Raw genomic sequence first — 72089 nt, 5'->3', positions numbered from 1 at the left:
GGAGTGTAAAATGGACCCTTAGGAGACAGAGTGGAAGGTTACAGGCTGTGACAGCAGGAGAGGAGATGAGAGGTCAGGGTCTTCCTGGGTCATCCCTTCATTGTGATGACCCCACTACTTCACTGGTCTCAGACCTGTCAGACTGATCAATGAACACCTAGGCTGGGACCCACCCACCCACGAGTGTGTGTGTGTGTGTGTGTGTGTGTGTGTTGAGGGGAGCTGACTTGATTGACTCTGAGATACAGGAGAGGGAAAGCAACAGCTGCTACCTACTGGATAGCACTGGCCCCATCCCGTACTCATGCACACACACACACACACACACACACACACACACACGCACGCACGCACGCACGCACGCACGCATTTTAAGACATTAAAGGACCACTTCACCACTTTTCAATCTTCATATAATAGGTCCTCACTAATAATCATGAAAAAATGGCGCAATGTTTTTCTACTCAGTCTGTGTCTCATAGGAGGGCTGTGGGCAGTTCAGAAACCGTCTTCCAGTGACATCATCAATGGGGAATACAAGCTAATAGAAACTGCAGGCTTTCTAGTCCTGAAAAGTTTTTTTGTAAAAAAATCTTGTTTTGTTTAAAAAGAAATCTGCCTAATGATGATGTCACTGGAAGACGGTTTCTAAACTGCCCACAGCCCTCCTATGAGACACAGACTGGTAGAAAAAAATCGTGCCATTTTATCATGATTACTAATGAGGACCTATTATATGAAGATAGGTTGAAAAGTGGTGAAGTGGGCCTTTAACAATTGCTGTGCAGCACATGGATGTGTGGTGTGCCCAAGCACACACACAGATGCACACACTCGCACACTGCCCTCCCAGAGGATTTTCTCAATAGTCAAAATGTACAGTATGCATATCAACTTGCCAGTAATGGGTGGGGGAATGTTTTCGTTTTAATTACAAAATCAATGTGAGAAATCAACACATTTCAATTCCAGGAAACCTCTCTCCCTCTCACTTGGGTCTGGTGTAAACATCATCCACAACTGTGTTGCCTAACTGTCTGCCCACATTTCTTTCTCACTGTCTGTCTGCCTATACCTTTCTATCCCGTTTCTATTTTTGTGTCAATCTACAGTATACGGTAGGCACTTATAATAATAATAATTTGTATTTATAACGCACTTTACATTTGAAACAAAGCTGAAATATTTAAAAGGAAAGGTGAAAAAAAAACCACAATCAACGTGACACAACTCTCTCGGCAGACAACATGCTATAGGGTAAACTAACCGAGAGTCATTGATTAGCAGTTATATGGCAATGTATCATTGAGAAAAAACACACAGAATCCAGTAGATATACTGAATAATGAATGAACCAGTCCAGAAGATATGTTGTACTGTTGATGTGCTCAGCAGAGAGAGAGTGTGTGTGTGTGTGTGTGTGTGTGTGTGTGTGTGTGTGTGTGTGTGTGTGTGTGTGTGTGTGCGTGCGTGCGTGAGTGAGTGAGTGCGTACGTGTGTGGTGGTGGGGGGGGGGGGGGGGGGGGGAGTTGTGGAGCACTGGTGTGTCACTTGTTTAGTTGATCGTTGATTTTCAGATGCCCAACTGCACTGGTGTGTCACACTCAGTCTAGAATCAAATTAGCTTGACTCGGGCCAGGTGACATCGTAAACCAGACCTCACAGTGTGTTATTGGTGGTATTAAGATAACACCAATAACACACTGTGAGGCTGGTGAAAATCCAAGCCATACTGCTTGGAAAGGCCAGGGCGGCTCTGCGGCTCAGCAGATGAGCTCCAGACAGTGGAGGCTTTGGAGGAGTCGCTAGCCGCAGGTACTGTAGTTGCTGCACTGCTTCCATGCAGCCTTCAGTCTTAACCGGCCACGTGGGTCGAACAAACGGGATGTCGGACTTATGGGCAGTCCCCCTGCTGGGACTGGTAGCCTGGTTGCTGATAACCAGACTGCCCATTCTGAAGATGAACTCAGAGAATGTACGTCCTCCTCTGGATCAGTAAAAGCTGGCTCATTAATTCCCAGTAACCTAATTCCCACCAAGGTAGGATCAGGCATGATCCATTGACGCACATCATGGAAAGCAAGCTGTAACATATAGCTCTATATGGGCTCTGTCCATCACCGGATTATCATCCAGTTGTAGTACTGCCTTCAACTCTATATGGGCTCTGTCCATCACCGGATTATCATCCAGTTGTAGTACTGCCTTCAGCAACTTTGCGACAAAGTTTTCTGCCCAAGTCCATTCCCCTCTTTCACCCCAGAGATGATCAGCTTCTGATTTGAACGTCTCTGCCGGTCTAAGCACTTTTCTGAAAGCCATTACACTTGGCCAGTAAGATTTGACACCTATGTTTCTATTATCCGAGGTGTTTGTCGCGGGTTCCTCCAGGCCCTTTATCCTTTCACTAATTTGGGCATTCAGTTTAGCTGCAGTCATTTTCCGCTTTCAGCGTCGCTATATCTCATCTAAAGCGTATCATCTAAGCATCTCATCATCATGACACCAACTTTCCCATCAATCATATTACAAATCTATGTCCTAGTGAGAAATAACTTGGAATGCATTGAATGTAGCTCGAACTGATAATAGTGATCAGAACTGCCCGGCTGCCCACCCACTGTGGAGGTTTTCTTTGTCAGTAGACAGAGAGCTTTGCCTTCTGGCTCAGCACTCTTTTCATCACAACAGTGCGATACAGCGTCTGCAATACCTCCCCTGCTGCTCCGATTCTCCGGCTGATCTTCTCCGTCCTCCCCTCACTCGTGAACAAGACCCCGAGATACTCCTTCACCTGGGGTAATGTCTCATTCCCTCCTTGGACTGCACAATCCATCGGTTTCCTGCTGAGAACCATATGGCCTCAGATTTGGAGATGCTGATCCTCATCCCAGCCGCCGTGCACTCGACAGGCCAGGTGTGATTATTTAAATCAACCACCACCGACAAGTAGCATGTAGTATTATGTAAATGTGTGTGTGCGTGTTAGTGTTGGTGTGTGTCTGTTTATATGTGTGTATGTAATATGTGTGTGTGGGCGTACATCCTCCACAGCCCCTTGTCAGCAGCAGTGATTGACAGGCTGCCGTTACTCACCCCTGACCCCCCCCCCTCTTGTGACTTTTATTGCATTCTGGGTAGAATCAATTCTTGCTGAACAGACTGTCAGCACCACGCACGACAACAGTACAGACTGTACCCTGGATGGAGACATGCAGACAGACAAGACACACACACACACACACCTCTCCTCGCTCTGTCTGCCTTCTGTTGTGTGCGTGCACGGCTGCACGCGCTTGTGTGTGTGTGCGTGTCAGGAAGCAGTGATTAACAAGCATGCACAGGGAATGGATAGAGTGTGTTCTAGAGGAGAAGAACTCTGATCGGAATGGGATCGAGGGAGAAGGAGAGTTTATGGGAGGGAGAGAGAGAGAGAGAGAGAGAGAGAGAGAGAGAGATTTGGGGAGGTGAGGAGATAGCAGCTTGCAGGAACAGACTTGGAGAAAATGATGCAATTATGTAACTGATATTTGGCAGCGCTGAGATATTTAGCATTCTTGACATATTACACACATCACATCACACACACATGCATTAACACTCAATTATACACGTAATAAATAATAATAATAATAATAATAATAATAAGGGTAATAATAATAATGCCTAATATAAGCACATTCACAGTTACATATAGGCTGGAATCTGGATACATGTACTGTACACGTCACTGTGTGCTCAGTAGGAGCCTGGGAACACACAAACCATATAGAGAGAGTACAGCTAATCCATGATACAGACATACACGCACTGTGTGGTAATAAATATAAGAGCTAACACAACAAAGCAACTATCATTTCCTAACATACCTCCGGCAGTCATTATGTAAACATTTTATAGGATATTGGAATGCGTGCGTGCGTGTGTGTGTGTGTGTGTGTGTGTGTGTGTGTGTGTGTGTGAGAGAGAGTTAACTGACCTCGTTGCCTTTTCTTCTTTTTTTTAATTATATTTCTTTGGTTTTTTCTGCCTTTATTGATAGGTTGGAAGTAGACTGACAGGAAATGGGGAGAGAGATAGGGGGGAAGACACGACAAAGGCCGTCGGGATCAGGAGTCGAACCCGTGGCACGCTGTTAGGCTAGGTGCCCAGACGGTTGAGCTAACCGTCCGGGCCACCTCATTGCCTTTTTTGAACACTAGATTTTCAGGGTGCTATGCAGCCTTCAAATCTAGTATATTGTGCTGATCATCAGAGCAATAGCCACAGCTAGAGTTATTTGAAGTGTTAAACATGGCAGTAACACTGCTGTAGAACCCCATATGTGTGTATTCTTATTTTATTTTTTTGCTGTGACTATTGTCATGCCAGACACCTGAACAGTGTTTGTACCAAATTTGGTATGGATCGGATCAATGGTGCGTCTTGGACAACGCAGTAAGCTGGGTTTAGTCTACAACGTGGCCCGTGGCGGCAGTTAGCTGGGTTGTACAACCCGTGGCCCTCAGGGGACCCTGGCAGAAGTAAAATGGACATGGCCCCTAGTATGACTATTGTCTCTTGGTACACCCCTAAACACTGATTGTGCAAGTTTTCTTGCGGATTGCTGCAACAGTGCACCTGTCACTGCGTGAAAAGAGGAGTTAACGGGCAATTATGGGCACTGTATTTTGCCCGTAAATCTCAAGTTTAGTGGGCATATAGTTAATATACGATAATATACAGGTGTGATGGTACAATTCGGGAGTTTACCGGAGTTTGTTGGAAAGTTTAACGGGAGTTTCCTGTAATATACACATGGATCCGTATTCCATGCTTTGTGCGCAGTGTGTGGGGGCCCCTGTTGTGACTATAGTCATGGCACACCCCTGAACAGTGACCAATTAAAATGGTAAATGGTAAATGGTGCATTTATATAGCGCCTTTATCCAAGGCGCTTTACAGAGATTGTGCATTACATTCACCCATTCACACACACATTCATACACCGATGGCAGCGGAAATCATGCAAGGCACCAACTAGCACATCGGGAGCAATTAGGGGTTCAGTGTCTTGCTCAAGGACACTTCAACAGTAACTCTGGGGGAGCCCGGGTTCGAACTGGCAACCTTACGGTTACCATCCAGGCACTCTACCCTTGAGCCACCGCCGTCCTCAATTAGGCAATGTTTGGTGAGGGTTGTGTTGTTCTGTTCTCATAGCATAATATTATAGCTGCTATCTTCACCACCAGCCAGGGGTCACAATGTTTTGGGAATGTTATTATAGGGGAAGTTGTTCATAACTAAAAACATAGTATAAAAGGCTTAACAGAACTTGCATTGGATAAACAGACTGGAAGAGGGCCAGGTGGTTTATTTAACAACCGGTTCACAATGTCTGTAATCGAGGGGTTTTCAGATTTTTATTTTATTTTTTTCTTCATTCTATTTAAAGTCCCAGAAAACAGCAGGTCTGCTACCTGCTTGCAGCTGCCTTTTACTGAGTTTTTTTTAATCATCTCTTCTGCACTGTAATTTAGTTTAGACTTTATTTTGTATTCAAATGTCATTTTATAATGTGTTTCTTTGTGTGAAGCACATTGGGATGCCTTGTTTTTCAAATGGAAATAAACTTGCTTTGCCACTTACTATTTGCTCTTCATTTGAACTTTTATTGCAAAATATTTTATTATGATTTCTTGATCTTTTTATAGACTTTTTATTGTTACACTCATACACTGTTGATGAGCAGTTAGGCTATTTTACTTTTATAGTGATTGTTTGAGCTTGCATTTTGATTGTCACCACCACACTTGATTACAATGAAGTGGCTCTAATAAACATACATTTCTCTGCCTGCAATCAATGCTGCCACAGCTGTGTTATAATAACAGCATGTTTTTTTTAAAAGATATATTCTTTGGGCTTTTTCTGCCTTCATTTATAGGTTGAATAATAACAGCATGTTAACCTTGTTTTAAGCAAAGCTATTATAAGCAAAGCTATATCATTGGCTGATGTATCAAAATGTTATCTAAAATACATAGGCAATGGTATATAGTACGCCCTTATGTCTATGCTTATTTTATTTGTTATTTTCGCTGCCATTTGAGAATAGGTGTCAAGTTTTTTTGCACAGTGTCAAATCTGACTTACAGACTGCATATGAGACCCCTCTGTTCCAGTTTTCCCCACGGCCAGAGAGAGATGCCTTGATGTCAGCCTTGGTAGCAGAGTAGCAGCAAAGAATCTCTTTGGTATCAGGCAGGACAGCAGGTACTACACACAGTACACTTCTTCCTGTATGACCATGTTCCATACAGATTAGTACAGTGACACCTGGTGGCCAGCGTTAAAGTTTAGCAATTAACATCATCGATTGACCATGAAAGTGAGTTTTCACTTTCATGGTCAATCGAGGATACACATCACGTGCTCAACTGAAGCTTGCTGTAAGCAGTCTATGGATTTTGTGCAGTGTACTTTGCACGCACAAAATAAGTCCTTGGTAGATAGATAGTTGCCGAGACAACAGAAAGGAATAAAAATTAAAAATGTTCTACAGAGACATTCCTCGTCGTTGGAGTTAAAGTCAGGGTCTCGGTTTAGCCAAGTTAAAGAGTGTTGTTGATGAGAGAGAAGAATCACAGATGCAGCCTTGAGCCTTAACCTTGAGCAGTAAGCAGTGTTTGCCCACTGACAAGAATGAAGGCTAAAACACAAAAAGCTTTATGAGACTTACAGTAAGGGCTAAATGAAAATATTTGTATATAGATGTACTTTCAGCATATGTGCCACCTTCAGCTGGCACATGAACACAGAGAAGCTACTAGTGATAATAAGTGTAAACAGTAGAGAATTCACCAACACGTTCTGCCCCAAATAAATTTTTTCAATTCGAGAGAATTGAAACACTATCCTTTATAAAGCTCAGTAATAAAAAATAAAAAACAATCACACTTGTGCCAAGTGAAGGGCGCCCACTGTGGCTGCCACATGCAGGGGGGCATGAATAAGACAAACTAAAAAAGTCCATAGACTTTCCTACCACATAACGTCACACACAAAAGCCAGACGTTGGAGGGACTAGCGCTCCTCAAAAGAGAGTTTTGAAGATAATGGAAAATCTAGTGGAAATGGTCGTGGTCTATGGGGAGACTTGTATCATTATCCAAGGAGAAGCAAGGGGAAGAACGTTTGTACAACCTACAGTTCAATAATGGGGCTTTTATAGAGCCAACGTGAGGCCCATTTAACATATTTTGGAGGTTGTTCCTTGGCCTACTGAGAGTGTGTGTGCAAATTGCAAAATGTCACACCGATCAGTCCAATGGTGCCTGAGGTGATCTGTTCAGAGATGGACAGACGGAATGCGACCGCGTGGCTTCTATGTGGATCTCTGCAGTCAAGGTGATGACGTCATATTGATGATGTCATAGGGGTGATCCAATATGGGCGGCCTGCTAACCTTTGCATTTCTAGGCTTGCACTGCAACGGTTAATGTTGTGTTTGTGATGTCAGACCTCAGCTCCTGTCAGCCTACATAAGGCTGACGCTCAAGACACGTCGCATTTTAGATCTGTAAATCTGCAATTTTTGCTATATTTGAATTGAAATCCTGATTAAACGATTATTATTATTGTTATTATTTCTCACAATGCAGGATCTGAACAGCATTCAAAAACACAGTGTAAAAACACAGGCCAGCCCCAATCAAAAGTCCAATCTCTTGTGGGTGAAACAAACTATTTTACGTTGTAATGGCAAGTAATCGCTGAAAGAAGAGTAATTATCTCTTGGAGTCAAAATAAGCATAGTCTGAGAGTGTGACAATGCTCTCTCCATCAGCATGAGAACACATCTACAGGGAAACACAACACCACAGCATATGAAACTTTTAAATGGAATTCCATCACTTCGGGGTATTTGTTTTTTTCTCCTACAAACATTACATCCACAAATTTAAAGGCAGCAGACAATTGAGCCTTTTATTATTTTTACATTTGAGTTAGTCATTTCATAGTTGTAATAGTCTTGGATTGAGTTGATTGTCGAGAAATATAGTTGCTGGTGTTCTCTTCCGTAACAGAAAATGCTTCACATTCACACAGTCAGAAAGAAACTGGTTCTCCAACTCATACTACCCATCATTGACTATATGCTGATGTTGTTTACTAGACTGCACCTAAAATAACCTTATTCCACTCAATACTATTTACAACCGCTTATGCAGATGTATTCATGGCTGTCCATACATGACTCATCAATGCATCATGTATGAAACCCTTAACTTGCCTTCTCCCTCGGTGAGACGACAGCAGCACAGGGTACAGTTCATTTTTAAATGCATTTATTTGTATTATCCACAATACCTCAAACAGTTTATGGAGCATTACACTTCTAGTCATCAACTGAGACATTGTTCACAGGTTTAACCCCCCCCCCCCCACCACCACCTCTTTGTTATTGTCTGATTTGTCCTGTTTATGTTTGTCTAGCTGTGTTCTTGTGTTTAGTTTAGTTTTTTATCTATGTTTTGGTATGTATTTTGTATCTCTGGATCCCCTTGAAAACGAGATGGTTCATCTCAAGGGGTTATTCCCAATAAAGAAATTTCAACACAAATGCAGATGCCGGTATGCTTCAAGGACATTACTTTGTGTTGTGTTTTGCACTGTGGGAATGTGGGAGGGTGAATGGTTTTGTGTGTGTGTGTGTGTGTGTGTGGGGGGGTCTTTTGGTGTCTTTCATGAGTGAACCGTTGAATGTTCAGCTCCCACACACAATATGCCGCTCTGAAGACCATATATTCATTGGGCTTGAACAGAGAACAGACCTCTTCTTTAGGTTAGCTCGCACACACCAAAGGGACTTGTTGCTCACCCCTCACCCTTTGCAAACTTCTCTAAATACACCCTTCCTCTGTCACGACTCACAAGTCACAGAAGTAGGCCTATCTCCTCATTGTCTTCTGCCAGCCCTGCAGGAGTGAAGACACAATGGCTATCTTTAACAATACCCCCTCCTGCTTTTTCTTTTGCAAGACTGGAACACCCATGTGTGTGATCGTGCGCGTGTGGCATATGGCCCTGCTGATGCCAGGGGCCAGGGGTCACTGACTGCAGGTATTCAAGGCAATTTTGAGAATTTACCATTTCTTTCAATGGTGAGTCATTTCACCCTTTCTGCAACCTCTGCCACATTACATGGCAGAAAGACACATGCATGCACGGCTGCATGCACGGCTGCGTGTGTGCGTGTGTGCACACACACACACTCGTGCACACACACACACACACACACACACACACACACACACACACACACACACACACACACACACACACACAGAGCTTATTTTTCTGTATAGTTGTATATATTGGTTTTGGGTTGCATTTTTATTTATTTTTTAATAGCTTATTTTTAAAGTGTAGTTTTGGACTTTCCTAATGTTGTTTAAACCAGTGGTTCTCAAATACTTTCATGTCAAGGACCCCTAAAATATATTTTGTGCCAGATTTGTATTAAAAATGTTTCACTTTTTTCAATGATTTTCTTTTGAAAATAGCAGTTCTTCAAGCTCGCAACACATTGCATCACAACACGTTGTGAGCTTGTAGATCTGCTAGTTTCAAATAGCCCTTGTATATGTTTAAACTTTAAAGTGTGCGTGTGGCCTATAGTCGCTTCTTTTCGACTTGTTTTCTTAGACCTTGTTGCTCATATCTATCGCAAAAAAAACAGGCAACACTGGTTGTAACGTCACTAGAACGGAGGAGGGACAGGAGGAGACTGCTGGGTGGGGAGTTGAAGACTGTCAGCGTGTGATACATGAGGAAACGTAACAATAGACAGAGAGGAGCGAGGCACAATGGAATTGGCACACAGGCACAGTTCAGAGAGAAAAAGTTGCTGAAAAGCGAGACAGAAAAAGAGAGAACTGGGGGTGAGAAGAGATGAGGTTAAACACTGCAGTGGGTACTAGGCTACACAGTAAAATACACAATGTTAATTTAATGATGATAATGATAATAATAATCATTATAACCTTTATTTAACCAGTAAAATCCATTTGAGACAAATTCTCCTCTATAAGAGCAAGACTCAACGAATACCTAGAGCTCTAAAGGTAGTAGATTGAATACCATACTGTACGTAAGAAACAAGTCAAGTAAAAATAAATTTAAAATAAATAAGAAATTCAGTTTTCAGCTTCAGTGAAAGTGAGTGCTTTGGCAATGTAAACGTATGTTTTCTCATGCCAATAAAGCCCTTTGAATTGAAATTGAAATTGAGTGCTTCTCAAGGTAGGCAAGTGTCTTGCTCAGGGACACCTCGACACATTGCTGGGGCCGGGGATCAAACCTGGAACCTTCTGCTCCCCGGATGGGCTCTGGGGGGCGTTGGGGTCAGAGACCCAAGGGGCCGCAATGCCTCACCCCCCACCCAGTTCCAGCCAACACGCACAACCCCACCCACTGCTATAGGGCGGGCTAACATGTGTCACCCTTGCTCTGTGACGGATGTCTCTCTCCCTTTTCTCTATCTCTCACCATCTTCTCTGAAGCAGATATGGGAACCATTCCCTGAAGCAGAGACGGGAACCATTGAGTTATCTAGTTTCCCAAACAGTGGGTCAGGACTTTACAGTATCATGAGATTATACTGTAATGCCCAGACATTGGCACAGGACCCATTTTTGGATCACAGACCATTCTTTATGGGTAGTGACTGAGTAATGCCTTCGTCAAATTCACATTTCATCTACATCATTTCCAGAATTCTCAGTGAAATAGTGAATATTGATGTACAGCTCTGCGTGTGAGCTTGTAGATCGGCTATTTTCACTTTGTAGCTGGTAAAGTGGTTAATTTGTTGTGTATTTGTCTCTTTTGGATCTCAAGCTCAAACGTTTGGGTGATGGTAGGAGGCGGACAACACACACACACACAGGGCTTTTCATGAGCTGCTTTTTTGGGTGTGAGCGCACGTGTCTCCACGTGGCCAGCATGGTATTGCATTTAACGGTTTACAATAAATCTTTGACACTGTGTGTGTGACTGTGTGTGTGTTGCTTCTCTCTCTCCCCCACACTCATCTCCCTCAGTCACTCCCTCATCCACTTCTCCATTGTCTCTTTGTAATAAGGTTGTGACCATACAGACCTTGGTGAAAACATGTCACTGACGGATAGCGGCAACAGTCACCTGTGTATGTGTCTGTGCATGCATGTGCATGCAAACGTGCATGCGTGCAGGGGCGGGAGGGGTTTAGGAGTGTCGCGGTGGATAGGAAGATAGATCAATCAATCTGATTGACAAACTCAATCTTAGGATCAGTGTCCCTTGAGGATATAATGAGACCACATCATCATCATCACCACATGCAATGCAATACACACATGCGTACATGTACAGTATATTATGTGCACGAGTACACGCAAATATACACACCTATGCAATAGTATGCATTTGTGCAGTATACACACATGCGTGCATACACAGACCGACAGACAGACACACACACACACACACACACACACAGCATTCCAGGATTGCTGTCTCGGCTCAATCTGCCCATGGATGTCTGTGTTGGTCCCATCTGTGTCAGTAACGGACTAGAGAAATACTGCCCAGGTACAGAGCTGATAATATGCACCTATAAGTACGTATGGATTTACTGTCACCATCTATACGCACGCACGCACACGCACGCACGCGCACACACACACACACACACACACACACACACACACACACACGCACACACACACACGCACGCACACACACACACACACACACACACACACACACACACACACACACTCCCTGCTGACTCATCAGTCAGTCAGTCAGGTTAGCCAAGACATCCCATCCCCCACTAAAGTCAGATTGATGGAGATTCTCCATGCTTCCCGGGTCAGCTCAACCACCCGAACTCCAATCCACTTCAGAAGCCCAGTGCTCAAACAGAATAGCTGAGTTTTCTGAGATGTGTATAAGATGCAAGGAGTATAGGGCATAACAGTGTTGGCCACTTAGTTTGTGGTGCCAGATAGAAAACCCATTCATTTTTCAGATTTCTGACAATATTTATAGAAATGTTTTTAAACCTGGAATCAAGCCATCCAGGCAAACCATGAGCATAAAACATTTGATTCCGAGGCAAAAATATTTCAATATTTATATACACTATATTTAAAGGCACTTAAAAAATGTTGGGTCATTTCATCGTCTACTCAGGCTTTTGTGAACCCTGGACAGTTAAGTTGCTTGATTCACTATTTAAATGTGATATCCATTGCAACTCCAAACTACATTTCAATCATGGATCTTATTATTTTCAAAAATAATTAATAAAATAAATGAAAACATTGCCCCCTCAACGTATTCAACATCAGTTAGCAGATTTCCGTTAGCAGAACATTGTTAACATAGTTTGAAGTTACAATGGGTATAACAAGGGTGTGGGGCAAGCAACTTAAAAACTGTCCAGGGTGTTCACAAAAGATAATGAAATGCCCACATAATTTTTTAAAGTGAAATATCTATCCATTATACCATGTTTAGCCTTGTAACGTCTGGCTGTACCACGTGCGGTTTACATTTAAAGTATGACAAATAAAGTATCAATCAGTCAATGAATCAATCAAAAAAACTGTTAAGCAACTCAAATCAATCTTCATGAAATCTCTCTTCTCTTGCACCACCAGGATTTTCACACTATTAATAAGTTTGAGGTCTTATTTGAGGCTGTGGCAGTCAAAGGATGAAAACCCACAGCAGACACCTCCCCATGACAGAAGGACTGAATCTACAAATCCCCCTCACCCACTGGTGATCAGTTCATTGTGACACAAATGAAATTGAGGTTACCGTTTAAAACCATCAGTTACATTCAGTTACTTACACTAGAGAGGCAGAAGACATTTTTATTTAAGTTCTAGCTAAATGTCTGCGATGTTTTAAATGAAAATGTACACCCTAGCCTGTACTCACTTGTTCACTCGTCTCGGTGGCTTACAAGCACCTACGTAATTCATGACAGAATGATGGCGTACAATGATCTGAACCATTGTTTATTTCTTATTACAGATGATGAAATGTTGAACCCTGATGAACCATTTCTATGGTGGCCTCCAAGTGCCAAACATTTCACAATGCAAAAGAAAATGAACAAAAACAAACCTATACCCCCATACAATATAATACAAGACATATTGATATTCTTTATGTACACTTAATGTCTAAAACTCACCAATGAAACCATTGTCAGTGAGTACCACAGACAGTATTGTTAGATGAATTCAAAGTCCAATTATTTTAGCAATCTGGTTCACAAAGCAAGAAGGGATTATGGTTGAGTGAGTTGTTTTGTTTACCATAGTGACATGGCAATGAGCAGCTTTACGAGTGTTAAGCAGAGGGCAATCTAACTGATGTTGCCTCCTTTCAATGTTTTACATGTGATCTGTCCAAGTTTGGTCATCAAATTATATTCTTTCCACTGGGCAACACAGTCCTCTGATACCTTTAGGTCCACCTAGGGAGAGAAGGAAAACAAACATCTAATTATCTATTTTATATGCAGTAAAATAATACTATGTATTGTATATAAGGTAGTACAATAACATATTATTAAGTATAATCCTACTAGCCATCATATTTCTCGTTGTGTGGCAACAGTACACTACATTTAACCACACTAACAGTATAGTTAACTAACCCAACAGAACCAACTGCATGCTAGAACAAAAATGCATCAGGCAGCTTAGCCTGGCCCAGCCAGCGTGCTTTTTTGGTCTAGAGGGGCGGGTAGCGCATGGAGCAAGCGCTGGAGAAATATTGGTTTACCGATCAGAGCCACCCTCCCCGCGCACCCTGGTAGAAAACAGCAGAGAAAACTGACGTCACTATATTGAGAGCGACGCCCCTCTGCACTGTAGTTCACTCCCACTAGACCAGGGAATGTGTTTCGTTCCCCAGGATTTCATTTTTTGAGCCGTAGCAAATGAAAATAAAAGCCTGGGGACCGACAGCTCAACAGCAACTATAGCAAAGGTGTATTTCCTGATGTTGTAGTAGGTTTTTCTAGAAGAAAATGTCTGGGATGGTGTCACTGATTCTTACCTGTAGTTTCTCCCAAACCTTCTTCTTTGGGTTGAGCTTGTCATCCGGTTTCCCCGCCTCGTATCCTTCTATAAAGACCCGTTCTCCTGGAGATGTACCCTCCGGTGGGTCAAGCGGTTCCACCCTCCTGGGCTCCCCTTCACTACAGGCCAGCCGACCGGAGAGGACAGTAGAAACAATAATGGTTCACGATCAAGGATGAGCGTGTGACCGTGTGTGTGTGTTGTTTAAAGGAAATCCACTTACACTGTGGAACATAGCAGCATGGCTTGAGACTCAATGCCCCGCATTTTCTGAGGCTTCAGATTGCAAAGCAGAAGCACCATTCTGTCCTGCAATTCCTCCTTGGAAATGTAGGCCACCAGCCCGCTGACTACAGTCCTCGGCTCTGCCTCTCCCACGTCGATTTTCTCCAGGTACAGTGAATCAGCATCGGGATGCTGCGACATGGGGAGCAGAGAACATCCATGAGAAAATGGGATGAGGGACATTATGTAGATCAGCATCAAGCGATGACATTGCCTTTTAAAGGTTGGGATCACTTAACGATTTATGAAATCGTAAAAATCAATTAGTGAATAAATAACTATTAACAAACAAATTCTCCAAACACTAATCCTGGTTTTCACTCGTAACTGTTGACATAATTGGCACAGTTTTTGCCAGTATTAATCTTGTCCAGATTTATCGATTCTTCAACATTGATAATTACCCCAGTCCTAGTGGCACTGCCATTCAAGTGAGAGAATAAACTGTTGAGCTAACACGTATTAAAGTTAACCACTAGTATTTATAGTTTAGTCAGAAACACTGCAAAGTTAGAACATAGTCTTTTAAAATTCCCCAACGGGCCCAGGCGGTGCGTAACCGTCTGGGCACCCGACTGGTAATCCAGTCGCAGTGTGCCACGGGTTTGACTCCCGAGCCCGACACGGCCTTTACTGCATGTCTTCCCCCATCTCTCTCCCGTTTCCTGTCAGCCTTCAAAAAACCAATAAAAGGCGTAAGCCGCAAAAAAATATCTTAAAAAAATATATATATCCCCAACGGTGGTGGTAAAAGACCCAGAATTATGTTCTGTACTGTGTCGACCTCCTTACCTTCTCCACACTGATGATCTTTCCCACTCTGATGTCCAGCCGAGAGGGCTCCAGCTCATCATCTCCTCCTCCTCCTCCTGCTGCTGCTGCTTTAGCACCTTTCCCTGCTGCTGCCTCTAAACATCAAACAAAAGCAGCATTTGGAGGTGAATCTGAAGCATCCTTTTCAGGATAGTCATGAAGGGAATATCAGACATCATGTTCAGCCAGGAATGACATTACTGTAGACTCTACCGTGTAGAGGATTTGGGTTTAAATTGATGAAGAGAGAAGTGAGAGGTGGTGATACTGACTTTTCTTTGAGGGGTCGGGGTAGGCCGTGTTGGTCAGTTGGCGGAGCTCAGGTGACTCAAACTTCTTCCTGATTGGGTCCAGAAGTTTGTTGAGCGCAACCTCCACTGAGGCCTTCAAGTCGCCCGGGTGGACTGACTAAAATGTGAGTGGCCACAGCGTAATGGGAGATGTGAAGATAGATGTGAAAAATAGTACATTCTGATAAGATGTGTGAAAAATCATTTCAATTGTTTACACCACTAAGGTGTAGGCTGAAAGCATAGATTAAAATAATAATAATGAACGAAAAGTGTTAATGGACATTTTATAGGCTAGCTAGTTAAGATAGTTAACAGCTGTTTCAGACATTTTATGCTGCTTCCCAGGGGAACGGTTACAAACAGGAAGTTCACAAAGGTTGGAAGACAGAGGTGGCATTCAACAACTCAAAAGTTTACTACAGTGTACCTCTGCTGCAAAGTCCTGCTCCACCTCCTCAAAGACGGTGTAGACTTTGTCTCCGCCCCACTTGGGGTCTCTTTTGACACAAAATTCTGAAATGGAGCAGAAGGTCAATGATGTATTCTTTTCACATTCTATCAACAAGTAGAAATCAGACAACTATGAGAGGGAGATTACTGAAGAAAACAGAGGGGCTGGTCCTCTACCTCCGCAAAGTGGGAAGAGTACGTATTTCACAAAGGATAGCACTCCATTGTTCTCGATGTTGCCTGGCTCACAGAAAGCCTTCTTTAGCTTCTTCTTCACATCCGCCTTGTTGTCCAGGATGTCAATCTTTGACTCCTGCAGCCATCAGTAGCAGACGGATAGTGAAGGGATTAACCAAGAGATAAGAAACATGTATTTTCATCTTTATTCATTTTTGAGCGGTGCATAACCACTCCAATGACTGGCCACTTGTGTATGTATGTCTGTCTGTTTGTTTGGAGTACGAACAGCTGCAATACTGCTGGCAGCCAGCCAGCGGTCTCGTTGAGCAACCTGTACCGCTCAGTTCACACATGTGATTTTTGAGAACTTCTAGCCAATATTATAACGTGTCTGTCCATACCTCTTCGGAGGAGCTCATTTTGGCCCCCGTCAGTCCTGGCACCATGGGATTCATCAGATGAGCACGCTTGTCATAGCCCAGGGAGGGCAAGTACTGCAAATAAATGACAAATAACACCATAAGTTAGCAAGGACCACTCACACCTGCTTATCGTCGCCGTCGGGTGGAAACCTTGTCCAAAACCATCATATCCAATGTAGTTATAATTTAGTCACACAAAAAAACCCACAGACTTAAAACCCACAGACTTTCACTTTCACAATATTTCAAAAAAAAGGTCACAGTGTCACAATGCAACACATTGTGAGCTTGTAGAATGTAGAATGTCTATTTTTGCTACTTTAGCACAAAGCTGTTGTGCGACAAAGTAGGGAATTAATTTAGAAAAGAAAAACAAAAAGTTTTGTCCGATGTTTTCAGTTTTTGTAAAACTAATACTTATAATAATACTGATAATGTGTCACTACGTTTTGTTTATAAAAAATGAGATACGTTTAAAAAGGGTTGGCAATAAAAGCTTCGGCTTCATCCTATACCTTTTCACTAACATTGTGTATGTATACAAATATATGTTTGTATGTAAATGTATTATTTTAAATGGACTGAAATAAAGTTTACTACTCATATAAAAAGTTTTAAATATGGATGAGACAGCCTGGGCCATGGCTCAGTGGTCCAGGCACCTTGGCTGGTAATCCAGTCTGGCAGTGTGCCGCGGGTTCGACTCCCGATCCCGACGGCCTTTACTGCATGTCTTCCCCCCATCTCTCTCCCCATTTCCTGTCAGCCTAATGTCTGTCCCTCCATAAAATAAAAGGCGAAAGCCACAAAAAAAAATTTTTTAAAACAAATATATATGGAGGAGACACAAGGTTTCTTCCCAACAGCAACAATATAAACATCTGACTTAACATGAGATAAATGACTAATTCTGCTGCAAAAGGCACACCAAACATGTCAAAGAGAGTAAGAAAGTAGAGTGTGTATTGGGTTGAAGATAATTTAAAAGGATATGAGAAACCTTCTCTGCCAGACAGAAAATCTTCCTCTGGTCAACTCCTCCAAACTGAGCATCCACCTTCAGGTACTCCTCATCAAGAGCCTGAGAACAAAGACAACACACACATCTACTTTTAGTCACTAAAATGACACACTGACTGAATAACTTCGACTGGTGGAATGCAATTAGCTATTAATCAGTTATGCCCCAAACCCAGCACATTTGCATTTTGGCAGAGGACTGTTTTCAGCAGCGTTTTTGAGTCTGGCTTTTTGCAATTACATCATAATGGCAGTCTATGGACTTTTAATGTTTGCTTAGAGCACTTTTAACAGAGTGGCAGCCAAGTCTATGGACGTGTTTGTTTACAGCAGTCACAATGTCAAGTCGCTCACAGAAAGAATCCAATGTGAAAAGGTTGTCATTATCAGCGTTCATATAACACAGACGCTGCAGAGCAGCGTCTGTGCACTTATGCTTGATTACAGAGGTCCACAGAGGACCAGAGTTTGCATGTATCAGTGACAGCGTAATTTGACTCGATGAGCTTAACGGCAGTGTATGAAGACAGAACTGTTGCTTTAAAATCTATCATTTATATAGTTAGTAGTGAGTTGTGACTGTTAGTTACATCGTTTGGGCTTTACCTGTAGTCCAGGGTACAGCAGACCACTCAGCAAAGGATGCTCCACCTGTTTGACAACCTCAGCTCCAGCCTTCTTCGCATCATGCTCAGTGACCATGGATGACAAACGATACACGTCCAGCGTGTACTCTCTGATAGAGAGGACAGACAAGACAATACTGTTTTTATTTTCCTTTTTTACTGCAGAAGGGCAGTTGTATACAACATAGTTTCAGGAGTAGACCTCCTTCTTCTTAACACGGCCACTCCCCGCTCCCCTCACTATCTCCTCATCAACATCACCTGCCTTCTCTCATCAGCCGGCCAACCACAGTATAAATACACCTGTGAGCTGTCACTTACGTGTTCTTACTACTTCCGTGGTCTTGAACAGTCCCCCCATCCACCCCTACCACCTCCTTCTCCCCCTTCCTACTCTTTTCACCATCTCTTCCACCGAGTGTGAGTGAGTGAGTGGTAGAGGTTTTGGGTATTGGAATTTGGCTTTAGACATGGAGAAGCTTACCGGCTGAGCTGGAAGTCTGTTCCCTTGACAAACTTCAGTTTATCAAGCGGCACCCCAATGCTCTCCAGCATGGCCTTTATGACTTGTTCATAGTACTGCACCCGGAGCTGCAGCAGCTCCCAGGGAGCCTTCATATTGTCCAGGTAGGCATGCAGGTCTGCAAACAAGATTGTCACCTGCAAAAAAAGAGTGGGAAAAAATAATAAAGTATAAATAGAAATTGATAGAATACACAGCATGAAAACACAGTGAGAATGAGATGCTTCAAAATGTCAAAACCACAATAAAGTACACAATAAATAAACAAGCAATTCATTCATACTCTATTGTGCAACTACTGTACATCACAGACACATATCAAATTATAAATCAGGCACTTAAAAAAAAAGAATTGGTCATTTCATCGTCTACTCAGGCTTATGGCATGTGAACCAGAGTAATCTAGTAAAACAGTAGCGACACGCTTTGATCTCGCCGCAAAGCGGGGTGCTATGGGCTATTTAGATAGAATGAGCACTTCCGCATTCCATGGTTACAATGGGAGTCAACGATAGTGTCGCCACTCTCTTACTAGATTACTCTGAACACCGCAGACAGTTTTTAAGTTGCTCGAGTCAGTATTTAGATTGTTGATATTCATTTTATCTGCCCGGCCCCTTCCTATCCAAACCCATTGTACTGTAACTTCAAACTCCATTTTAACCATGATAGATTCATCCAAAACACCTGGTGACTGATATTGTCCTTCTAATTATCTAATACAAGAGATTCCCGTGTTTTTTCATTTACGGTTTTCATTTATTTTGTAATACTAGTAGTCCTTACCCGTTCAAATATATGAACACTAAATGATGTACAGTGTGGGTACAGCGATGTAATAGATCTTATTATTGATGCATGTATTTTGAGGTGTAATCAGTTTGGTGTCAAGAGGCACTTGCCCGTCAGGTGCATACGTTGATTAGACATACCAACAGTCCTACAGTCATTAGTCGCTCCTGACATGTGCTGCAGGTTTAAAAGTAACCTATGCTGTGGGTTTAAAATCACCCGTGGCTCCCGACTAGGGATGTTGAAAAAAGTTGAAAATCGACTCGATTATCGACTCATGCCTCCCGCGACTCAAAACGTATGAGTCGAAAAATCGTTTTTATTTGTATCATTATTTTTTCAGTCAGTCAGTGCCGCTCGTTGCATGCAAGTTTACTTTGAGCAGAGCGCTGTGGACCCCATCGTCCAAGGGTGTGTGCGTGTGTGTGTGGTGGGGGGTGGTATCATAGCAACACTGAATGATCTGTCCCATTGGTCGTGTGCTCGTATCATGAGCCAATGGCTGCAGCTCTGAGCTTCCCAGACCCAGCGCATCTACACATGCCGTAAAGTGAGCTGACAGCCACAGGTCTGCTCTGTTCTGAGCGGTGAGCGCTCTTCTCTTCTCGTGAAAAAAGCAGGACAGAGTTGTCAAATAAATCCCGCCGTCATTTATACTGTATTTATTATCCGACCCGACATTAAAATACGGAACAACGTGCGTCTCGTATCAGTTCATTACTCGTGACAGGCTGCAGACACTTGAGAGTTGGGACTATAGCGGCTAGCCGATAGCGCCGCTGCTCCTTCAGTTTCGTTGTTTACAAAATAAAGTTTATTTTGTATTATTGGGATTTGATCATTGTGCAAATTCTAAACATATGGATGCAGCTGCAGAAGTTGTGTTGCTTAAAGGAATGCATAGTTGCGTTCTCCTCAACTGCTGCGCAGCAACAAAAAAATATAAAAATAATGAAGAAAAAAAAGGAAAAAAGTCGTTCGACACGTCGATTTTTGGCCTCGATTCGTCGATTGGCCAAATATGAGTCGTTTGGCATCCCTACTCCCGACATGTGCTGCGTGTTCAAAATAACCCGTGGCAGGTTAAATATCACTGTGCCATCCGCGTGCGGTTAGGGTTTTGGGTAGGGTCTTGGACTCATATGACAATATATAAATACTGAATCAAGCAACTTAAAAACTGTCTGGGGTGAACACATAAGCCTGAGTAGACGATAAAATGACCAAAAGTTTTTTTGAAATAACCTTTTAAAGGTCTACCCACCTCACAGCCTGCCTTGAGGAAGTCTGCAATCTTGGACATTGGCACAAAATAAGCGACATGGGGTTTGCCTGTAGTGGCTGTTCCCCAGTAGACCTTGAGTTCTCTCTCCTTGAGAACCTCCTTAATTTTGTCCTCGCCAAGGAACTCCTGTAAAACACACACACAACCAAATCGAACACTTAAAGACGTAGGGAAATGAAGAATATGGACATTTCATTTTGTAGTTCCACTCTGAACGGAAAGATGTTCAACCAATCAGAACGTTGCATCCCTCCAGGCAGTCCAGGGTATGGGACGCAGCTCCGCTACATGTGTGTGCACGACGCGTATATCTCGTTTGTGTCCGAGCATAGGCATGGTAACGCCCCACCTGCTTCTGATTGGCCTACCAACACTGCCTGTCTTGACTGTCCTCCGAGGTGAATATAGCTATGCTCGATAGTCTGATGCGAGGTTACTCCGTGGTGGGAAATAGATTAATAATACAAGTACGGTATGATACAAGAGAACTAACCTGTAACTTTTATTTTTGTAGAAGAGGCAAACTAATATTGTTTATGCCGTTTGCTTTGATGGAATTATTGATTGAACATGTGTGTTCTCAATAAAGTATTTGTGTTGATTAATATGTAATTTATACAGTGTAAACTTGAAACATTATTGTACTGTAAAAAGGTCTCTTTTCCCTTCATCTTTATCTTTTTAGTATAATAGTATTAGTTTACAATAATTAGATTAATACACGATAATCAACACTAACACTTTATTTAGAACACACCAAAAACAAATCATATAGTACACTGTACGTGTTCAATCAATTATTCAATCAAAGCAAACAATATTAGTTTGCCTCTTCTACAAAAAAACGTACAAGTTAGTTACAAGGCTGCATTCTGTCGTGCGTGCCAAGCTGTCATTCTCTTATTTCTCAGTCACCACGGAGTAAATAAACCTCGCATCTCGTGGACAGTCAAGACGGGCAGTTTCTGTAGGCCAATCAGGCGGGGCGTTACCATGCCTATGCTCAGACACAAACGAAATATAAACATGCACGACGTGTGCGTTAAGCTTGTTTGTTTACGTCACAGAGAGACGGGCAGCAAAGCTCGTGGCTTATTTATAACCTATAATATTTTCAGATACATATTTTAGCGTGCTGATTAAGTTTATGAGTAATACCCTGTCTGGATGTCATCTTGAATGAGATTAAAAACGTAGTAGTAGTTCTGTAAACAACAACAGCTGTGTTGAAGGACCGTGCAGCGATGGGAATAAAACAGGTGAATGAAATCAAGCTTAATTTGCATTCATGCAGGACTTGACACGTGACACGTTTTCGTTCAAAGGAAGTAATTACAATTTGATTTTATGGACTTTTGATATAAAAATACACAAAAATGGAAATGTTCCCATTGTTGCTCATATGACGACCACAGATATAGTCTAAGATATGGGGAAAAGGGGAAACCAGGCAAGTACCTAGCCAAAGGTCAAGTTTACAAAGTATTGAGGGTTTAAGTCATTCAATGTCTGAAAGCACACGTTTAACATGAATTCACTTTGTAGTGCTGGTCCCTGCTTCATCTTATCTTAGGTAAGGGTAAAGGGGTCTTTGGCCTGAAAAACATTGAACCCTGTTATAGATTCTACTACAGATTTGAGGAGCAGAGACAACCAGCCCCCCCTCAGAAACCCCTAGCAACACCAGCTATCTATATGCTGCTGCATTGTCTGTAAGGAACATCTTATGTACTGTACCTGTACACAAGATGTAACAATAAAGTACAACCATGAACCTATAGAAGACACCAGTGTCTTGTCATCCAAGTATCCACTAACTCCAAAAGAGTTTGCAATCCAAAAATTTATGTTTGTAATAGGTATGTGTATGTGTGTCCGTGTCCATGGATGAGCTGTCGGTAGGGCTATCAAGGGTGTCGCCTCGGTAGTTTTGAAGATGCACGCAAGCCCACACAGCCATTCGCAGTGTCACAGCTTGAAATAACAATGGCCTGGGATGCATATGAATATGTCAACCTGCTAAGTAGCCTACTGTAGGTGTCAGATGTTGTCTGAAGTAGAGTTGGATACTAATACTTGAACTAATTAAATTACAGAGGTGACAGTTGCAAGGTAAATGCATAATTATGACAACACTAAAGTGTCCTCAAGTAAACAGAATACATTTTGAAATATAGTCAGTATATTGTGTGTAAGAGCCATGAATTGGTTTATTATGTTTGGTCTATGAAATGATGTTTGATCTATGAAATGAGTGGGCTGTCACTGGTGATTAACGTGGATGATTGACGGGCATAGGGGCGGACCTGATTCACCTGATTCATTCAATACCTCACATGTTCACCTGCTTCTCACACAGTGAGAGAGAGAGGGGGTGTGTGGGAAGCCGCACTTCTGTTGACCGCTTTATACCGCTTATTTTGCTTTATTTTATTTACTTTATTTACGTTGGATCGCTGTGACTACTTTGCTTTATGTTTGAGCACCGTTTGAGTTAAGCACCTGCCTTTAATAAAACACCTTTAACGCATCGTTTTGGACCCAGCGAAATCCTTTTGTTTGCGGAGCGCGTCTGACAACCTGGCCCATCCCATCGCCTCTCAGCAACTTATTTATACATCAATCTCCCGTAGTCGCTCAACATTGTGGAATTTGTGGGTTAATAAATACTTTCTTTTTTGACGAGAAGACAGGTTGAGCAACAAACCAAAACTCGAGAACACTTTAATAATAGGCCTACATTATTACTATTATAATAATTAATAAATAGGCCTACATTAAAGAGATTATTTCAATCTGTGATCGCTCGCGAGCGTGTGGGCGCAACATAGCCTCACTGTTCAAAACTCCACAGTGCATGTCTCACCTGTAGGTTCCTTGTTATGAGGTTGAACTTCTCATCTGGACTTAGCTCTGCCATGACTCTCGATGATCCTAAATAACGAAACACACATGATGAAATCATCAAACATTATCATCAGAGCCAGTAGCCCCTTTTTTCAAGGCCCTCGGTTTTCTGTATTTTAATACAGAACCAAGGCCAAGGGTCCTGATAGGGGCTACAGAGCCAGCAGACAATGTATCCATGTATCTGTGTGTTTAATTGATTTCAATCTGAACTTTGATTGATTGAATACTTTATTAGTCAGAATAAACAGCAGACATTTAAGCTAAAAGGATAGCACAAACAAAAAAGGTCCTGGGGAGTCAGGACTTGTTTCCATTGTGGTCCTAGGTATAAATCAACATAGCATAATAAGTTAATAACGCAATAATTATAATACATATCAACAACAAACACAAAAAAACAGTTAAAAGACTATATGTAAAACTACAAAGGATAAATAGGGGGGAGAATCGGCAGTGAATGACACTCTATGGGGAAAAATGTGTGTACCTCCCCTATTGTGGCACCTAAATGAAAGTATTCTGCTTTGTGGTAAATGGCACAATGATAAACAAAGTGGCTGTGTCTAAGGGTTGCTTTAAACATCCTCTGCTGTGGTTGTTGCATTATCTTAGGGTCCCTGGCAGGGACCTTAAGACTTGTTTACATCAGGGTTCTCCAGGGACTCCCTGCACACTAAACACGTCCAGTGTGCAACCACCTTTAGTGCTTGTTCTGGTATTATCCTCGTAGCAGTTTTTTGCATCGACATGTACTGTACTTTCATTTGAACTGTACCCAGGGCCATTCTACAAACGGTGAATACATTTTCAATCAATCAGCCATAGCCAATCAATCTGGACCCTGTTGTAAACAAGTGTAATGCTTTATCATGGTGTCGAATACAAATTTCAATCAATCAGCCATATCCCATATGACACAAATGTAACCATTTGTACACTCTCTGTCTCTCAGAGTTAAATTAGCTTTGATTTTCCAATATACATTGGGGGTCACAGAGATATAAATTCCATTAAATGGGGGTCCGTAGACTAATATGCATGTCAAACTCGGGGCCCTTGAAATTATACGGTTGAGAATCACTGCCAGTACTGTAATAATCTTATTTTATCCCACTGGAATATATTTTCAAATGGGAGGGGGCTAATTAATTATTAGTGTCTTATTATTATTTGGGGGTCCTTGACATGAAAATATTTGGGAACCACTGCCATATGGAACATGATACATATGAAATAATATCCACTCAAGCTTATTTTATATTGTTTTTTATACTATTTTATAGACGGTGTCGCTTGCCGACGAAAACAGAACTACAACAGACAAAAGACAAAGACAGACAAGACCGACTTGTCAGCAAGCGACTTCACTAACAGACAGTCCACATGCATCATGCTAACTGGATTAGCCGACACGTTGAAACTACTGAATGGACAGGCTAGCAGTGCACACTACTAGCCATGTGTATATGTGTACTGTGTGTGCCATTAGTAAAGGTGTATACGCGTCAGTAAGATAGATCATATATTACTCTAATGAAGACTAAAAGAGCCATACATGATTCAGCATCACCTGCTAACTTACCGTAAAGATTAATTTCTCACCGTCAGTTAAGTGTTGCATCAGCGCTTTGGCTCTGTGATCGACTCCTCAGGCACTGAGGCAGGCACTGCGCCCAGGCCAAAGCAGTCGAGTTCAGAGCACAGTCTTAGGCTGCTACTCCCCGCCTGCGCCACTAGATGGCAGACGTACACTATTGTATTGCAATTGCAATACAGTTATTGTTGTGCATTATTTATTCAGCATTTGAGCCACGTGCCACCACTACATGATATTTAGCCTCTCAGACCCAAAACTTATAATTAGAATATTTTGTTAGATTTTTGGCCACATTTCCATGCTGGATTGATGTGGTACCATTATGAGAGATAACAGGCAAACATCAATCAAAATATTAATTCTTCTAACTCTTGAGAGCATATAAAGTGAAATTAAATGCCCATTTGGTTTCATTTTACACTCTCAAGAGTAAAAGATCTATAAGGCTACATTTGGTTACTAACTCCATCATTTAGCTGGGAGTGGGGACCACCTAGAACCCCCTCAAGGACCACTGGTGGTCCCTGGACCACTGGTTGAAAACCACTGCTGTAGTACACAGGATAGCCTTGCTCCCAGCCAACCATCACAATGTCAAATTTAATTGGCTATTTTGTCAAAAATGTTTTTTTGTTGTTGTCATAATCATACTTAATTATATCCTTCAGCTTCTTGTTTGTGCCCCAAAATGACTGGATAATGGATCTACAGGTTTATAGCAATTCAATTGTAGAAATATTATACCTTAATTGTTGAGTGTTTAAGCGTGTTATAATCATGTATAGGTATATTTTAGATTCATACTTAAAAAAAAATCCAGTCTTAAATACACCTGGAATAACATCAAAGTCCATTTTAAACTTTTTTTAAACTAAAAACATTTTTCACCGTTGGCTCCTATATGGAAGAACCCAGATTTTCTTCCCTCATGTCAGGACCCTTTTCAGGGTTTGGCATGATACGGGACTGGACCAGCTTGCTAAATTATATAACAGAGGCATAATGGAGTCATTTGAGAGTCTAAGGAATAAATATTCACATTCAGTCACATTTCTTACATTTTTTATAAATCCGTCATTATGTAACAAAGAACATGCAAGCCCCTAGGACATCCTTCCTAGAAAATATTCTTACACAACCTGTGCCAGAAAGATTTATTTCCCATCTGTATGAATGTTTTGATGTAAGTTCAAACAACTCCACTGGTCATATTCGAAGGCAGTGGCAGATTGATTTGGAATGTCAGATAGAAGACAATAATTGGACACTACACTTACTATTTTGAGTTGCAATAATGATAGAGAAAGACAATTCAAAATTTTACACAGACTACATATCACACCTCTACTGAGAAGTGATGCGCCATCCTGTTGAGAGGGTTATCTAATAGTCCAATAAACAGGCTGTACACTTAAAATTATGGATTCACAAGATCTGGCATTTATTGATTGCCCACAATTATCCCAAATTGAATGGTCATGTGATATATACATGTGAACAGCAAAGACACATATGAAAGCAAATACGACCTGTTACGTCACGAATTCGGATTCGATCATTATCAGTCCACAGATTTGGGGCCCCGCGAAGCACAGGACATGCAGAGAGCTTGTCTATCCTGGAGAATTCTGGCACGTCACTCTCTGTCCTGACACTATATAGAAATTTGTCTTGTCACTGAGTGACCTTGCTTGGGCACAGCTTGGCCGCACACTCTTAAAAGTAAGGGTGCTTACTTAACGAGTGTGTAATATCCCACCAGCCTCTCTTGGTCAAGACCTGTCATTGACCACACCAATCAGGTCAGAGATAAATGCCTACCCCACTACGGTTATATCATTCAAAGGGCGCGCCGCATACGTGACATAACATATTTTTCGAACTTGAACAGAGCGTGCATGGGGTAGGGGAATGATACTGGAGTCTTATGCCACCACTGGTCTGTGTCCATTCCCTGTCAAGGCCCACAGTCCAGTGGTCGTGCACTCCAGGTGGGAACAGCTTAGATAGCCAAACATTGAATTCATGAGATTAGCACGTCTAACAACTAAAATTACCTGATTAGCAATCATGTGAATCACTCATGTAAAATGACATAGGTATAATCTCTATGGGGTTAATCGGGTAAATCAAAATCAATCATACGACTCACTGTAATTGGGTGGCACAATGTAATTACTTATTCCAAGTGACCTACGACACGGGGTTGAAATCATGTTTACTCTGTGTGATTAGTAAGACCGCACTTGCTGTACTATGATTGTATGACATGATAAAAGACAGCTGATTTTGGTAATGTTATACCCATATATGACATTGTAAATAAACTACTGATTGGTTGAACAACTTCAATGTACTACACATAAAAAAAAAATACTGGGTCAAGTTACTCCGGCCAGTCCCTCGAGCAATGATGAATCCAAGTAGACAGGGAAAACCACTCCCTATTTTAGGGGTCGTGGAAAGCCTGGCACTATGGGTGGGGTAGTCCCACACCATACCGTTCGGCCATGTTTTCACCTTTGAACTCGGGCTGACTCTCGTAGAACAATATGGAAATTTTGGGTCCCATAACCCACACACTGTACTGTGGGTACAATTCCCCCCCATGGGGTATCAAGCTTGGTCTCAGGCTCTCAGCTCTTCTAACTGTAATAAATGTGACACAGAAGTTGGTACATATGCACATATGCTTTGGAAATGTACAAAGATACAGGTGTTTTGGAATGAGGTGAAGAATGAGCTGGACACCTTGCTTGGATATAATTTGAACTTGTCACCTCTCCAGTGTGTACTAGCAGCTAAGGTATCCAGTGCAAGGACCAGATACAATGGCGAATTGGTTGGAATACTCTTATACATAGCGAGAAAGACTATACTCAAGCTTTGGATTCATAGAGACGTTCCTACACTGGATGATTGGTACAGGGAGGTAATGACTGTGGTTACTCTGGAGAAACTGACTTATCTCCTCCGTGATAACAGGGAAGGGTTCACGAAGGTATGGGAACCAGTCTTAGATACAGTGGGCCCTTCTAGACTGCACTTCAATGTACCTTATTGAACGGTCGTGAATAACAAAGACTCTGGTGACCTGTAATGTACAATCATGTCAAGACTGTGGTGTACTCGTTTTTTCTTTTTTTTCTTTTTTTACTGTGCACAGTAATGTCCGTATTGTGGTTGTTTTCCTATGTTGTGTTGAAACAAGAAAAATGTGTGGTTCTATATACATTGAATGGCGATTGTTCAGCTGTGAAATGTCAGAGCCTCAATAAAAATACATTAAAAATATATATATATTTTCCAAATATTGTAATATTTTAACAGTTTGGAAAAATAGACAATTTAACACTGAGGTGCCCACTCCTCTATGTAGCCTAGCCTACATGTAACCATTCAGGAATAAATACTGAGCCATGGATGAAACTTAAACCAAAGTGGCACCAGTTTGGCTACCAGCATGTAGAGTTGGGTGGTGTTAGCGCTGCTAAATCAACAAACACAATGTCCACTTGGAGAGAACAAGGTGTTCAAATACTGTGTTAGTGAGCCTGTGTCCCCAACTCCCTTTATATGCAAACTGATAAGATGCCAAGAATGGTGAGACCTTTAAAGGAGATGTTTTAGCATTAAGGTTTTCAGTGGTGTAAAGCAGTGGTTTTCAACAAGTGGTACCGGGACCACCAGTGGGCCTTGAGGGGGTTCCAGGTGGTCCCCAACTAAATGGAGAGTTGATAAAGTAAACGGACCCTTATAGATCTTTAACTCTTGAGTGTAAAATGAAACCAATGGACCCGGTCCATTTGGTTTGGTGGTCCCTTTTTGAGTGGTGTAGCCACTCCAAAGAACAGCAATGTCCCTATGTCCCTATATATATCCATTCCTAACCTATGTCCCGATGTTTAGAGTATCAATAGGGGGTGCTGTTACACCACTCGCTTCAGACTGGTCTGGCAAACGTTACTCTTTAACCTGCTTTTTACTAACACTAACATTACAAAGATGCCCAGAACATCAGGATGAACCTGTATGGTTTATGGCTGCTCCAACAGTAGTGGCAACATGCCCAAAAATTTGGTCTCGGCCACCGCAATGGATATTGACATTCCGTTTTTTTATTTTATGTTGCCACTACTGTTGGAGCAGCCATAAAATACACAGGTTCATCCCGATGTTCTGGGCATCTTTGTAATGCAACGTTAGTGTTAAAAACCGGTAAGAGTAACGTTTGAGGCAGACTAACATCAGTCACTCTACAGTTCACTGTAGTAGAAGAGGTGCAGGTTTACCCCGCAGCTAGGTCGTCTCCGCCTACAGGAAATAGGTAAGCTGCGACCATGAGACCCGTTTCTGAATTCGTCTATATAGTCTATACACAATATACAGATACACAAAGTATGTCAAAGTTAAATAATTAATTCCGACAGCTCACTTCATTATGAATCAGTATTTATTAACAATCAACATTTCTTTCATATTTTAATCTCAAACATTGTTTCTTAAATAACTACAGTACATCAACGGACATCAGTTCATTTCACTTGTCGTCACAAATATCAAAGATATTTACACACTGTACAATATATACATTATGCACAGGAGGCATGTATACACAAGACTTGTGTGCTTTTCACAGATTGATTAAAGCTCACATATGTTTGCCACAGCCTCAAGAAAGAGACAGGAGGGAAGTTGTCCAACAGTTTCTTAAAACAATACAGACGACAAAGAATATTAAAAATGGCACCATTCTTACAGAGGGAGAAGCCTAATTTATAATTTGCATGCTTTTTTTTGCAGTAAATATAAATTATTTTTCGGCAAACGTCTCCTTCATGCCTAATTTATGCTTCGTAGTTCGTAGGGCACCGCATGACCTAAACACTCAATGTGTAGCAGATGCAACGAGTTGAGCTTGGATATTTTAGGGTGCACGTTAACATGGCATGGGACAAAAGTATAAATTGTGCTTAAGTAAGACAAATAATTAATTAGGCTTAGATGGCACATGTCTACTAAGGGCCAAAGCACCCTTTAGAGGGAAATAAACATTGAGGAAAAGTGGCAAATAGATGACATCAAAAAACATTTCCCGATAACCCTGTCGTCAGAATCAACAAGTAACATTATGTATAACATATGACTGCACATGTTCCATATCCGAGATATGAAACCCTCTTTTTTCCCTATGAGATGAATTGAGAAGTAATCTAGCCATTCCTTTAACTGTACATTGATTTTGAAACGTTGACACACAACGCACATACAAACGTCAAAAAATACAAAATTCAACAAAATCCCCAACCTCCTTTTTTTCTTTTTTTTTTTACATTTCTTTCCTTCTACAAAATTATGTGCTTCCCTTTCTTTAATGCAGATGGAGGGGAGGGGATTAGCTTCGATAGAGGACATGCATTTAAAAGGCCCATGAATTTTACCAATTAAAACGTTTTCTCCAACCTTTGAGACTCCTCAGATTAATACATACTGTACATAACATTAAGTCTCCCCTCTACTTCATTCAAAACTTGCTCATTTGGAATAATCTTGGATGCCTTGAACAGGTTAAATACTGTGGAAAACGCGACCTTCCAGCAAACGTGAACTCAAAAACACTAAAATCAATACTAATAAATACTTAAATAATAATATCAGTTGCACTTACGGATCCGCTCAATAAAGTAAATATAAAAGACAATAATCCATGTCTGGTCTTCAGTAGCTGTGCTATAAATGTAAATATTATTGTTGCTTCATTCTGTCAAGTGCTTGACTGTGCAAAAAACTACTGTCCTACAGTATCTTAGTGGTTTCGATACAATGTTAGGGCAATTAAAACTACTAGTGAGCACAGCTTCTACACAGTGCAACCACTTCTTTAAAGACCAGATAGTTTACCATCTCTCTCTTGAGCAAAGTCAGTAGAAAGGGGACAGGGAACTGGACGTGCGCACAAAAGTAATTGTTTGAGCTTGTTCTAGAGAAGGTCAACGGAATTATTAAAAATGTCGATGCTGGATGGGTACCAACCAAAATATGTTTGCAGCTTGGTTCCATTTAACCAACATTAGAAGGCCATATTGAGTATCAGATGGTCTAAAATGATACAAATGCCAAAAATAACACTTTAGAAATGGGATAGAAACACTTCCAATAGACTTAAAACGTGTTTTATAAATAATCTATCAAAATGTATCAGAATTTGTGAAATTTGTAAAAAAGTAATGAAATTAAGGCATCATTACCATTGTTACCAAGTTCTCATGTAGGCCCGAATACACCTCATGGAGTATTTTTTGTGCAGTACTCAAGGTTGTGAATTTCCAGCATGATCTGTGATAAGGTGTATACAGTATATGTCTATTGGGATAGAATAGAACCAATGTTGGCAGTGACCACAAAATGCATCGACATCACAATTCAAGATCTTGTGCAACTTTAACCCAAAAAAAAAAAGAAAGAAAATAGGCCAATCTCAAAAGCATTTGTAAAACTCCCAACTAGTACTTTGTTCAATGTACAAAGTTTTTTAAGTTGGCATAATTGGCAATAAACGTAGATATGGTGGCCTTTAGACCGTGTCACAGTTGAAGAGAGTCAGATATGTATTCCAGAAAGGCGATGGCCAGGCTGTAGCCATGACATTACGTCTTTAAAGAAAGATCTGAAGACATTTAGGAGCAGCAATGTTATTGGACAAGGCAGTGTCACTACGATTCGACAGGTCCACGTCCATTGGTCCCGCCCAGTGCAAATGGCAGTGAGTCACCCGATTGGTCCATGGGTTTCAAAAAGAAAAAAAAGGTTCTAGGCAATGTTGGCCAGCTCTGTCGAGTCTGTTTCAGAATCTGCTTCGCTGTCCCTGCAAGAACAAACGTTTCTTTACTATGGGATTCGCTAAATAGGGGAGTAAACACACAAGCACCAAACTATATAGTAAAAAAGAAAGAAAAAGAGACAATCTACAAGCTCACAACGTGCCCTGATGCGATGTGTCGTGAGCTTGCACGATTGGCTATTTTTGACATGCGACACCGGTGGGGAAATAAATATAACAAATCAAGCAGACTTTAACAACAGCCTTACCGTAGTTCCTGGAGCAGTTTGCGGTTGCCTTGCCTCCTTTCCTCATCAATTGGATAAGAGTAGAATATAACCAAGCCAATCAGAATGAGGATGATGGGCGCAGCGGAGACCAGCACTTTTAGGGTTATACCGACCGCCTCTGGTTGTGAACAGCCTCGAGTAATGTAGCCTGCAAAACTAAAAATATGATATGAAAACTATTATATACAACTATTATATTACATCATCGTAACTTAAAACAAGCTATAAATTGTGCGGAGGGATTATATTACATCATCATAATTTAAACGCAAAGCATCCAGGAGGTTGAATGAATATATATACAGTATATTTTTTTTAATCTCCCAAAAAGTGTACAACAGAGGTCTCCTGTCTTGATGGCAGACCATCACATGACAGATCAAAAGGCCATCATTCTACAGTAAGTCTAAACATGTGATGCACACACACTATCCTATTACTTTACTCATTGAGATGAATGGGTATAAGAAGAACTTTGAAGTGGGATTTGTGTCAGACTTCAGTTGGTTAATGGCAAGACCTCCCGACTTGTTTTGAAGGATTAATGGTGCAGATTTTGGGTGACTGTGTGTGTGTGTGTGTGTGAGAGAGAGAAATAGTGAAAAGTAGCAAGAGTCGCATGAAAAGTCAAAAATGTATCTACAAGCTCACAATGTGATGTAAGCTTATAGATCTGCTCTTTCTGACTCTTTTGTGCAACACTGGAATACAAAATATGAAATAGGGCATTCATTTCTGGAAAAAATAAAAGTAACAAGGTTTCGGCCCGACAGTGATGAGTGACTTACTCTAAGCTCAGTGTAGAAATGCCCAACGAAACTCCAGATGCAAATTTGGTAAAGAAGACGTAGAATGAGTAGAAGATGGCCTCATGGCCGGTGGAGTCAGGGTTGGCCACCTTGAAGTCATCGACCACATCAGGAAGCATCGACCTACACGTACAGAGAGACGCCATCAGTAAGATCACACCATAACCAAATCTATAGCTTGAACAAATGGAGTCAGCATGCGTGTGTGCATGTGTGTGTGTGTGTGTGTTTGTCACTGACTGACCATGGCAACAGGAATGCTGCGGCCACGCTCACTCCAGCAGCAAAGGAGACGACGTATGTGACATACAAGTTGCTCTTAACACACACCACCAGAATCATGAAGGGAATAACAGACTAGAGAGAGAAAGAGAGAGAGAGAGAGAGAGAGAGGTCAGTCATTAAACGAAGTTACTTCCCCAAAGCTTACAGCATTCTTACAGACACCAGATTGCTTGAAGTTACCGTAATGTCACTCTTCAAAATGACTAGAACACTACTACAGTAGAACACTGTTAAAACATAGCGAGTGGTTGGCGGGGTAATAACATCACTGCAGCCTTACCGTAGTTCCAACAAAAACAGCTGTCTTCTTCCCAAACCGAGTCAGGAACCACTGCCAGAAGGGGATGGTCAGGGTAGCCGAGAGCTGGAGGGGAAATAAAGAAAAACATTATTTTTTAACTGGTTATCCAACCATTTTGTTGACAAAAAACAGTGACAGAACAGCACTTAGTGGTTGTGGACAGGGTTCCACAGAAGTTTGTTTTGGGCTTTTTTGCAAGTGAACCCAATGCTCCATGTTATTGTGATATAACTACTAAAATGTATTCACAGAGGGACATTCAGGTGTCACAGCAGCAACAGCAAATATAAGTCTACCAAAAGTGAATCAACAAATACATGAACTATGCAACCAACCAAGTCAAGTATCCCCCAAAGGGATTAGCTGTCGTTTGGGGCATAACAATACTTCAAAATAATACTTCCAAATGTGTTGATGGAATGAAGAATATGTGACCTCTCAGAGGTGGAGAGAGTTGTATAGCCCTTCCCAAAACAAATCCTGGTTCAATACAATGGAAAGTTCAGAGATCATTATCTCAATGACATTAGTTAGGAGACAGGTACCCTTTGACCCCTGATGGCGCAACTAATGACAACAGTCCTCTGTGCCACACTAGCTTTCCACATTTGACTATGAACTGTGAAGCATCCATCCATCCATCTTCAACCGCTTATCCGTAGTCGGGTCGCGGGGGCAACAGCTCCACTAGAGAGCTCCAGACTTCCCTCTCCAGAGCAACATTAGTGACTTCCTCCTGGGGGATCCCAAGATGTTCCAAGGCCAGTGAGTCTATGAAATCCCTCCATCTGCACCTTGGTCTGCCCGGGGGTCTCCTCCCAATGGGACTTGCATCGAGGACCTCCATAGGGAGACGCCCGAGAGGCATCCTAATCAGATGCCCGAACCACCTCAGCTGGCTCCTTTCCAGGCGAAGGAGCAGCGGCTCTACTCCGAGTCTCTCCCGCTTGACTGAACTTCTCACCCTATCGCCAAGAGAGATGCCAGCCACCGTCAGAGAAAACTCATTTCGGCCGCTTGTATTCGCGATATTTCAGTCATGACCCAATCTTCATGACCATAGGTGAGAGTAGATTGCTTGGTAGACAGAGAGCTTTGCCTTCTGGCTGAACTATTTTCGTCACAACAGTGCAGTACAGCTGTGGAGCATAATTATTGTTAATGCTGCAGATATTCTAAAAATGTTATGTTGTATGCCATTTAGATAGCATGTCGATTAGAGTACTTATGCTAGGTGTAATTTACCTAGTATCCTATTTTCTCTGAAGCACTAAATTGTTCTCTTTCTTGTTTACTTATTACGCGACTATTTACACTGTTGACATGGGTTCAGGCCACACTAGATACGAGTATCTGCGATGGCTAAATTGTAGTTTCCCCCCCCCCCCCCCCCCCACCGTGCTTTTGAATAATTGCCATCGTTGTCATTACCATCAGCAAACTTGGCAGGCATCTCCTCTGAAAATCACCACCTCTGTGATAATAAACAACATTATAAACAACAGCATATTATAGGGAAATTATCAATTTAACCGTGTATACTTTGTTGACCAGGGTCCCCCAGGGGGACATGGTTGGCCACCTTTTCCCCTGTACAACACCAACATTCACTTCACTGAAAGTAGCCGATCCACAAGCACACAATGTTAACGCCTCACTGAGTTTCCTCAATGAGCTATATGCACACAGAATAACTCTTCCTACTTCCGGGCCACTTGCCTATTTCCTTCACAGGCTCTGTGCCATTTAGTGTGCAGTGGTTCTCAAACTTTTTAATTTCAAGGACCCCCATAACTCTGGGAGTGTACAAATGGATGGTTCTAATTGTACACTCTCAGTTACACACCAACACAAGAACACTTTGAGACCCACTGGTGTAGAAGAGTGTTTCCAGTGAGCCAACATGCACAAAAGCAGCACCCTGATACCGTTTGACCAAAATAGAACTGAGCCTTCATTAGTAATATCGGTAACACCTGTGAAGGAAGTAGGGAAGGGGCCTAAATTCTTTCCAAAATGCCATGTGTGCATATAGCCCATTCAGTCCAGTAACTCCAGTTCAATTTGCCGGGCAGCAGGCCCCAAGAAAAAAGGTCACCCCCTGGCTAGCAACGTGACCTGGAACGTGCTTGTCTTCCCAAAGTGCCTCAAAGCAACAAACAGAAACACATGGTCCTTTTGTTTGTTTCCATCTGATGAGGCTCCCTCCCTACCGCCCCTTGGACAATGTTTCATTTGTACACCCTCTGCTCTTCCTGTGCGGCCTGGTATTTATCCACCCTCTGCCGTTCCCGTGGACTCCCTATTGAGTTACAGTGTCTTTCGATTATCTAATGCACTGGAAAAATAACGCCTACCGTGCCTCCGGTTTAATCCGACCTTTTCCCATGGTATTCATAACAATAACACGTATCATGAGGACTGTTCAGAAGTCAGCTTGATGGCTCTCTTTAACATTAAAGTTGAGGATTAGGGTCACTGGCATGAGATAGAGAAATCACAAAATAGTCAATTTATGAAATTAAAACTTCCATCGCTGAAAAGTCACCCTCTTTGACTGTGTAATCCTTTCCATAAAGTAAAGGATCAGTGCTTCAAATCTGTTCAACCTCGCTGACCCAAAGACAGTTTCTCAGCCTGTAAAGTTACAGTTTGGTAGCTCGCAGCTGAACGCAATGCCTGCCAGGATCCTGAACGCTTAAGATCGATGAACTGCATCTGTGTCACTTTAGCGTTTAACCACATTAACTATTATTTTATAGCTACTGAAAAATAGCAGATCTACAAGCTCATAGAGCTTGTAGATCTACAAGATCCTGCAGATCTACGAGCTTGTAGATTTTACTTTTTAATGAAAATATGGCGCAAATCTTTTAATATACATTTGTTCACAGCAAACATCTTTAACTCATATCTTTGCTTCTTGGAGTCCCTGTAACTAACTATTTTGAGATGCAGATCGGCAGCCAAATGCATATAATTTTGGAGGCCCTTGACATGAATACATTTAAGAACCAGATATAGAAACATAGGTTTTCCAGTTTTCCAGAAAACAGCATTCTCTCCCCCGACTTAAGAGAGCCAATGAAAGTATATCAAATCGAACAAAAGGACAGAGACTGTAAAAATGCCAATTCCCACAGCTGAGCAGCCCAACAGCTCTGCTACTGTATGTCTCTGGTGTCAGTGGGAATGGGCTGGCATTTAGACCTGCCAGTCCCGAGTGGTCACACATCACAGTAGCCAGGAGCCACTGGCTCTCACTGGGGAAGTGACTGGCCTGAGAGAATTGATGTCTTCCTTTGTCCATGCTAAGATAATGCTTCTGTTTTTCCTCTGGGTTGATCCAGGGTACATACTGTATTGCTGACAAACTTGGTCGGTACTGTGGGAAACCGTGCACTTATCCAGTTTGTCTGCACTGAAAATGTCATTGTGTGTGTGTGTGTGTGTGTGTGTGTGTGTGTGTGTGAGAGAGAGAGCGCAAAGAGGCTGTGTGTGCTCACCATGATGACCAGTAGAATGTTCTGGAAGTCATCTTTGAAGCCTAGTGTGTAGATGCAGAACGTTGCGAAGTTCCCCTCTAGAAGCTGTATGATAGAAGCACAGACGTGTTTAGTAAATTGACACACACACACACACACACACACACACACACACACACACAGAGGGCAGAAACTGTCAAAACGCTCCAAACATTTTACACAAGTGGCGGCTTAGCCCATAAACAAACATACTTTACATATACACACACACACACACTCAGCAGCCCTTTTCATATCCACAGAGCAAATCTGGCATGCTGCCTTACGAAGCTTTGGTTAGGTTTTACTACTATATAAAACTGTTCATTTAACCCTGAACTTGTGGAAATGGACACATTTTCACTGTGTATTGAGTGAGGTCACAGTGAAGCGGTGCTATGAAGCCGTAAGCATGAATGCATCAGTTATGCATGTGCGTGCGTGCGTACACGCTCACCATGAAGGCTAACGATGTGAAGAGGAAGCCCATGACCAGTTTGACGTAGGGTCCATGTCCCATCACCATCCTTATGCCCTGGAAGAAACCCATGGGCTTGCACCGGGGACGACTCTGGGCTTCTGTGAGGAGGAGCGGGAAGAAAGGAGAAGGGGACAAATATGAATTTCTTTTTCAAAATGTTTCAGTTTCTTTTAAAATCGTAAAGAACCAGCAGATCTACAAAGAAAGTTCTTTCACTCGTTCATAATTTTCACACACACACACACACACACACACACACACACACACACACACACACACACACACACACACACACACACACACACACACACACACACACACACACACACACACACACACACACACACACACACACACACACACACACACACACACACACACACACACACACACACACACACACACACACACACACACACACACACACACACACACAGTCCCTTCACTGGCTGTGGGACTTTAGAAGCATAGCAGCTAAGGGATGAGTGTCTTGCCTTTTTTCTCTCTCACTCCGAAGAAGAGAACGATGGCACACAGAACGTAGATGGAACAGATGGAACCAGAGGAGATCATGTAGGCAACTTTCTACAAGGAGAAGCAAGGTCAGAGTCCAGAGTTAATTGATCATTTATACACGAAAACACCTACTATATACTTCATACACTTTATCCCCCTTCCATGTGAAATGTGTCCTCTGCATATTTTAAACCATCCTAAGAATTAGGAGCAGTGGGGTTAGTGCCTTTAATACAGAACCCAGGGAGCAGTTAGGGGTCAAGTGTCTTGCTCATCGACACTGTGGAGATGACACAGACTGGGCGGGCTGGGGGCCAAACCCGCAACCTTTTAAATGTTTTTCTTTTTGTGTGGCTTTCGCCTTTATTTTATATTTTGTATGGAGGGACAGACAGTAGGCTGACAGGAAATGGGGAGAGAGAGATGGGGGGAAGACATGCAGTAAAGGCCGTCGGGATCGGGAGTCGAACCCGCGGCACACTGCCAGACTGGATTGCCAGCCAAGGTGCCTTTTGATTTGATTGCCAAATGGCCTCCCTCCACCTTCTCAGCTATGGCCGCCCCTGTCGTCACCATGTACTGTTGGCATTCTCATGTTGTGATTACGAACACAAGTTGAGTCACCAGCGGAAGTTTAGATATGGATGAAGTGCTCTAAGAGAGAGTGAGTGAGTGAGTGAGAGAGAGCGTGTGTGTACCGTGTGCTCCAGGTCAGAGTCGGTAGAATTGGCGCCGAGCAGGGAGGAATTACTATGGAGACAAGGTGCATTGGCCATGCCCACTATCTGCCCCTGGACAGCTGTACCAATCAGAGTGCCCAGAACCTCCACAGTCATCCCTGGTGTGAGGAGAGAGAAGGGAAGAAAAAGGGGGGGAGGGGGTTTAGGTCGATGTGACTCATACAGTGACCTCACACGACCTCACATGAGAGGTTACTTCAAACTTTAAACAATGGCCATTTGCGTTTGAACATCCTTTATTGCTTTAACCGTGCGGAAATGTTTCCGGTCATGATCTCACTAGTCTCACGTGGCCAGATTGTTTTCAAATGCTTCCGTCATACAATCTGGAGCACGGAAGCTCTGATCATGAGCAAACAATGAAGCGGAAGTGAAGCCTCCTCCCCACTTCGGTTTAGTCTTTACAGTCGCGCAGATTAATCCTAATATAAAGCGAAATCATCTAAGGATAATAACTTGCTGCCTAGCAGGAATAGATTTTTTTTTTTAATCAATGGAAAGATATTTTAAATATATTGAGCATTCGGAGATGGTGGAATAGTTGTCTGGCTATTATCACACTTACTGTAAGCGGTGGCCGAGTCTCTCTCCTTCTGCTCTGAGCTGATGAACATGGTGAGGGCGGAATAAGGCACATGGAAGCACTGGAGAGAACACAGGAGAAGATTGAGATTAAGACAATGTGCTTTTGACTTGTGCAGAGTCAACCGTGTGCAGAGCAGAACATTGGTTCATTATGCACAGGACAAGTGAAGGTGCAAAAGAGACTCCGTCTCAATGTGTTTTTACTGGTTAAAAAAAAAGTGTTTGTGTGTGGGGTGGAGTGTATCTCACTCACAGTTTGTAGGGTCTGGAAGAGGCAATAGAACACCAGGTACCAGATGACCTTGCCGTCCTCAAATGGGGGAACATACCATATGAGGAAGTAGGTCAGCACGGCGAGTGGAGTGGACAGCACAATCCTAGAAGAGATGACAAGAACACTCAACACAGTGAGTGATCAAGAACGTGACGCTACTCGAACACGTAATGCCAGCACAATAAGACAGTGAATAGAGGCAGGCCGCTCATCATTACATAATTATGTTGTCCCCGTAATCAACTCTAGTGTTGTTGTCATTCGCTTTGAGCCAAATGGCCTCAACTCAACTCTGCAGTTCTCAGATCTCACAACAAAGCCACACTTGAGTGAACCAGCTTGTAGCGGCACAGAACCATGTCATGTTGTTATAATTGGTAAGAGAGAAAAGGGGATGCAAACTATTCTTGGAACGGTTACAAACATGCATAAATGTGTTAGATTGCGGTTAAAGTAGGTGTGCCTAATGCCACGTTCACACGTTCACGCAAAAGATATAAAGAAGCAAAGCTACACAGTGCATCTGTAGCTTTGTATCTGAAGTTGAAACCAGCTCAATGTTTTTGTAGCTTTTGCAGCGGCTACAACCTTCGGATGTTTCTTCATGTCGCTGGCTTCCATGGAAAATGAATATTAGTCTGTATCTTTGCATCTGGCCGTGTGTCATGAATGGACAATTATATTTTGGTAGAGATTGGGGTTTTGTAGTTGCCTTACAAAAGGTTCAATTTTGTAGTTACCTTACTAAGTTCAATTGTTCCAAGAAAGAACTTGCTTATAAGCACATCACGTAGCTTTCTTCCCTGAGGTTATACTGCAAGTGTATGCCCGAAATTGGTTCAGGAGAGGCAGTTACTTTAACAGGGTATGTCCAGTATGCGTTTACTTAGGAGGTATGCCAAGAACTTTGAAGGATACACAATGTTGATATGAGTGAAAGCATGCCGTTCTAATCATCTCACCACTGCCAGCTCTTCGCAACTCTCTCCCCACCTAATTCTTCCAACTAAAATGGAAATGTCTGTAGCCACTTCCTGCCCTACAAAGCTTCTTCCCGTCCATCGCCTGAGCTGTAATCAGCCAATCAGATGAAAGTATGCATGTGGGTCACTGGCAGACACCACACATGCAGGAAGTGCAGTGTAATTCCTCAAACAGAAGTTGCATGGGCTTAGAAACCATCAGCCAAGAGGATATGATGAAATTGCCAGGTCAAATAAGGAAATGAAGGTTGTAGTGTCTGTGTCTTATTTTCCTACAACCAACCTGTACCCTGATCCTTCATGACGTAGAATACATGAACAGTCATGGCTCTGGCATGTTGTGAATAACGTGCCAATAATAAACCAGGACAGACAGACCAGTGCGTGGGTAACACTATGTGGTAGAACAGCCATCGTCTTTCAAAGCAACCCTGATTTCAACAATTAATTTCCCCCCGCGTGTCCAATCCCTTTAGACCAGTTCTCAACGTTTTTGTCTGGGGACCCCCAGAAATGCTTTGGTCTCTCGTCTTTTTATATATGCCGAATAGGGAGGCTAGGGTTAATGTGTTAATCAACCAATCATAAAGCCTGGAACTTCATCATACGACAGTGCCACATGCTGAAAATAGCCAATCAACAAGCTGAGCAACCATATCCATTTTCAGCAGCCTTTAGATGTATTACATTACTTCCACCTGTGAGTGAGATTACAGGTCTGGTACAATGGGAGGCATGGTGTGAGTCAAAGCTCCGTAATGCATGTGAAACTGAAGCGCGTGAGAGAAGGAGTGCCCTCTGGAGGTAGAAGATTCAAAGCCTACCCTTATCAAGGGAGCGGCGACCAGTAGCTATGATTATTTCCATGGCCAGTTTCCTCTCTTTGTAGATCAGATATCTTCAGCAAGGACAATTTTGTAGAGGGGAAAAAGGAGGTGGCCTATTATAAAACGCGGGGGGACACCACAATGTGAAATTATAGATATGCTTTAGAAAGTTTAGACGAGTATGCTTTAGAGTTAGACGTATATAACCAGTGGCAGACACTGTAATGTCAATCCTAGCATCACATTTCTGTTTTCTAAAATAGCAGCGCTGACTAGGAGTCTGGTTGACTTTTGTCCTAGTCACTAAACTAAACCGCTTAAGTGACAGCCTCAGTTCAAAATGAAGAGCTCTGAGGTGTTAAATTGTGCAATTAAACACTGATACGCTATTTTTATGGGCCAATTCCGATAACGTCACAGTTTCTCTCATGTCTGCGCGTTGACCTAATCTCTCAAGACAGATTCGGAGCTCCGCGACTAGGATGTCTTATTTTTGTTTTCCTATTTTTTGCCGATAGGCATTGACCTACTTGCACTGTATGTACTACTTGCACTGTATGTATACAACAGACATGTGCATACATAATCAATTTGGAAAATTGCTCTAGCCACGTCACATTTTGTGGTAATGGCAGTATAATTCAAAATAAACTTTGTTTGAGGGCGCTAGCCCCTCCTATGCCCAACTTTGTGTCTGTGTGTACCCCATAGCGATGATTTGATTGGCTGAGGGCTTAAAAAGTGAGAATAAAAAGTGAGGACAAAAAAGCCAAAAGTGATTGGCAGGAATGTGATGATGTATGATGATAAGAGCGCCCCTCACTTCACACAAGTGTAATTTGTAATTGGACAAATAGTTTTGATGCATGGTGAAAATAAAGCTAGGAATTTGGCCACTTTATCAAAAATATTTGTTTAAGAATTCATATTAAACTGTGTCATTTTATAGGCCAAAAATTGCATAATTGTTGCCAAAAACTACCAACAGGAAACCTGCAACCCATCATTTCAGTCTATATGCCGGTAAAATCGACTGCAATAGTACATTTCATTCACATGCTCCCTCTCACTACATGAACTATAGTAACCCCTTGGATTCCTCACACATTCTATAAAGTCTACAAGGGCCCTTGCTGCTGAAAGCTGCAACACCATTGGCTGAGCCAGGTGGTGTGTTGTGGGTTGGACCAATGAGAAGCCAGCCGGAGCCGTCTCTCATCACCCCTCCCCCTGCTCACTACACGGCTTCAGAAGACAGAGGAACTCCTAACTGCATCCTACTCCTCCCTGCCTAAGGCGCAGCTCAAACACGCATCATGCATATCTCAACATAAACGTTGACTGCACAAACTTGCATGCGATTCTTAACTTAAATGTCATCTGCTCTTTTCTCCAGTGGGACTGATCAAAACCACGAAGGGACTGAACTCACCGTTGGCCCTGTCATCATTTCCTCCTAGGAGGTGGACCTCCTCCTACTCTTTCTAAAGAAAAAACGGCCAGATTGTATTCAAGATTTTTTTCCCTGCATGACCCACTTTCATATCTTAATGCAATCTTAGGATAGTGATGACATCTCTGCCACGTTGCTATTTGTTGCAGTTGTGATTATGCGCAGCAGCGTAACATCATCACGCATCACATCATATTCCTTTTTATTTATTTGACAAAATATGAAAGTCCTGCAATTAAAAATGGCCTAATAGTACATTATACAACACAGGTCTCAAAGGGGGGAAAAAGCTTGGGTATTTCTCTGCAAATTAACACAAGTTCACGGGAAGATCTTGTGTTCCTGTGTGCAAGGTGTTTGCTAAATGCCCTCCGGGGAGACGACACAAACTGATTGTGCCAGAGGCCCACCTGCTGGGACCTGGGTCCCTCTGCACCCAATAAAAGGTGACTCTGAAGGGGACATTCCACAAGAGTCTTGGGATATGCACAGGAATGCTGTCGCACCCCCTGCGAGTAAACGGAACATTTTGCTCTTTGGGAGACCTTCTGGTAAGCGATTATTTAACAGCATATACCTTATCTTATTTTAGGGGGCCTGGTATGTGTAACCAACTTCAACCCAAATAAAATCTAGTCTAGAAAATCATCATTATAGGCCTACAGTTTCACTTTCACCAGAACATTCTTCATCTGCCCCTTTCGGTGTCCCTCTAGCTTTCCAATTAGATCAAGCAGCTTCTAAATGCTTCAGTGTATAGGGAACGCTACTAGGAACTCTTACATAATCAACAGGCCTCACTCCCACCCTGTGCCTTACCGTTCTCACATAGAGGGTCATTGACACCCTAAACATGGACCAAGAGCTGCACACAGACAGAACATGTGTAGTGAACATGTTTGACGATTCAGGACTCAGGGGATATAGAATATGCAAGCCACTACAGTCCAAAAGAATAACCCCATAGTCAGTGCAGGCACAGACATGCCATCCAACTAAGGTCACTAGCAGTGGCCTGAAATGGCTGTGGCAGCGTTATATATAATCACCCCATTCTCTCTCCACCACAGAAACACAATCATTACACAGTTGCAGGAAAAGAAAGGGGCATTGCTCCAGGCAATGTAACGCTCAAACAATGGATTTCGTCAAAAGGGATTAAACTGAACAGACATTTAAAAAAAAGGGAAAAATAAGAAAAATAAGATAAAACCTAACAATTATGCATTCAGTAATTATCCAGGCCAAACAATGAGGGTTATCCTTTTCATATATTTAGTCTATTTAAAACAGCGTTTTCCCATATACAGAGATAAAGTCTCACGCTTTTGCAAAATATTCTTTCTCAAAAGACCAGTGGGAGGAAAGTAGAGTGTATGCTTGCTGTGAAAGCTAGACCTTCTAGCAGGCTGGGGTTATATTTATCAACACCATGTCAAAAGGCCATACTGTGGGAATGTGCAAGACCTCCAACCACTATATTAAAAACTTAAGACGCACAAATAGCCAATTGTAAAGGGATTTTCTTCACATTCAGGTTTTAGTGTTAAATCTTGGACCAGTGTACGGAAAGCATATTTTCATTAGGATATTTTATTGTTTGCAGAGTTGCAGTAAAACCTTGATGGTGTGTGTGTGTGTGTGTGTGTGTGTGTGTGTGTGTGTGTGTGAGAGAGAGTGAGTGAGTGAGTGAGTGAGTGAGAGTCAGAGAGAGAGAGAATTATGGATGAATTGTGTGGGCAATGAGGAAGTGGCAGGACAATAACGGCATCAGTATGAACCAGAGTAACCCATCAGGGGCTGACGTTGGAATTTCTCATGGCACGATAGAGACCCCACCCCCGCACGTTCAGTGGACACTTGCACATCAGCTGAGAACACCCCATATGAGCTCTGACTCACCAAGCTCAACCATATGCTCCGCCTCTGGGAATTACAGAGGAAGAGAGAATTGTGGGCATTCCTAGCGTCACACACCTCTCCTCATTGTGTTTAGGATATCATTTTACCTCCCCGTCAATGATATCCTTTTCAAAGCAGGGTCTTATTAGGGACCCTTGAAGGGGTTAATTCACTAGACATTTCTACAATACAAAAATATACAACTATCACAAAGAAATTACAATTTTAATTTAAACCAAAGCATATTTCACAGGGTCCATGACATGAACAGGTTTCCAAACTCCTGTAATAGGGCACCAACAGTTGGGGGGTGTTGTGTAATGTGTACCTACCAGGGCAGCATGCGTCCCCAACGCGTCCATGGGGTGCGGGAGACCAGGAAGCCCACCGTGGGATCCGTTATTGCATCCCACGCTCGGCCCACGAACAGGATAACGGAAGCATGCCAGGCGTTCACCTGTGATGGAAGGGAACATTGTATTTTTGTGAAAATTATCTTTCTACCATTCCCGTTTCCTCCCAGCACCCAGACAGCAGGGACGGCAGTGGCTCAGCGAGCAGATACGGCGGCCATCTGGTACCCGGAAGGTTCCCAGTTCGATCCCGACGACCATGCTGCCTTTGCGTGATTGCCTCAGCCGTCAAGTGTGTGAATGTCGACCGCATTGACCGATCTTTTCGTTTTGGTCGGATTTCCTTAGCAAATAATTTGACGACCAGGTGGACTCTCTGGTAGGAGACTCAATGGAGACTCCGCTGGTCATCAAATTATTGGCTTAAGAATGATGAATTCCGGACTTTTTCCACATTGGCAGGTCGGAAAAGCATGTAGCCTGTAGCTACCTGCTAACCGTTAGCTTCTGTCTTCCCCTTGGAGACTACAGTCAGCATTGATGTGTGTTGCTACGACGCAGCATTGTGTTGCTACGTGCTAGGCACGCATTGTGCAGGCACGCGCATCTACACACACACACGTGCGATACCGCACGCACGCAGCACTGATGTGTGTTGCTACGACGCAGCATTGTGTTGCTACGTGCTAGGCACACATTGTGCAGGCACGCGCATTGTACACACACGCGTGAATTTCACGCATGCGCACACTACTCATGCTCATGATACATGATACAAACGGACATTCCTGGTTGTAGGAGTGGTTGCACCACTCAAAAATGACATTTTTGGGGTGAAGTATCCCTTTAATATATAAGTGTGTGTGTGCATTTGTCATGTGAATGGCTGGATGTGAGCATTGTAAAGCCCATTTGAGTGGTCTGAAAGATTAGATAAAGTGCAATATATACATTATCCATTTACCCCTTGTTTGCTTATTTTCATTTATTGCCTGGCACTCCTTAAATATTGGCCAATTGTAATGTCAGTTGTTTAGGAATTTAAGTCATTCTTCTGATGCGTTCTGAGTAATATATTGTCATAACTACATGGAGGTACTCACAATTTCCTGTATAGGAAAATTCCTGACTCAAACAACTAGCCATAACTGTTGCTATATAAAACAACTAGCCACTCCTGACATCTCATTTAAAAAGAATTACTGACCGACAGACAACTCATGCTTGGTGGTGTTGCGTTTATATCCTTGACATTTCTCTGATAAACATGCAGCATGTGTTTTTTCATGGCCATCTAATAAATCAAGAGAAAGTCCAGTCCGCAACACTGGTAAGGAATAACTTAGCTCCACTGGTTTATTAATTCAACGTTTCGATCACTGGGATCTTCTTCAGGAATGATCTAATAAATCAAATCATGCCTTAATATTAGGCCCATTTATAATTCTGTATTTTAGTAACATTCAGAATGTTCTATACGTATGCAATAACCAATGTGCACAATGTAGGGACAGTCTGGAAAGTCAAATGTGAGAGTCAGGTCCAGCAGCAGCTGTGGCCCTCACTGAGGGCCCCTCAGCGGTAGAGCTGCTCGTGTTCTGCATGTCCTCTCTCTGCCTACTGTGACGAACAGACCCAGTGAAAGCCTGTGTGCAACGACAAATGCGAGACCTCTGCACTGTACAGGCGGCTCCATGCTGTGTCGCCCAATTGACTCATAATCACTGAGCGGTCAGACAAAGCTAGCCCCTGGGAAGCCGTCAACTCACAACGCCGTCTTAGTGTTGACCGCCAGATCAGCGCCAAAGCTCATTAAAGGCAGACCCACCACATCATACTACTACCGACCCCCCCCGCCGCCCCGTACCCTCCTATCCCTGCAGACTTTTTCAACATAAGCTCCTGTATTAGCTTGTTGGGTGTTACAGTTTTGAGCCCTGTCATGGAGTTAATCAGCGACACAATAAAAAGGAACCCGTTCTGCCTCATCGTTTTTTCAACGACAATGGCCCTATTGTATAGAAGTGCTACAGAATGAGTGTATGTGTGCAGGGAGGTAAAAAGATCCATGTCTAGCCATGTGGCTATCCGAATGGCATAGATCTCTGCCCACGCACTGAACCACGGCAGGACAGTGTAAAGCTGGACAATAATGTGTGCAGTATATTGCCAATTATGAGGGCCATTAAGGACAAATGGGTGGCTAAAGCAAACGTTTTTGTCGCTCACTGAAAAGAAATGTCTGAAATCCAGGTTCCCGTTATGAAAGAACTAACATGGAAAGTTATGGTTACAGAAGTGCACACATGGATGGAGGATACCGACTCACCTGAGCCACATCCAGTAGGTAGATCTGCAGGAAGAAGCCCAGGGCACATCCGGTGATCTGGTAAGGCGCTCCACCAATGGCATAGCACAGTTTATTGCAGACTGACAATCTGTTCCTCGTCTCATGCTGAGAAAAGAAAGAAAAAAAGGGAAAACAATGGGTTAATTAAAAGAATGAGAATCATATAGGTGACTCGGTGAGCCTTCTGGAAGTTAGAGCTAGAAACGTAACTAGAAAATAGAAATGTATTAAACAACAAGCATGTATGTGATGAGCTGCAACCAGCCCTAGGTTTGCACTTGTTACACGTTGGACAGGCGAGCCATCCGACCAACAGAGTGGCTTATACTAGTGACTGCAAGGTCACAGCTTAAAGGCTAGACATTATACTGTATGTGACTGCTTAGCTTGTATAATAACCTATATATGCCTAATAAATGGGCTTGACTCAAGTTGGGAGTCATAAGGCAGCTTTATCCAAATGTAGGTTAATATGGAATGCTTGAAATGCCCCAAGTATTTCTAGCGGTTAAGAGTCATTTTTAGGCTTAGACTTTAGCAGAGGCTTGCTAAATGATCCTTGAGTAGCTTAATCAGCACAGTTGACTGTTGCAGGCTCATCCAAGACAAGTTGTAATTTCAAATAATACATTATCTCATTATGTGTCCCTGTTGTTTCAAGTTTGATATCTTACTTCACTTATTGATATTGAAAACCACTTCCCCTTTTCTAAACAATAATTTCTCACTTTTCCACATTTTCTTTGGATGTCCTTCATGCACAATATGACCTAAATTGACTGAGTAGTCTAGTTGGCAACAAGGCACCGTGTAGATTTTTCAGCTCAGACGAGTGGCTACTGCTGGGAAAACCACTAACCAGACAGCCTCGCATTATGAAATCAGTGACCCGCTTAATTTCTCCACTGGGTGCCTAATTTTCTCCCCTAAAATGAGACGTTTTGCAACAGCAGTGCCAATCTCCGAACCACTTGTGCAAAGGTTACTTGGAACACACAAACAATCCTCAAGAGAGTCTGGGACGGGTGAGGGTGCCCTCACCACGGATCCACACACCTCTGAAGCCAGATGACAGGAGCTTTGCTCTTACTTTAACTGGCTCACCGCCTTAGAGGGATGCCTGCCAGTGTAAACCAGGACTCCCAACCATTGGCTCTGTGGCTAACAGCCAGTCCAGGGCCATGTAAACACACCCTGTCCCCTGTCCAATCAAAAGACCTCCCTGTGTTTTTGGTGCCGTCTAATCTGTGGCGTGCTGACCGGAATGAACACCAATAGATTGCTGCTGTTCAATGACGGACTGGCAACTGTAATAAAGAGAAAGGTGGGCTGACCATTAAAACTTTAGAGAACTGAGCCCTGTGTATTCCATACAGTATGATGCCCTTGTCTGCTAGTCACATATTTACATTCTTGTCAAGGTCATGAACAACACACTCTAGGCACAGTGGGCTAGTGGGCTGTTGTCAATAAAAATAATTGGGAGCTTTTAAAAGAAACTGCGTTTCCTTTCCTAGAGCTATAATTTGACACCATTTCTTATAGTGGCTGAGCATAAAAACACCCTCGTGACCACATGTGAATGAACCTCTTGAGGTGTTAGTTGTTAAGAAATGCATTTCTGTTTAGGTGACAAAAACACTCGATTGGGGAACTCGACAACTTGTCCCAACAGTGAAAGTTTCAAATTGCAGAAACAATACACAAGAGCCTAACCACACAGTCTGGTGATTCAAACCAAGTGTGATGGTATTCAACGCAACAGAATCTTAGTCTATACAATGTCTCGACCTCATTCTCTGGACATTGTTCGGTAGGAGTGCAAAATGCAAAGTGAGTAGTGAACAGTTGGACAAGTATATCCCATAGCTACTTTGCAATTAATCCCTAAATAAATGGCTCTCCTACAAAATGTCAATGTAGCAACCAAGTGTCACTCAACCATGCCATGTGGGAACATGTGTCATGAACGCCACCTAAGACTTGTCGACACCTTTCGTTAATGCCATAAGCTGAAAATACACGTTCTTACATAGGCCTAAGACATTCCTTCAATGGTAGTAGTAGAGCAGGACACATTGGACACTGTTGCATGTCCACAATCCCACATCCAAAACTAATGCTCCTCTTCAAGTTCAAACACATGGGAGCTTTCTGTGTACAGGGTACATGCACTAAAGAAATTAAGGAACAATTACATATATGCAGAATTTCAGATACAGTAGGCAGCTTTATCACAAGACGTCCTCTGATAAGAAATTATAAGTTATTGGGGTGGTTATTAAAAATAGTAAATGGTTTGAACTTTGAATACATTGGACAGATTAGATTGCTTCAGAGATAGCGAGTGGGGATTTTCACTGAAATGAAACCTCAAATCAACAGCTTGTTGATTTGAGGTTTCACAAAACTCAGATGAGATATGAATTACAGCCTAGGGGAACCTCCACTAAACTGGCTGAAGGACACGTAGCATTGCTGTCTGCTGCAGCTGCTCAGGCACAGCCTAAAGACAGACAAGCCTATAATTGGCAGCAATGATGACTGGCTATCACCTCACCATCAAAATAAAAAATATAAATAAATAAAACGAAAAATAAAACTGAAGCAAACAAAAATATATATATATATTGCAAGTCAAGTCATTGATATTGTCATATCAATATTGACTGTCAATAATATAGTCTATATACAATTCCATATACAAAGGGCGGGCTGCGGTGCTCATGATTGTTCGGATTTATTAGCCAGCTGTTATGTTTAATTTCCTCTAGTCTAAACAAAGAATGACGCGGTGTAGATTTAAACGTATCAAGAGCGACGCGTGGCGAGCTATGGTGGCGAGTCACGGCACAATACATGTCAGCTCGCCCGTATTTCATTCATTCGTTCACACGTTGATATGATAAATCGTCATTTTATGAACCAATATTTCTGAAGCTATGCAGCCGATTGTCTTTGCCTATAATACAAAGCCGCTTTCAACAAATGAACAATGAATGAACTTACCTTCCCAGCAAGCTTGATGCCATCGGAGCAAACCGCCGGTTTATTCAATAAACTCGTGTTGGAATATTTCTCGGCTCCTTCTCCTTTGGCCATAACCACGTTTTGACTTCAACACCGGTAAAAGGTTATCCGAGTCTTATATTCTCGAAATCGACGAAAATCTGCACTTTCACAGATATTGAACTGGATCAATTTGAACACTGACTCTCTGATCTGATCTGATCTGATGATGATGCCGGGTGCCGGGATGTAGTAATTTTGTACTCGTGTTCCCCGCCCCTTTTCAACAAGCCATTCACCCCATACTTCACCACGCCCCACACCCACCAGGCAAGGGATTTAAATCTACTGTGGAATCCCATAGACTGGAGGGACTGTATAGTGCTATGATTGGTTAGATGGTTGTCAAGGAAACCCTCGGTGGAGGTAATATAAATAAATACATACCGGTACATACACACACACACACACACACACACACACACACACACACACACACACACACACACACACACACACACACACACACACACACACACACACACACACACACACACACACACACACACACACACACACACACACACACACACACACACACACACACACACACACACACACACATATACATAAAACATAAAAGACAGTCAGTTTCTTTGGGAAATAGAATTATTTGATATTTTTTAAATGTAGACTAGAACCCATGTTTACTTGTTAGAACTTTCAGTAAGTTTGTTAGATACATCTTTATGAGTTTACACAAACTGCATGAATTGCTTGAGATGGGTGCATGCATGGTTTACTGCCTTAAGAGCTAACTTAAAAAGGTTGTGAATTGGCCCAGGCCGTAGCGTAACGGTCTGGGCACCGGACTGGTAATCCAGTCGCAGTGTGCCGCGGGTTCGACTCCCGGACCCGACACGGCCTTTACCCTTTACTGCATGTCATCCCCCATCTCTCTCCCGTTTCCTGTCAGCCTACTGTCTGTCCCTTCAAAAATCAATAAAAGGCGTAAGCCGCAAAAAAATATCTTAAAAAAAAAAAAAAAAAAGGTTGTGAATTTAATGACCTTGATTCACTTTCTCCACCTAGATTCAACTTGCATTTTCTGTTTACACACACATACTCATTTAATCTTATAAGTTTGAGCTAATGCGGCTGCAATTCATGGCCACCCACCCTATTCTGATTGATGATACTTCACTATGCCTCAAAGTCACCATTTTGGGACTTTTACATTTTAAACCTTTTATCGGGCTAAATGCCAAATATGCAAAAAATGGCCAGTTCCTTGTGTGTGATATAGAGGAAACAGTAACTCTTTTCAAGCAGGTTTCTGGAGTCTGTGTGCATTCTTTATGGTTTTCTGTGGCTGAAGTTTAGCCATTTACTTCTTTATTTGCCAAGCGTGAGAGGCTAATGTACGTATATATGTTCCCTTTTTAGCTGAGCACACACACCACGCAGCCTACAGTAGACATACATCCTGAGGTATAGCGGCAGTCTGAATACTCATCTGTGTGTTACAGTGAGGGTCCCACACATTTGCCAGAGGCTTATGGATACACACATACATACACACACTTGTAATTTTTCCATAATATTTACTATACATAAACAAATATAGACACACATGCTGTCACACATACACACACACTGTACACATGTACTGTACATACACACTCACACTACAGACACACACCCCTAACCACTTTAACTTTAAATCTTTGCGGTGGGAATGTACATGGGATCATTGGAGCAGAACTTTCTCCCTCACCTTATTCAACATTCGATATTTGAACCCTCGCCCTGCCAATATAGTAATCTGACCACATATTATACACGTGGTGGATTAGATTAGATAAGACTTCACAAACGGGGCTGTTGTTGGTGTCGTCATGTCTGGACATACTGTAGACATGGACGTGTACAGAAGTTCACATGCATCATAAAGGCCTGATAGTGTCACTTTTACCCCACTTGTCAAGAAGAGCCCATGGTGTTCATTTTGAAAGGAAAATTGGATTTAGTTTCAGTCATACATAGTATTTTGAATAAAATTCCATTAAGTTTTAGTCATATTTTAGTCTAGTTTTAGTTATATCATAAGATTTTAGTTAACTTCACTCATTCAGCATGTCAATATTTAAATGTACAAACTAAGATGAGAAACTCTGGGTTATTTAACTTTAGCTTGAGCAACCATTTGCTTTATTTCACCATGTTCAGCTGTTTAACCTTTATGCTCATTTGTACATGAGCTTCACTGCTGTGTAAAGATGCATGTTGTTTCTGTGAGGAAGAAAGAGGAGCTTCAGTTCATTTGCTGGTGATTATTCTTCAAACACCTGTGTTGAATTATAAATAAATGCAGATTTTATGTGTGTGAAAAACACACCCATACCGACAAACATGCACCCACAAGTCTCCAGAACAGGCTGGCTGAGCGAAATCCTCCTCTATACTCCCTAATATATATGTGGGTGAAAAGGCATAATTGTGTGTGTGTGTGTGTGTGTGTGTGTGTGTGTGTGTGTGTGTTGTCTGCCTGCCTGCCTGCCTGCCTGCCTGCCTGCCTGCCTGCCTGCGTGCGTGCGTGCGTGCATGTACGAAGGTTCCTTTTCCAACATTCACATTGAGGTGTCCAGACTTCTAAGGCGGCATACTCTTCCCGTATTCCTCATGACAATCTGAAGTCATTAACTGCAACTGAATTTCCCCAGTGGGATCAATAAAGGTCTACCATAGCAATGTAGATAATTGTTTCACACATGCCAAAAGTGTCAATTAGAGCTAATCTGACCAGTTTGACAGCATGTCGTGCAGCTGTATGACAAAGGACGTTCCACATTAGAACGACGCAGGAGTGCAAAGCACCAACGAACTGGCCAGATGTATGGAGAAGCGGGATGACTGGACGCGACGATGGAGGGCTCGTCTGAGGAGGACCTAGGCTAGAGAGAGTAGAGATAGAGAGCCTGAGTTTACGCTGGGGCTGTTGTTGAGAAAGGAGTCGGGCAGGACAGGACAGATATACAGTACATGACAGCGAACAGATTCTTGAGACCTTTAAAGCACAGCCTTTTTAATAGTTTAAAAACACACTCAATGAACAAGACACATATTACACTGACTGAAGACTGACTCAAGAACAGATACAAATCGGGTCAAAATGTCTGTTAGCAACAGAACATTTATAAATTATGTATTATTGTATGTATTATTACCAGCTTTGACTTAATAAATCATTAATTCATTAACAAGAAACTAGAAACACTGCAGTCAGGTTATATATGCCTCCACCAATCAGTTGCAGGTGACATTCCTGTCTGTCCACTGTCTCATATTGCATAATTAACTCTGCTGTCGGGCAGCTATTAGGAAATGGAAAATGTAATGTTTTTAGAACAACATCTCCAAAGTGACTGACAGTTTGAGAGGATCCAACGGAGTTAGGAGGTTTAGTCAGATGTGCATTTAAATACTTTTAATGGGTTCAATATTTGGAAAACCCACACACAGACGGAGGGTTCAATAGCACTGATTTATAAAAAATATAAAAAGTGTGAAATGGAACAGCTACAGTATGCAGTGATTGAAGATTTTAAAGGAGTTTAATAACCTGGTTTTGTGAGGTCACATGCAGTAGCCTTATACCCCATTCCCTCAAATGAGTCCCAGAGGACATTTGTGCCAAATGTAATGACGTTTCTTCAAGGAATGGGCTCTATGCACACAGAATAACTCTTTCTACTTCCAGGCCGATTCCCTACATGTTTCACAGGTGTTAACACCCTCAATGGCTTCTGACATACATACTGTAGTAGGGGCGAGGCTTCCATCTCTTTGTTTGAGTGGCACCGAACACAGAAGCCATGGGTGTCTGGTAACTGACAGAATTACCAGTCTGGTAACTGCCTTTCTGACAGAAATACCATCTGATTAATGCATTTCTGATAGAAATACAGTGGGATAAATTAAATAGTATGTATGTCAGACATTATTACTCTAACACTAACACTACCACCACTAACCCTAACCTAACCCATAACCTCACAGGGAACGGGAAGCCACTGGTGAGTCTTAAACCGGCAACATCTAAAACGTTACTTTATCAGACTTTGCTTTTGGCACAAAAATAGTGACATAAGTAGGATTCGAACTCGGGAGATATGGGTTGAAAATCTATTGCCTACGGTGCCATGATGCTACAAGCTGACTGAATGGGTTTCTGGGCTGTGGTAGAATGACAACGCACAACTCATGTAAAAAGAAAGAAAAGCCCCAGCAGGGGTGACCAGCTGAGTTTCAAGTGAGTTTCAAAGTGAGTTTCAAAAGAGGTCTTTCCAAAATGGCGTGTGTGCATATTAGACCCCATTCCCTAGATAATGCATGCACAGTGACCTTGACCATGGCTTTGACCATCTACTGTACGTCCTACTGCATATCTATTGTCTAATCAGTTGATCCTTGAGTCCAAGTGAATGTTTAGTACCAAATGTTTCTGACACTAGACTTGGCACCCGTTCACGAGGTCGGGACAGACAGACAGACTGTGGGACAGTATAATCCAAAAGCAATGTCCACCTGGAGGAGGCATAAAAGATTAGAGTTGGGGGTGGGTTTGGTTGCATGCCAGCGCAGCACCCATGCAGCGCCCAACATCCATTGTTTTTTGTTTGACAAACATCTAAAACGAAGTGGGTGCTGAAGTTATCTACTAGAATCTGACCACTCGGAGCTGGCCTCATTCAATGAATATAGAAACCCAACTCCTGTGCACGTGATTTCAACAAGACAAAGACCACATACTGTAGTTTTCATCCTAAGAGACTTAAACCTAATCCAACCCAAGACTTTCCCATGGCTCATCTTACCTCTCCCATCTCGTTCCACCTAATTCTGGTCTAGTCTTGCTTCCCAATAGCAGTTGGTGTGACACTATGATTTAAGGAAAACAATGTTGCTATTTTTGTTGCTCAATATTTGCCATTGACAATGAAAGGACAAATGAGGTCAAATGTCTGCCAAATATGACGTAAATTTGTGGCAACACAGACGAAAAACAGTTTAAGTCCACACTAATTATCCATAATGTATAAATGATGGATAAGGGGTCAGGACTCAGGACAACGAGGCCTTTTCATGGAGGGGTCAGAATAAAATTTGGACTTAAACTGGTTTTTCGTCTGTAGTAGCCTACTCAATTGATGTACGATGACAGCGACCCTTTACGACTGGATTAAGGTTAGTGAGGGGTGCGTTAAGACGACTGATTTCGGGAGGTGTAGTTCCAGACTCTATATAGAATTTGGAGATTGTCGAATAGTTGTCTGGCGAGACCACTGCCCACCCCAACTGTTGCCTAGGCCTAGGGGAGGTTGTGGACAACCATGTGTCTCCTCTGATACACATGAAGTCACCAGCCACTTTGTTTTCACCTGCCGGGAGTAACACCTGCAGAGGAACATGCTATCCCTCCCAGTTCCGTACCCTGCTGAATAGGGAATAACATGTAGGAGGTGCTATTGCTGAGACAAATTAAGGACATAATTGCCTGCCAGCTTCCCACCCGCGAACACGGCCAGTTGTGTTTGTTGCAATCCGGACTCTGCCGGAGGCACCATGGAGCAATCAAAACCACTCTCCATGGTGGTGGGAACGTTGCGCTACCGCCTACCGTACCACTGTGCCAACCCAGACGCCCTGCAGATTGTCATGCTCTTGTACGGGTATGATATTTGTCCAATGTGAAGGAAAGCCGAGTTTACTTGAGGATAAATACACATGGTCAAAGCATTATCATACTGCATACCGTACAATGAACCCACAACAAACACTTTGTGTTTTTCTTTTGTGAGTGCAAATCTACTTTTGCAATATTTCCCTTTCTTATGAATAAAATGTAATTTTGTCCAATATGTATGGTAGAACTAGAATATATTAATACAATATAACTTATACATTTGTTGTGGTTGTATTTTATCTCCCTGCTCGGAGGCATTAAGATCCTGGTTTGAGATAGGTTGTAGTTGTAGGACTAATGACTGGTCTAACCAAATGACTAGTCTAAACCAAGTACTGTCTAAACTAAGTACTGCACCCATGTCTCATGACCTTTGACACAATCCAGTTTCTGGTTTGATACAAATTTTGAATTTGACCTGAACTTGACCGATCCCGACGACCTTTGCTACGTGTCACTCCCCATCTCTCTCCCCCCAGTTCCTGTCAACTTACTGTAAAGTATCAAATATAGGCAGACATAGTGCAGGTTTAAGTCATATTATATATTGCCAAATATTGTACTATACGGTGTGTGTGTGTGTGTGTGTGTGTAGCTACTGGACAAGTGCCAAACCTCCTGACTTTGTGTGTTTGTTGCTAAACAGAGCACATGTGAGCGTGTCTGGGCAGAACGCTATGTGGTGAATGCGGACACTGTCCAGTAGGTCAAGTCTTATGTGCGTCATGACAACAGAGAAATAGCCACAGGTGGGGTGGAAACTCATGAGGGAAACACACACACACACACACACACACACACACACACACACACACACACAGTGAATGTGAACAGTTGGAGCGCGGGGGAGGGGAGTTGTCACGTGTTTTGAATCGGATATTCTATCCTGAACTGCATGAGATTCAGAGAAGGTGTCCTTTAGATGAGCTGGTGTGCAAAGTGCACTCCTTTCAAGAACAAGTTAAGCATTGTTTGTTTCTTTATTGTAGGTCTTTCTCATTATTATTTCTTCCTTACGTTCTTTCTTTCACTCTTATTGTCTTTCTCACTCTCTCGTCTCGCTCATAACTGTCTCTCTCATAGACACACACATACTGTACACGCTCTAATAAAACTGGTACTGTACAAGACAAGCAGCACCTGTAGTTGGCAATGTCAAACTTTGCGATCAGCATTTCTCAGCCCGTTGTAACCTGCAGCTCAGAAAGCTTCTCTGACATTTAAATATGTCATGTGTCATGTATGTGTGCCAATACAATACTAATATCAGCTGGAGGGGAAAGGGGTGTTGTCATGATGTTTGGAAAGGTGCCATGAGAAGGTGGTTTTACATGAGTGTGCAAGGTGTAATCCTTTCAAGATACTAACCTGTTTGTTTTTTGTACTTTTGTACTTTTTGCAAAAAGCCCCCAAAAATATCGTAAAAGTAACAGGAATTAAAGTATTGGTATAAAGATGTACTTAAAGTACCAAAAGTAGAAAGTAGTCATTATACAAGGACTTCAAGTTTTCAAATGTATGTACTGTATAAAAAAACCTTTTGAAAATAGCAGATCTACAAGCTGACAATGGTCAAAATGTATATAGGTCTGAAGTGGTTAATGTATGTAGAAATAATAATTTTAATCTACAAAATAAATAGTAAAACAGTAAAAGTACAATATTTGCATCTAAGATGTAGTGGAGTAGAAGAGAAAGTATTGGAAATTGTACAATACCTACAGTCCTTCAGTTATACTTATCTCTCACACAGACAACGGTCTAATCCACACACACATACAAGAACAGCAGCACCTGTCGTGTGAATACAGATGTTACTTGCGGCAATGCCAACTGTGCAGGCAACATAACACTACCAGTTGTAACCTGCAAAGAGTCTCCCTCATTCTTTGGAAACAACTTCTTTGATTGTTGACTTTGATCAGGGACGTGCACACATAGACAGCACGACGCGTTGTGAGCTTGTAGATCTGCTATTTTTGTTCAAAAGTGTGTGTAATGCACGTAACTCGAGAACCGTTTCACCCACCGACTTCACATTCGACACACACGTTCCACACCCCGGGAGTCGGTCGGACCCACGGTTCTCCAGAACCACCACAAAAGGCTCTGGTCAGGCTCTGCCAGTGGGCCTAATGAGGCCAACTCCTTTCACCTGTGCTTTCCAGCCTCTGCCTCAGCCAATTGAGGCTCAACCAATCAGGCTCTGCCAGTGGGCACAGGCACATACACAGATCTGCATGTGGGACACTGGACAGTTAAAACGGGTGCTATGACAACGTATATCATTAGGTTCCCAAGTTGCATTGTTCCCAAGTAGGCCGGTGGCCGACTGCGACGGGCACGTACAGGTCTAGTTTCCTATAAGGTCTCAATCAGGCAAGCTGGTACACTGAATACTTCTTGAGAATCTAATTACCTTTTCTGTGGAATTTCTTAACCTCAGACTTCCCAGTAACTGACAACATTGACGCACTTCCATGGAACAGTGCACAAAGGTTTTGTGCTCTATTCTGAGGGGAAAAAATCACACCTGTGTGAACTGAGTGGTGCAACGTTCTCCTCTCTTTATTATGCCCACCTTTTTGAGATTTCAGTAATCTCATATAACGAAACAAAGACTAAAAAATAAATTCGTTTTCAACATTGCTGCATTTCTACTGAATGGATTAAACAAAATCATGTTGAAATCTAAAAATCTAAAAGTAATCTAACCAAAAATCTTCTATTTTCCAAAAATCAAGTATTCCATAAGTCATCAAATAAAAAGGCAATGCATTGCTCAAAAAGGGAAAAGAATACTATTCCTCACCCTCAATTATACCTTCAAGTCAGGAGGCCACAGCAGGTTCCCCTTTGTCCTAAAGCTGTGAAGGGATTCAGAGCTAAACCCTAAAATGTTCCTTGACCAAACCTTGCTTCTTCTTCTTCTTCTTCTTCTTCTTCCAGTTTTCTGGCCCCACTACTCTCTGTGGTTGATACATTTTTGATAATGGTTTAGTATTCGCTTTAAAAGAGTCTCTTTCACAAACCACCACCAAACACTCTTTTTGATAGCTATACCTAAAATGGAATCCCAGGCCGCCTCACTTCCTGTAGGCCTACCTTTCTAGATGTTCCTGGTACGGTACCTCACTTCCTGGAACTATTGCTAACAAGCTTTTCTCCCACAGAAAAGCTTGAATGAATGAATGTGGCAGTGTTACAAACGTTTGATGAACATTTTGGTTTAGTCATAATTTCTGTGAGGTTAGAGTTAGGGTTAAGCTACGGCAGTGTTTGTGAGGTTAGGGTTAAAGCATTTTAGGTTCAGGCAGTAATAGTAATAATTCTAATATCTCAAACTTATAGGCTATAGTGTTTTTCTGAGTACCCAAAGGCTCTTTACATGAGGGGAAAAGGTAGCAACAAAATAAAACCAACTTTATTAGGAAAAATAAATAAACACTAAAAGCTAAGGAATAGTTTTTAGGGCAGGTTTTGAGGGTGGGGGCATCTCTTTTTTATAATTTATATTTTTTGTCCCACGATTTTGTAACCCATTTTTCACCCCTGTGTCAATCATCCTGTGATGTGATCCTGGGCTCTACACACCCTCCGCCAACCTAGGGAGAGCAACGGACTTAACTCATGCTTCCTTCATGCTTGAGTGTCCAAGTTGCTCCTTTACACCTGACAGGGGGGAGTTTCCCTGGTTGGACGTAGCGCGTGGAAGAAGCACGTTATTCCAACCAGTTCCTTTCACCTCCATCAGACGTCCCGGCTGGCCAGGGGGAGGCAGTTTAGAGACCAGGATTACTGCATGTTTTTGTGAGGGTACCTACCCTAGGGGACACGGGGAGAACATGCAAACTCCACACAGAAAGGCCCTTTCGCCAACCCCGCCTTCGGGTATGGGCACTGATGACACGGAAGAGGAAACACGCCGCCAGCACCCACAGCGCCCCGAGCGGGAATCGAACCCAGGACCTTCTAGCTGTGAGGCGACAGCACTACCAACTGTGCCACCGTGCCCCGGGTGGGGTCATCTCTGAGTGTTTTAGGGATGGCATTCCACAGGTTTGGGGCAGCAAAGCCAAAAGCTCTGTCACCTCACGTACAGAGTTTGGTCTTGGGGACGTCAAGGAGGTTAGTATCACGGTCACCAGACCTGAGGGAGCGGGAGGGGACATGACGTTTGAGGAGATCGCAGAGGTATGGGGGAGCCAGGTTGTTTAGTGCTTTGTGTTGTGAAATGGATTCTTTGTTTGACCGGGAGCCAGTGAAGGTCACGGAGGACTGGTGTAATATGATCTCTGCAGGAACGGGTACTGGTGAGCAGGCGGGCTGCTGAGTTCTGGAATTATTGAAGTTTATTGAGGACATGGATGAGTGTTTCAGCTACAGAGAATGACAGAGAGGTAGAGTGGCCATCTTGGAATTATAAGTTTCCCAATTTGATCCCTGTATAGCTGGCTCCTCTTGGCTGTGTGTCAAAGTGTCCTTGAGCAAGACATGTAACCCCTAACTGCTCCCGATTACGTTGCCTTGCATGGTTTCCTCTGCTGTCTGTGTGTGAATGTAATGCCAATGTCAAAGCCCTTTGAGGAAATACGCTATATAAAATACACCATTTTACTATCTATTTCTCTCTCACGTTGTGACCTTGTTTAGAACAGTAATATAAAGTTTATTGTTGTTATTGTGTTGTTTTAATATAACCCACCAAAAACCTGTATATTTACATACCTGTAGTGTATAATTTATCTTAGTCCTCAGTGACATAACTCTTTTGCAGAAGTCATAAAACACTTAACGCGTACTGATAGGATATCGAGGCATTTCCGTAATATATGTGTGCTTAAGGAAAGTCCCTTCCCTGTCATCTGTCAACGTAACTTGACCCTGGCTGCACCTGCTCCAACATTCAGACACAAATGCTCTAGATTCAGTCTTACTGCTTATCTCTGTTATGTCTGACTCTTCACACACACACACACACACACATAAACACACATATATATATAGATATGGGCACCGGTACAGAATGCATATTACAGTAGACAGGCATAAACACCCCCCCACACACACACACACACACACACACACACACACACACACACACACACACACACTTTTACCATTTATTTATGTCCACACAAAGGAGATGCATACAAGGACACAAATAGTAAAGGTGCTGTAGAGTTATACAATTACAAAATCATGGCATGTGTTTTCATGGTAGGCACTCGGCATCTATCTATGGGTATAGGTAGGAGCGTCTCCGCCATACAGTATATGACGGCTGCCGATTAGCAGAGACACTACAATACTTTGCCAGCCTTTTTGCCTCCTTTTTGGGCATCCCAAGTTGTCGTTGGAATCCTCTAACAACCAGTCTGTGTGTATGCCCTAGGCTGCCGATTATAAAAACAAAAAGACTGCACCTATACTATAGCCCAGCTCTGAGATGGTATTTAGAAGTGGTTGGTATTTAATGACCACACACACACACACACACACACACACACACACACACACACACACACACACACACACACACACACACAGAAAATAGTGTGTGCGTGTGTGGGGGGGGAGTGTTTGGCATTATACATTTGGACCGCTCAGCTCAGATTCAAAGTCCATGTCTTTGTGTCAATGTGGCAGATTGATGACTTGACCCTGGTCAGGATGAACTGAACCTGGTGATCGTCCCAGAATGAGTATGTCACTGATTTTATTTACAATAGTCTCCTGACTGAATAGTAAGTAAGTAACATTAACATCTCCGACAGGCCGAAGGCAAAGGGGAGAGTATATCCTCAGTCCCTGCTTGTTTATTTGTTTGTTTGTTTGTTTGTTTGTTGTTGGGGTATTTGTCACTGTACATTTTCGTAGGTCTCTGCGTTTGTTTGTCTGTAGCTCTTCCTCGAAATAAAAACACCTGACACCACAAAATGATGATACAATCACTTAAATATGACAAAACAAACCAAGACAAACGCATTCATATGCATACATTCTTTAGTTTGGTATCAGTCACCAAAGTCCTTATGGCCAACATCTGCAAGACCAACATCTGCAGAGCTCCAGACTCATCCATTATATGAGATAGATCATTGTCCTTGACATACTGAATACATCGCCCCCATATTACTTTTTCAAACAACTCTTCTGTATCTTTTGGAGTGTAAGTAATTTTGAGTGGTGCAACCACTCCTATAGACAGCTATGTGTGTGTGTGTGTGTGTGTGTGTGTGTGTCCCTGTGTCGGTCCGAGCACGAAAATAGCATTATAGCCTTTATTCATCACCAAGTGTCACTGTTACACAGCCTAACACACAGACACACACAGGCCAGGGAGGGCTTGTACAGTACAGTACGGTACAGTACACTACACTACACTACACTACACTACACTACACTACACTACACTACACTCACTTCAGACGGGTCTGATTTTCTTTTTCAAAGGAAGGCACACGGTTAACTCCTTAAACCACTGAGTGATGCTTGGTTTGCCAATCTTTTTCCATGATAAAGAAATAGCCCTTTTTGCTTGTAATAAAGTAGAAATAATAGTTCGCTACCCTTTATCTTGTGGCCAGGAGAGACAACTATAGGAAAAGTTTGGGTCCATTAATGAATAAGATCTTCCTTCACTCTTGGGCATGACCACAGGTGCATGCTTTTGGTTAGACATACCATTGGTCCGATATCTCAAACCCTCAACATAACCCAGCACACCTAAACCTAACCTTAACCCTCTCCCAACCCTTAACGCACACCTCACCAACCTTAATCCAGTCGTCTTAACGCACCCCTCACCAACCTTAATCCAGTCGTCTTAACGTACCCCTCCCCAACCTTAATCCAGTCGTCTTAACGTACCCCTCCCCAACCTTAATCCAGTCGTCTTAACGTACCCCTCACCAACCTTAATCCAGTCGTCTTAACGCACCCCTCACCAACCTTAATCCAGTCGTCTTAACGTACCCCTCCCCAACCTTAATCCAGTCGTCTTAACGTACCCCTCACCAACCTTAATCCAGTCGTCTTAACGTACCCCTCACCAACCTTAATCCAGTCGTCTTAACGCACCCCTCACCAACCTTAATCCAGTCGTCTTAACGTACCCCTCCCCAACCTTAATCCATGCAGCCGTCTTAACGTACCCCTCACCAACCTTAATCCAGTCGTCTTAACGCACCCCTCACCAACCTTAATTCAGTCAGACCAAAGGATGCCTCCCCATGACCACAAACAATGGAATAGTGTAGCTTTATCATCTCCACATCTGATATAGGTACCTGGAATATCAGCATTGAATTTAATTAGTTTCTCTGGTGTGATATACACCCTCATCAGTATTAAGCGTCTGGGTTTGAGCCTTCATATAGCTGCACTGTTCCGTTTTTAGTTCCCCTTGTAAATCAGAATCCCAGGCATTGAATCTAGATTTGAACGACTCAGGAAGGAATTCTACCAAGAATAAAATTCAAATTCAGATTCAAAGAGATTCTTGTTAAGAGCTTTCTCCAATACTGACAGAGGAGGGATTAACAAAGAGTGCTCCTGATAAGCCTCTATAAAAGCTCCTGAGTTGTAGATACTTAAAGAGGTATTTACAAGTACAAAGGTCGATTGTAGTTAGCAACTAGTCCTTAAAATGAAAGCAGATTCCCACTTTGGCATTCAAAAACATCCTTTAATTGTTTGACTCCTTTATCTGCCCAATAACTTAAAGCCCCCTTCCGCATTGCCTGGGGCGAAACAGCCATTTCCCCAAATTGTGCTGAAGCGATAAATGGGAAGGGTGTATCCTTCAGATGTTTTTTATCATCATCCTGCCAGACTTTAATCATGTTTTTAACAATACGATTAGCAGCCAGTAAGTAAACCATTTAAAGCCTTTTAAATACATTTGAGTATAGATAAGTGGGCAGTGGGAGCTTTATGTTTTCAATCTTTTGAAATATTTAACAATAATTTCAAATGAAACACAAAGCAGTCCAATCAGGCTGAGCCTCTCTGGTTTTAGGAATTTCTGCTTGAATGAGACAGAACAGGTTGTGAGGACAAGAATGTGAGTTCTAACATTATTTGATTATTATTTGAGTGTTTGATTTCAAAAGTCAAAAACCACACCTTTGAGAAAGGTTCTCACAGTTACTATTGAAGGTTTATGGGGCGTAGGGCGTTCCGGGAGGTTTGCTGAGCCAGTAGTCTTTGGCGAGGAGGTCGTTTGCATCATTGGCGCAGCTTTGTGGACGGTGACCCCAGAAAAGATAACATTAGAGCAACTACTATATATAGGGGATTTTGGCGCCTCTGACCTCTGACCATGGGGATTTGTACCGATGTAGGTCGATACGCTTGGGAAGACCATCACCCTAGCAGTCTGACAGTGGTCCCGGAGGGTAAGGTAAGTGGGGAACATAGAACTCGAAAGCTTACCGAAACCTAACCATAAGGTAAGTGGGGAACATAGAACCCGAAACCTAACCGTAAGGTAAGTAGGGAACATAGAACCTAGGGAACATAGAGCAGACCCCGCCCTGTCCTGGGAAATGTGTTGAAAGTGGATGTTGATCAGTGTTGATTTCGTCGACTAGCTTTTTTCACTGACGAAAAAAATGAAATAGAAACTAAATGAAAACTAAACTATGAAGACGGAAACTAAGACTAAATATATTGACAATTTCGTCAACAAATAAAACTAGGCCTACACTAAAATAAGTCATTTTACACTTGGTTTGCATGCTGAAAATAGCAGATCTACAAGCAGCGCGCCACGTTGTGAGCTTGTAGATCCGACTATTTTCAGCTGTCCGTGGTGTTGACCAGATCGGCGATGTTCGGAGGTCTTTTCTGATTATCCGGTGAGCGCGATGGGAACATTGGCGTTTTCTAGAGCAAGGATTGGCCTTATTTTAGCTTGGTAGCATTAACACTAATACTTCACATTCAAAACCAGACGTGTGTCATAGTGGCCTATACAACATGCAGTCAATATGCAGGAGCCAAGAAGTTACAGTATATGTCATGTAGCGCACACATTATAGTGGCAGAGCTAGGTTGGAGGTCCAGTGAGGACATTTAAAAAAAGACGTTCATCTGATTAGATGTACTGTAAGAGCAAGGTTCAACACCGAGTCAGCAGTAACTTGAAAATGTGCCAAAATGTCTGTATGCAGTCTGTATAGTGCAGCAGGGAGACGTGTCTGTATGCAGTCTGTATAGTGCAGCAGGGAGACGTGTCTGTATGCAGTCTGTATGCTGCAGCAGGGAGACGTGTCTGTATGCAGTCTGTATAGTGTAGCAGGGAGACGTGTCTGTATGCAGTCTGTATAGTGCAGCAGGGAGACGTGTCTGTATGCAGTCTGTATGCTGCAGCAGGGAGACGTGTCTGTATGCAGTCTGTATGCTGCAGCAGGGAGACGTGTCTGTATGCAGTCTGTATAGTGCAGCAGGGAGACGTGTCTGTATGCAGTCTGTATAGTGTAGCAGGGAGACGTGTCTGTATGCAGTCTGTATGCTGCAGCAGGGAGACGTGTCTGTATGCAGTCTGTATAGTGTAGCAGGGAGACGTGTCTGTATGCAGTCTGTATAGTGCAGCAGGGAGACGTGTCTGTATGCAGTCTGTATAGTGCAGCAGGGAGACGTGTCTGTATGCAGTCTGTATGCTGCAGCAGGGAGACGTGTCTGTATGCAGTCTGTATAGTGTAGCAGGGAGACGTGTCTGTATGCAGTCTGTATACTGCAGCAGGGAGACGTGTCTGTATGCAGTCTGTATAGTGTAGCAGGGAGACGTGTCTGTATGCAGTCTGTATAGTGCAGCAGGGAGACGTGTCTGTATGCAGTCTGTATGCTGCAGCAGGGAGACGTGTCTGTATGCTGCAGCAGGGAGACGTGTCTGTATGCTGCAGCAGGGAGACGTGTCTGTATGCAGTCTGTATGCTGCAGCAGGGAGACGTGTCTGTATGCTGCAGCAGGGAGACGTGTCTGTATGCAGTCTGTATGCTGCAGCAGGGAGACGTGTCTGTATGCTGCAGCAGGGAGACGTGTCTGTATGCTGCAGCAGGGAGACGTGTCTGTATGCAGTCTGTATAGTGCAGCAGGGAGACGTGTCTGTATGCAGTCTGTATGCTGCAGCAGGGAGACGTGTCTGTATGCAGTCTGTATAGTGCAGCAGGGAGACGTGTCTGTATGCAGTCTGTATAGTGTAGCAGGGAGACGTGTCTGTATGCAGTCTGTATAGTGCAGCAGGGAGACGTGTCTGTATGCAGTCTGTATACTGCAGCAGGGAGACGTGTCTGTATGCAGTCTGTATAGTGCAGCAGGGAGACGTGTCTGTATGCAGTCTGTATAGTGCAGCAGGGAGACGTGTCTGTATGCAGTCTGTATACTGCAGCAGGGAGACGTGTCTGTATGCAGTCTGTATAGTGTAGCAGGGAGACGTGTCTGTATGCAGTCTGTATAGTGTAGCAGGGAGACGTGTCTGTATGCAGTCTGTATAGTGCAGCAGGGAGACGTGTCTGTCTGTATGCAGTCTGTATAGTGTAGCAGGGAGACGTGGTTGGAGAATAAAATGTTCTCTGCAGGCATTGGTGGAAAGTAACTTGTACTTAAGTACTTTACTAAAATACAATTTGGAGGTATTTGTACTTTACTTGAGTCTTTCCCAATTTCTAGTACTTTTACTTCTACTCCACTACATTTCAGAGACAAATATTGTACTTTTACTCCACTACATTTATTTGAAAACTTTAGTGACACTAGTTACTTTGTAGATTTGGATTATTATTGCAAAACATACATTAACGACATCAGCCCTATATACATTTTGGCCATTTGAAGATAGCCGAGCTACAAGCTCACAATGCGTCGCAATGCAACACATTGTGAGCTTGTAGATCAGCTATTTTCAAAAGATTTTGATACATTTGAAAACTTGAAAATGGGATATTCTGCATATGAGTAGCCTACTTTGTGCTTTTGGTACTTCAAGTACATTTTGATGCCAATACTTTTATGCTTTTTGTTTCGAATTCCGGACTTTTACTTAGCAGTAACGTAACAGAGTAATTCTACATTCCAGTATTTATACTTTTACTTAAGTAAAACATTTGAGTACTTTTTCCACCGCTGCCTGCAGGAAGGGCGAGGTACACTGTGATCTTTGGAGTCATATAAAAGCAAGATAAAAACAATAATAATAAAAGAAGAGACATCACGTAGAGCCGTATCAAACACATCACAGGGCGTGTTTGTAATGTCATCAGGTCCAGGCCTCATGCAGGTATATATCATGATGAGATGCAGACATTTAAGAAGCTCCAGGGAGGTGCAGCTGGGTTCTCTCCACAGGGAAAGAGAACTGTAGATGGGTGAGAGAGAAAGGAAGACAATGTATACGCGCACACACACACACACACACACACACACACACACACACACACACACACACACACACACACACACACACACACACACACACGCACGCACGCACGCACAATACTGGACCTTCACAAACAAGGGAATAGATATAGCCACAGGAGTCGATAAGACAGTGTCAACAGCATATAAGCATCCTGCACGTGTAATTTCCTCTCTCAGGGCTCAAGCTGTTTTCAAAACACGTTTTTGGCTATTACAGACATGCGAATCGGTACACATTATCTCTATAGTCATGTGAGGTTCCCGGCTTCCCGCTCACCCGTTTTGAACAAAATGCCTCAGATCATGAACACATCCTGATTGCCTACGATTGACTTCTACTACCTGGCGTTCCGAGGAGCATATACATTTCTATAGTTCCCTATAGCTGTCATCTTTGTCATACTTTAACATTCCTGATAACTACACCACACCCCTGTAGGTGACACACCCTCAGTCAGTCTCAATTTACCCAGCGCGCCTGCAGTATGTGATGTTCTTTCTGTCTGCCTATACTATGTCACACTGATTTTGTACCGGATGTACTGGAGCCTCCAGAGGCTCCAGTACATTCAAAACAGCGCAGCTAGGATCCTGATGAGAGTGAGAAAATATGATACACTCACCCTCCGTTCTCTCCACTGGCCTTCAGGACTGAATACAAGATCTCCCTTCTTACACACCAGTGCGTCTACGGAAATGCCCCCCCTATCTCAAATAACTCATCGCCCCTATACACGCCACGCGAAGCCTCCGCTCCTCCAACAAACACCCATCTTCTCCCTGTCCCCCACACCAACCTCCGCACCATGTGCGACCGGGCCTTGGATCTGCCACACAGCCCCATGTCTGTGGAACTCTCTCCCTATGCACCTGAGAGCACCACAGTCCACAGACTCTTTAAGAAAACATGTTTTACCATGTTGGGTCCCAGGATGTTATTGATCACGCTCCGTATGCTTATGATGTTGCTTATGCTTCTTTTATTGTATTTTATTTTTTGCCATGCTTTTAATCTTTGTAGCACTTTGAGATTCGTCAGAATGTAAAGCGCTTTATAAATAAAATGCATTATTATTATTATTATTAAATGTAGTCTTTGTGCTGACTGTTTATTTAAATTTATTTAATCAGGGAAGACCATTGAGAGCATGATCTTTTGCAAGGACGTCCTGAGTACAATATTATCACACGTACCAAAAAAAAGAACACACATTTACATAAATAATGTGAAATATAGATGTGCAATATTAAAAAAGACCATCATAACGCTAATACACTGGGGCTACAAATAACAAGTACAGTCGCTATGTGTTGCATCCTCAAGTAGTGGCTTAAATGACTACAGTGATCAGTTTGTCCTAGTTTCAGAGAGTCCACTGTGGACACACAAGGTCCTGTCCTATGTATCATGTCTCAAAGTAACGCATCATGAGAAGGCTTGTGTCTGTGTGACATCTGTACCAGCCCCGACACACATTCATGAATCACGCACTATCATCTATGAACTCACAAGATGTGGCTGGCTGGAATGCACACTGAGCAAGTGTTTGCACAAACCGCTGAGATTATAACTTGTCTTTGCAGATGTTTAGTACTATAGCTATAGGCTTACTTTGTGTAATCGTCATAACATACTCACTGTAGGCTACAAGAACGTGCCGTCATACTTACATTTTTAATTAATTAATTAATTTTGCTGGTGAAAGCCGATTAAATAATTGGGATTATTTTGAGACCGATCCGATACGGCATTTTTATGGCCGATTCCGATTATGCTATATCGCATCCCTATAGTAGCCATCAGCTCAACCGTTGAGTTACACAGACTGTATGCACTGACTGATTTGGAATAACTTTGTTCACAGTTTGAGGTTGTCACGGTTGCCCCTACATCATGAACCACACATGTGAACCACATGTTGACGTTGACGATGAACTGAGATAGACGGTACAAATCAATAGTATGTCTACAGTATATGGGCCAGACAAACTCTGCTCTTTGAACTGCTGGGAAAACACCGTACACTGTGTGTGGAGTGGACGCAGAAAGAAGGGGAAAGGGCAACTCCATGACAGATATAGCATATACGTACACACATACACGTGTACACACACACACACACACACACACACACACACACACACACACACACACACACACACACACACACACACACACACACACACACACACACACACACACACACACACACACACACACACACACACACACACACAGAGCCTGGGAGTGGGAGAGAGAGAGAGAGAGAGAGAGAGAGAGAGAGAGAGAGAGAGAGAGAGAGAGAGAGAGAGAGAAAGCCGGTTAAAGTCCAGCCAGGTGGCGTTTGGATGGAGAGTTCCATTCTTGTTTTCATCACTAAAACAATAACCATAAACAGGTCAACATAAAAATGAAATGATATGACAGTACTCAAAGTACAAATCTATAAACCTAGATTGACATTTATAATTACAATTTAGGCATTTAGCAGACGCTCTTAATGCAGAGCGATTTACATTAAGCAAGAACAAAAACATGGCAATACATCACATACAAAAAAGTAGTTATGAATCATACGTAAGCTAAGAACTTAACAGTGGAATATCTAGACAATGAAACTATAGGCATATATACTTTATAGTGCTATGTCTACATAAAATGCTATTATAGTGCTATGTCTACATAAAATGCTATCTAAGTTACATAAATTGAGCCTTTGCATATGCCTGTAAGTAAGGTCATTTCTTTGCGGTCAGTGTTTCTCTAATGTGGGACATTTTGACAGCCTTGGCGTTGAATCTCCGAAGTCCGAAGCATAGTACAGTAAATCATTATTGTGACGTGATTATCGTAATGGTAGGAGGAAGTCATGTGCTCTTGTATGTGCTGTGGTCCACTTTCTCAGTGTGACTTACATTACAACAACCCCATGGACAAGAGAGCACGTGGTCACAATAATAATAACACTACAGCTGACTGAGTATGGTTATGGTTCTCAGAAGTAGACTGGGTTTATTTATGTTTAGAATGGAAACTGTGACGTGTGTGACTGTGTGAGTGACACACACACACACACACACACACACACACACACACACACACACACACACACACACACACACACACACACACACCCACCCTCTGGTCCTTGGGAGAATATAGACAGGTCAGGGACAGTCAACGGAAACTGTAGGTCACAAGTTCACTGCCATCTGGCTCAACTATAATTTATTATTATGTATGTATAGAGGCAATGTGCGGCGCGCTCTGTTTTTATTTATGTCTGCTCACATGGAGCCAGCAGATTGCATCATTCTCTCTGTAGGCTATAAAGAATAGAATAGAAACAGAATTGGTAGCATTTTTTTTACAATGACATCGGGTTGCTGTTCGGAACTAATTCCTTTCCCTGAAATCTTGGCTAAGAAAAGGCATGCAAAACTGGTTAGAGATGAAAGGGTTTATATCGAGGGTGTCAAGCTCATTTCGGGGTAAGGGCCGAATGGTGACTTGATGAGGGCGGCGACCAGTAGTGGAAATTAACTAAGTACATTTACTTAAGTACTTTAGTAAAAGTTTGAGGTACTTTTACGTTACTGGAGTATTTAAAATATTTAGTAGCCTACGTTTACTTTACTTTTACTCACTTTTACTCATCAGAGGCAAATATTGTACTTTTACTCCACTACATTTATTTGAAAACTTTTGTTACTAGTTACTTTGTAGATTTTGATTATTATTACAAAACATACATTAACCACTTTCAGCCCTACAGTATATTTTGGCCATTTGAAAATAGCCGATCTACAAGCTCACAATGTGTCACATCGAGACGCATTGTGAGCTTGTAGATCTGCAATTTTCAAAAGACTTTTATACATTTGAAAAGTTAAAATGGGACATTTCTGCATAATGAGTAGCCTACTTTCTACTTTTGGTTGCCAATAGTACATTTTGAATTTCGTACTTTTACCTTTAACGGAGAAGTTCTAAATTGCAGTATTTATACTTTTACTTAAGTAAAACCTTTGAGTACTTTTTCCACCACTGGTTGCGACCATGTGTAGTCTCGTGCGCATTCACTT

General features: G+C 42.5%; 2 protein-coding genes across 3 annotated transcripts; both read right to left on the bottom strand.

Annotated features, from left to right (window-relative positions):
- Positions 1-13040: 13040 nt before the first annotated feature.
- On the bottom strand, positions 13041-25382 carry yars1 (tyrosyl-tRNA synthetase 1). 2 transcript variants are annotated; one of them, XM_083789348.1, is made up of 14 exons: positions 25317-25382; positions 23691-23758; positions 20804-20950; positions 18709-18884; positions 18205-18334; positions 17579-17659; positions 16558-16650; positions 16154-16289; positions 15954-16039; positions 15506-15641; positions 15213-15328; positions 14359-14552; positions 14113-14254; positions 13041-13525 (listed from the first exon to the last, which is right to left on the bottom strand). In XM_083789348.1, exons 2-14 carry the CDS (start codon positions 23742-23744, stop codon positions 13415-13417), a joined length of 1602 nt encoding a protein of 533 aa, XP_083645474.1. In that variant the 5' UTR covers positions 23745-23758; positions 25317-25382; the 3' UTR covers positions 13041-13414. The 2 variants fall into 2 exon arrangements, with proteins under 2 accessions (XP_083645474.1, XP_083645473.1); XM_083789347.1 differs by having other exon boundaries at positions 25337-25373.
- A 4394-nt stretch (positions 25383-29776) lies between these two features.
- mfsd2ab (MFSD2 lysolipid transporter A, lysophospholipid b) lies at positions 29777-51043 on the bottom strand. The gene is made up of 14 exons (XM_083774045.1): positions 50834-51043; positions 47804-47929; positions 45454-45578; positions 39936-40059; positions 39663-39741; positions 39056-39195; positions 38336-38426; positions 37818-37939; positions 37343-37426; positions 33816-33899; positions 33495-33607; positions 33230-33373; positions 32421-32597; positions 29777-32196 (listed from the first exon to the last, which is right to left on the bottom strand). Exons 1-14 carry the CDS (start codon positions 50924-50926, stop codon positions 32142-32144), a joined length of 1557 nt encoding a protein of 518 aa, XP_083630171.1. The 5' UTR covers positions 50927-51043; the 3' UTR covers positions 29777-32141.
- Positions 51044-72089: the final 21046 nt, after the last annotated feature.

This window comes from Protomyctophum parallelum (assembly GCF_964188405.1).
Source record: "Protomyctophum parallelum genome assembly, chromosome: 1".
Classification (NCBI taxonomy): Eukaryota; Metazoa; Chordata; class Actinopteri; order Myctophiformes; family Myctophidae; genus Protomyctophum; species Protomyctophum parallelum.
Note: the sequence above shows the minus strand (reverse complement) of the source record. Positions and strands in the feature narration are given on the sequence as shown.

Bases quoted from the DNA above. Each gene is read 5' to 3' on its own strand.
- yars1 (XM_083789347.1), bottom strand. The intron at 16,651-17,578 runs GTTTCTCATATC...ATTTATTTGCAG, and splicing joins TTTTCTGTCTGGCAGAGAAG to TACTTGCCCTCCCTGGGCTA. The intron at 14,553-15,212 runs GTAAGGAGGTCG...CCCATGTCGCAG, and splicing joins AGATCATCAGTGTGGAGAAG to CATCCCGATGCTGATTCACT.
- mfsd2ab (XM_083774045.1), bottom strand. From the start codon at position 50,926: ATGGCCAAAGGAGAAGGAGCCGAGAAATATTCCAACACGAGTTTATTG. The intron at 47,930-50,833 runs GTAAGTTCATTC...TTCTTTTCTCAG, and splicing joins GCATCAAGCTTGCTGGGAAG to CATGAGACGAGGAACAGATT. The intron at 38,427-39,055 runs GTACACACACGC...TTCTCCTTGTAG, and splicing joins ACTCTGACCTGGAGCACACG to AAAGTTGCCTACATGATCTC.